The sequence below is a fragment of the Ochotona curzoniae genome, unplaced genomic scaffold (genome assembly GCF_017591425.1).
Source record: "Ochotona curzoniae isolate NIBS_2020 unplaced genomic scaffold, NIBS_Ocur_1.0 scaffold_2683, whole genome shotgun sequence".
Lineage (NCBI taxonomy): Eukaryota > Metazoa > Chordata > Mammalia > Lagomorpha > Ochotonidae > Ochotona > Ochotona curzoniae.
Window position 1 is genome coordinate 6,538,826 of NW_024467100.1, and position 72,089 is coordinate 6,610,914.

At 41.8% G+C, this 72,089-nt stretch overlaps 2 protein-coding genes across 2 annotated transcripts in view; both read left to right on the top strand.

Moving 5' to 3' along the window:
• Nucleotides 1-15,673: 15,673 nt before the first annotated feature.
• SLAMF1 (signaling lymphocytic activation molecule family member 1) lies at nucleotides 15,674-52,716 on the top strand. The gene is made up of 7 exons (XM_041003195.1): nucleotides 15,674-15,860; nucleotides 25,165-25,503; nucleotides 27,069-27,359; nucleotides 37,247-37,345; nucleotides 40,598-40,671; nucleotides 50,104-50,196; nucleotides 51,651-52,716. The coding sequence occupies exons 1-7, from the start codon at nucleotides 15,785-15,787 to the stop codon at nucleotides 51,699-51,701; spliced, it is 1,023 nt and encodes a 340-aa protein (XP_040859129.1). The 5' UTR covers nucleotides 15,674-15,784; the 3' UTR covers nucleotides 51,702-52,716.
• An 18,574-nt stretch (nucleotides 52,717-71,290) lies between these two features.
• Nucleotides 71,291-72,089, top strand: part of CD84 (CD84 molecule) — a 25,791-nt gene continuing 24,992 nt past the window's right edge. The window contains exon 1 of the mRNA XM_041003175.1: nucleotides 71,291-71,409. Coding sequence (XP_040859109.1) covers nucleotides 71,364-71,409 — 46 coding nt within the window. The 5' untranslated portion in view covers nucleotides 71,291-71,363. The remainder of the gene's footprint in view (nucleotides 71,410-72,089) is intronic.

A 72,089-nucleotide genomic window follows, 5' to 3' on the forward strand; every position in this document is an offset into this window, starting at 1 on the left:
TGTCCATTTTTAACTGGATTGTTTGTTTTGTTGTTGTTGGATCTTAAAGTTCTTTATAGATCCTGGATATTAATCCCTTCTCAGTTACATAGCTTACAAGTATTTTCCTCCTATTCTGTCAGTTGCCACTTCCTTTTGTTGATTCTTTTCCTTTGCAGTGTGGAAACTTCTTATCTTAATATAATCCCATTCATCTATTTTTGCTTTTATTGCCTTTGCATCTTGGGTCTTTTCCAGGAAATCTTTAACTGTACCAATGCTTTTCAGAGTATCCCTGAAGATTTTTCGCTAGTAATTTGATGGTTTCAGACCATAGATTTAGAACTTTAATTCATTGTGAGTTGGTTGAATTGTATAAGTAGCCATGTTGTTTCACATTTCTACATGCACAGGCTGGTCTTCCCAACACCATTTGTTGAAGAGGGTCATTTGTCAAAGATAAGTTGGTTGTACATGTGTGGTTTCATTTCTGTGGTTTCAATTCTGTTTCATTGACTTGCGTATCTAATCTCCATGTCTATTTTTGTGCCAGTACCAGCCTATTTTTATTATAACTGTTTGTAGTATGTGCTTAAAAAAAGGTTTATTTTCTTTTTATTGGAAAGGCAGATTTGCAGAAAGAAAGAGAGACAGAGATCTTCTGTCCGCTGCTGGTTCACTCTCCAAGTAGCCACAATGCCCAGAGCAGAGTTGATCTGAAGCCAGGAGCCAAGAGCTTCTTCCAGGTCTCCGGTGCCAAGTACAAAGTCCCAAGGCTTTGGGCCATTCTCTATTGTCTTCCCAAACCACTAACAAGGAGCAGGCTGGGAAATGGAGCAGCTAGTACATGAAACGGCCCTCATATGGTATCCTGCCACATGCAAGTCACTGAGTCATCACACCAGGCCTGGTAGTATATCTTTAAGTAGTTATTGTGATGTCTCTGTCTTTGCTTTTGTTGTTTAACTGCTTTCGCTGGGGCCAATCAGGTGGCATAGCCTGCTGATACTCACCTGAGGTACCGACATCACATAAAAGCATAGGTTCATATCCCAGCTGCTCTACTTCTGACCCAGCTCCGGCTAATAGCCTAGGAAAGCAGCAGAGAATGCACCAAGTACTTGGACCTCTGCACCCACATGGGAGACCTGGAAAAAGCTCCTAGATTCCAGCTTTGGATTAGCCCATCTCTGGCTGTGACACCCATTTGGGGAGTTAACGAACAGATGGAATACCTCTTTTTCTCTCTCTCTTTCTGGGTAATTATAACAAATAAATAATCTTTAAAAAAAAGAGACTGCTTTAGCAATCAGTTTCTTATATTTCTACTGTAATTTGAGCATTTTTATAGATATGAGAAAAATGTTTTGGTATTTTGATTAGGATTACATTAAATCTATAAATTGTTTTGAGTAATATGGACATTATGATGATACTGATTTGTTTAATCCACAAACAGGAAAAAATTTCTCTTTTTTCAATACATTTTTATTTTGAATTTTGAATTACATGGTACAATTTTGTATAGGCTGGGATTCCCACCCAAACTCCCAACCCTATTAAATTTTTCCCATTCAGTTGATAGTGTAGTTCTTCATAAGGAATCATAATTCTATCAGCCTCTTATTTAAGTGTACCCCGACATTGTTCATATAGACAATGTCAGACAGTCCAGTATCCCCTTGTCTACACGCGTCCAAGAGTTTCATTGGGAATCCGTCTTTCGTCTGGATACAGGGATGCATGTCCCATTATACCCCCATGTCTGTATATGATAGACCCCGGTACTCCATCACTATACATTACCATATGTGAGAAGCCATGAAACAGGGTCAACAACAGGTATGCGTTGGAATAGCCACAACAACAACAACATCAACAACAAGTTACAGCACCATAAATTTTCCCTTTTTGTGTGCTATTTCTTTAATATTTAGTATTTCTTTGTAGAGATCTTTCACATTTTTTTGTTAAATTTACCCCAATGTATTTAATATTTTCACTGTTAGTGTGAGTAGTACTACCTTACAAGTTATTTCTCAGCAATTTCATTGTTTGTATATACAATGACTATTGATTTCTGTATGTTGACTATACATCCTGCTACTTTACTAAACTCTCTTATTAATTCCAATAATCTCTTTTTTAAAAACATTTTATTTTGTTTTATGATATAGTTCCATAGCCTCTGGGGTTGTCCATGCCCTTCCCCAAGTCTAACAATCTCTTAATAGGGTGTTTGGGTCTCTTATATATGGGGTTGTGTCATTAGAAAATAGGGACAGTTTGATTCTTCCTTTCCAATTTGCATCCTTAAAATTTCTTTTGCTTACCTAATTGCGCTGGCTAAAAATTCCAGAACTATACTGAACAGCAGTCATGGAAGTGAGTGTCCTTGTCTGATTCCAGATCTTACTGGAAATACTTTTAGTTTTTCCTGTTCAATATGATAATATCTGTGGGGGTCATTATATATTGCCTTGATTGTGTTGAGAAATATTTCTTCAATACTGAATTTTCAAAAGCTTTCTCATCATTTGTTGAGATAGTTACATGGTTTTTATCCTTCAGTTTTTAAATCGATGTATGACATTTTTTACTTGTGTATATGGAATCATCCCTGCATACCATGGATAAATTTCACTTGATTCTGGTGAGTGATATTTCTGAAGTATTCTATTAGCTAATATTTTGTTGAAGATTTTTTTCATCCTATTGATCAGGAATATTGGTCTATAGTTCTCTTTCTTTGCTGCGTACTTTTCCTGGTTCTTGAATTAAGGTAATGCTAGCCTTACACAAAGACTTTGGGAAGATTCTCTCCATATCAATTGTTTTGTCTAGTTGATTCATTCCTTAATGGAAGTCTGGTGTTAAAGTCCCTTGCTATCATTATATTGAAGCTTATATCTCCCTTTAGCTCCATTAACCTCTTTTATGAAGAACTGGCTTCCACCATTAAATTATTAGAGGAAAACATCAGAACTTCATGCAAGATGTAGAAGTAAGCAGAGACATCATGGGAAAGATTTCCAAATCAAAGCAAAAGCAAATAAATGGAATTATATCAAGCTAAGAAGCTTCTGCAGTTCCAAGAACATTGCCTATAAGAGGCAGTCAGTAGAATGGGAGAAAGTATTCACAGCTTACGCAATAGACAGAAGACTAATCTTCAGGATCTACAGAGGACTCCCAAAACTCAACAACAAAACAAACAAATCCAGTTAAGAGATGGGCAAAGGACATGAACAATCACTTTTCAAAAGATGAAATCCAAATGGCTAGTGGTCATATGAAAAACATATGCTCAAGTTATCTAGCTATCAGAGAAATGCAAATAAAAACCACAGTGAGGTTCCACCTAACCCCAGTGGGAATGGCTATCACAGAAATTTAAAAAAAAAAAATGGGGCCTGGTGCGATAGCCTAGTGGCTAAAAGTCCTCACCTTGCATGAAAAAAGATTCCATATGGGTGCTGGCTCATGTTCTGGCTGCTCCACTTCCAATCCAGCTTTCTGCATATGGCCTGGGAAAGCGATAGAGGATGACCCAAAGCCTTGAGGACCCTGCACCAACGTGGGAGACCCAGAAGAGGCTCTGGGCTGCTGAATTTGGATCAGCTCAACTCTACCTGTTGTGGCCACTTGGGGAGTGAGCCAGTGGATGGAAGATCTTCTCTCTGACTCTCCTTCTCTCTGTAAATCTGCCTTTCCAATCAAAATAAACATGTTTTTCAATGAATGTGGGTGAGGATGTTGGGGAAAAGATACTCTAACTCACTGTGGGAATATAAACTAGTGCAACCTCTATGGAAGACAATATGGAGATTCTTTAGATACCTGAAAATAGATCTACCATGTAGACCAAGCCATCCCACTCCTGGGAATATATCCAAAAGAAATTGAATCTGCATGAGAGAGCTACCTATAACACTATGCTTATAGCATCACAATACATAATAGCTAAACTATGAAATCTTCCCAGATGCCAATTGATGACTAGATAAGTAAAATGTGGCAATAAACACTATGGAATACTACACAGCCATAAAAAAAATGAAGTCTCATTGTCTGTAGCAAAATGGACCCAGATAGAATCCATTATTATTAGTGAAACAAGCCAACCCCCAAAAGCAAATATCGAATGTTTTTTTCTGATCTGTGAGAACTAATCCACTGAGCACAAAAATGTAATCTCTGGGGGTTTGCATACTGGAAGGTAACTGCTGTATATTACAAATGCCTATATTCATGAGTGATAGTAGATTCTCATTTTTGTTTTAGTTCACTTTAATAACAGGTAATTTATCTTCTTTTTCTTCTTCCTCTACTTACTATGTCAGGATAACTTTAAATATGAGAAAATTAAGCTTGTTACTGTGAATTGAGTGAATACAGTATTGTAATCATTTGGGGAAAAAATAAGGGGGAATTAAGGAGTTAGGAGAAATTGGAACCCCTATGATTCTAAATTTGTGTTGTGAAAATTCTGAAATCCATTCATTTATATAAATTTAAAATAAGAATAATTATTAAAAAGAGTTGGGTGTTCTAACAGTGGGTAAGTATGCAGTTGTTGCAGTCACATCCTCCTTTGACTTGATCTCTTAATCATTAACTAATGACCTTATTTGTCTATTTGGACAGTTTTTATCTTAAAGTCTATTTTTGCCTGATATTAGGATAGCCACTCCTGCTCATCTTATTTTTGTTTGCATAGAATATCTTTTTTTCCTACCCTTACGCTTTAATTGGTTTGTATTATGGTGGTGAAGTTTGTTTCTTATAGATAACATATACATGGATCTTGCTTTTTAATCCATTGAGCCAAATCTATATATTTTAACTAAAGAGCTTAGTCCATTTCCTTCAAGGTTATTATTGATAAGTAATGATTTGGTCTTTTCATTTTTTACATAAATATTCCTATTGTTTACTTTTTCTCTCCTTTGTACTATCGTTAGGATGTTTTCTGCCTTAATGTTCATTCATGATGCTGCTTATTATCTTGTTTCTGGGTTTAGTACAACCTTAAGTATCATATGTAAGGCAAGCAGGATGCTGACAAAGTATTTTCATTTTTGCTTGTTTTGGAAACTATTCGTGTTCATTTATAAGAGAAGTGTACTGGGCACTGTATTCTGGCATGATGCTTGCTTGCTTTAAGGACTTGTCTCCATTCTCTCCTCACTTGCGGGGTTTCTGATGAGAAATCTGTGGTCAGTCTGATTGGAGTTCTTTTAAAGGTGATCTGGTGTTTCTCTTTTGCATGTTGTGGGATCGTCACGTTCACTTTTGAAATTTTGAGCACAATATGTCATGGTGAGGTCTTCTCTGATCATGTTTATTTGGGTTTCTGTGCTTGCCTGTACTTGGATATCCGTATCTTTGTCTAAATTTGAGACATTTTCTATTACTTCACTGAATAATTTTTCAAAGTTGTTCTGTTCTTGTATTCTTTCAGGAATTCTTACGTTGTATATATTTTGCCATTTGATGATATTCCATGGATTCTGAACACGGTTTTCTTCTCTTCCTCTTTTTTTTTTCCTCTGTGATATTTAAAAGCTCTGTCTTCTAGCCCAGATATTCTTTCTTTAACATCACTGAGTCTGTTTTTCAGACTTTCCACTCTATTTTCACTTGACATATTGAATTTTTCACTTCTAGTATTTCAATTTGATTATTCATTAATATTGAAATTTCCTGGCAGAATTTCTCATCCATATCACTCCAGTTTGTTTAACTCATAAAATTGCTTCTCTGTAATTTAGAGCAATATGATAATTAACCTTATGAATTCCTTTTTAGGCATTTTTTTGTTATCTTATGTTTTATCTTCACAGCCTAAAACTGAAGTGTCATTATGTCTTTTTTGAGGAGTAATGCTGTCTTCCCTGTTCATATTTCTTATTTTTCTGTGATTTTATGTATTTGAAGAAACACTTGCTGATATTATATCTCTTTGCAGTGCTTACAGGTAATATCCAAAGGTGTGTGCTGTGTATGACCAGGGAGATCTGGTCAGCATTTGTGGGTCTGATAAAAGTCCAGAGTTCTCCCTCACAAATTCTCCAGGGGGCACTGGCCTGCCCCTTACTCTGGGAAGATGAAAGCTCTCCTCGCCAATGTAAGGGAAGGGTGTGCCCTGTGTTCACAGACAAGCATCCCCCTCCTCCACACCAATTCTTCTGCATGGACTCAAAGGCAACAGGGGCTGTGAGCCTCTCCCCAGACAAGACAGTGACCTGAAATACAGATTTCTGCAAAATTTTCTTACCTCACTTTGAGAAGATGGCTTCCAGGCCAGCTACAAGTGGTAGGAGTCACCAGCCTGGGTTGTTGCCCATGGTATCCCCTAAACTATTTTGTGTGCAATCCTTGCTACTCCATGGACTCTCTCTTCTTTCTGTGGATTTCTGAGAAACCTCTCCAACGATCTCTCCAGAACATAGATCCTCTTGTTTTGCTGATATTTTCCCATGATCAACATCATCTTGTCTTTTCCCTACCCAGCCATCTTGGAATCTATCTCCTTGTCTTAAAATGCTAAGCATTCAAAAAAGCAGGTAACATGCTGTTATCTGATTTACGCTGCAAAATTATTGCTGTCTTTGTGAAATTTCTTTTTTTCCTGATTTCACTCATACACAATTACTTTTTAAAAATAATCATATATCATGCTTGGTGGTGACAGGGCAGCTCTGTGGCAAAACCCATGCATCACCAGGGCCACCTCACCTGAGCCAGCAAGTCTAGGAAGGAGGCGTCATTTAATCCTAGAGTTACAGATGTTGTAAACATTCCCTGTGCATGGGCTTTGATAATACATGAGTCTCTGGGATCTGCTGTAGCTGGACTTGGACATTTTCTGTTAACTAGTGGAATTGGATCATGTAATGTTACAGTAGAAAGATTTATCATATGCCTTTAAGTAACTTTAGGGTGCTGGCTCCACTGTAGATACAATTATGCGAAGCAAAGAATCCAGAGAAGGAGTTAAAAATAAGATTTTGCATGAACGCATTCACCTTTGTCCTAATAGAATACAAACCAACAGCAATAGCAGCAACTGAGAAATTTTAAGCATAGACAACAGAAACACGTTCTCTAAAGACTTGAGATCAATCCCAGGAAACATTTTATGCACAATAAAACATCCTTAAGTAAGTAAATTAATTTTTTTTAAAAAAATCATGCATCATTAAAACTATAACAGTATGCAATTCAAAATTCATTTTTAAAAAGTTTTTATTTATTTTACTTGGAAGGCAAAAGATACAGAGAGAGAGAGAGAGATGATGTTTCATCCTCTGGTTTACTCCCCAAATGGCTGCAACAGCCAGAGCTTTTCTGAAGCCAGAAGCCAGGAGCTTTTTCCAGATCTCCCATGTAGTTGCAGGAACCCAAAGACTTGACCATCCCCTTGCTGCTCTCTAAGGCCTAAAGCAGGAAAATGGATTGTGAGGTAGAGCAGCTGGGACCCAGGAGCAAACTGCAAAGCTTGGTCGGGGAATTGTCCTCTCCCTCCTCTGATGAGACAGTCAGCATCTTCTGCTGGCCCAGATGAGCTGGGTGTCATGTTCCAAGTGTGCTTCTGGGCGAACTATCCTCTGCACAAGTATCAGCAACTAAAAAGGTTCAGTACCAATACATATACTCCAAGGTCAGACCGCATATACTATAATTTTCCCAGGGCCAGGGTTTGAGTCCATTAATCCAGTTGGGGAGTCCCCTAAGAAACCTTGTCTGGAGTGATCCCAGACTTCACTCTTGTGTGCACTAGCCAGTGCAAGGTCAGGTCTTGTCCATTATCTGCACCAGCCAACACACATACTAGTGAATGCTGCTGCCTGGCCAGTTCCATCCCCAGCTGCATCTCTCACACAAACTGATGGGTGTTGCAGCCCAGCCCAGCCAAGTTGGCATGGGCCTGGTTTCAACGCACACCAATGAGTGGTGCACCCTAGTTGGAGCAACACCAAATAAGTTCCACTAGGCCTTCCCCTAACCCTGGTATTTGGGAGTGCTGGCTGCAGCTAGCCCAGCCTGTCCTGTAACCCAACCAGCTCTGGTGCATACCTATGGGTACTGCAGCTTAGTTCAGTTAGATCCTCCCCAAGACCCACCCCACATATATGCCAAAGGGTGCTGCCTTTTTAATCAATCTGGCCTACATCACATCCTAGCTCACACTTGTGCCATGGACTGGCCTAGATTGCTGAGTGTTGCAGCCTTGCCCGGCTCACCACCAGCCCTAACTCTTTGCTCCCCAGTGTGAGCTACAGTCTAGCAGAGGAGTTCCCCAAGTTCCCCTACCAGGCCCATTCCCAGTCCCAGATGTCACATGTGTCAGTGGGTGGCGCAGCCCTTCTCGGCATAGTCTGCCCTTAGTCCTGGTCTTTGAATGTGCTAGCATAACTGTAGCCTAACCCAGCCAGGCCTCCTCTCAGCCCAAGCACCTGTGATTTTTCCATCCACTGATTCACTCCTGAAAGGGCCATAAACCCAGAGCTGAGCTGGTCCAAACCCAGGAACAGGAGCTTATTCCATGTCTCCCATGTGGGTACAGGGTCTAAAGCTTTGGGACATCCTTTTCTGCTTTCCCAGGCCACAAGCAGGGAGCTGAACTGGAAGTGCAGCAGACAGAACATGAACTTTCACCCATTTGGTATCCTGATATGTGTAAGGTAAGGATTTAGCCACTGAACCATTGTGCCAGACCACAAACCATTGTTTGTTTTTAAGATTTATTTATTTTATTGGAAAGGCAGATGTACAGAGAGGAGAAGAGACATGATGATTCATTCCCCAAGTAGCTGCAATGGCCAGTGCTACGCCAATCTGAAGCCAGGAGCCAGGAACTTCTTTCTGGGTTTCCCACGCAGGTGCAGGGTCCTAAAGCCTTGGGCCATCCTTGACTGCTTTCCCAGGTCACAAGCAGAGAGCTGGATGGGAAGTGGGGCTTCCAGGATTACAACCAGTGCCCATAAGAGATCCCGGTGTGTTCAAAGTGAGGACCTTAACCATTACGCCATCACGCCGGGCCCCAAACCATTGTGTTTTAAAATCATGATTTCTTTAAGCCAACTGTTGGAGAAGGCCAGTGAATGGAGAAGAAGTTATTAGACTCACACCACCAAATGTCAACTGGGGTTACTCCTCACAATTCATCTCTGTCTTTGATTATCCCATTTAGAATTCCTCACTCTAACTTTGTAGCCTACAGCTAAGTTTCCCAAGGTGCCTCCACTGTCCAAGCTTTCCCCTCCAGGTTGGACTCACTGAAAGTCATCTCATCTTGTTGGTGTGATAGTGTGGCAATATATGCTTTGAACTCCTATATGTTCCCTGGACATATTAGATGATCATTGAGTACCTCAATGAGCAGGCAGTGCCCATTTAGCCAGCTCGCTTAGTCTATCAGGAGCCAGCTCTGTTCAGAGAAAAAGGGAACCTGGACCTCACCCCTTTTGTAGGAAGAGTGTTCAGTGGATGTGTGCAGAGCATTCTAGAATGCTCAAAGAGAAGACCTTAGGCTGTGTAGGGAGGGAAGAGTAAGGCTAGTAGTAGTTTTACTGGGGTACCTTAGGGTACTTTGAAACTTTTCAGCATATCTGACACTGAGTCTACGAAAGCAGATCAGAATGAAGGGTAGGCAGCCGAAGCATAACAAACAGATCTAAGCTAGGCTAGTAATGCAACAGTCACCATTGCCGGTTCCTGAATCCTGTTCCTTCCTAGAAGGAGCACAGAAGCATGGGCATTTCCCTCTCTCTAGCAACTTAAACCAGTCAAAGGCAGACAGCAACCTAAATGGCTTCCGTGTATGGAATTTGAGAGGTTGTGGGAGCACCTCAACCCTACCAAGAATGCTTCTAAAACTAGCCTGTATTTGAGTTCCATGGAGTATGAGGAGTTCAAGGCCAGTCCAGGTGGACTTCATGAGGAAAATGTAATTGACTAGCACTGAGGTAAGAAGGTGAGGGCGATTGGGCCTGGATCCTACCCAGAGCCACCTCACAGTCAGTTTCCCTCTCCCTTTCCTCTCACCACTCCCCACAGCCCGGGTTCCACAAAGCTCTATCTGGTCTACTGGTCTGCTCAACCCCCATAGCAGACACCTGCCTCGTGGGCTTCCTCCTCTTACCCAGCAGGGCTGACCCCATGGTGTTTTTCCCAGTGCTTTCCCCAGGCCAGTTTTAGACTCTTCGATCAGGTCTACTAGGAGATGTTTGAGAGTTTAGGGGAATTTTGTATTTTCATTTTGTTTTTGTGGGTTTTTTTTCTTTACTTGTCCAGATAAATGTGCTCATCACTGTGGCTCTGTGTGGCCAGATGGTTTGGTCTCCGTAGCAACCCGTCTTTATGGGGCTGGCTCGTGTTATAGGGGACCTTTCTGGTCACAAACTGCAATAAGGACAAATGTCAGCTGGTGTTGTGTGGAGCAGCCAAGTCCAGAGAGAACCAGACCTGCTGGCATAAAGGGTCACTCACATAAAAGGTCACTCACCACCTGTTGGCATAAAGTGTCAGAGAAAGATAAATAAGTCATAGAGAGAGAGATTTTTCTCTTCAGTTTAAAAATAGGAGATGGGCTCATTGTGTAGAACACTGAGGTTGTTTGAGAAAGGCTGCTTTCCACAGAAGTGTGTTGCTCCTTCCTTTTAGGGTAAGACTGTCCATAGCTAAAGGGAAGGAACTGATGCTGATCTTGAGTTCTGGAGAATAGAGACAGAAATGGAGCCCATCTGCCATTTCCTACTGCCCGAACTTTTGCTTAAGCTGGAGGAAACATCCCATAGATAAGAACCTGTTAGTCAGCAAGAATCTGAAGATGTGCTAAGGTTCTTGCTCAACACAGTGGGAACAGCATGATGAGTGACTAGAACAAAGACCAGAACCATTTGGAGGATATTTAGCAGCTCTTGCACCTCAAGCTCTAGAATGGGATAACTGTAATTACAGAATGTGGAAGTCCCAGGCAGCTAGGTACTACAGTCAGTCAATGTCCTCTTGAGTGTTCAAGAGGGCAGTGCATACACTGCTGGAAAAGGAAAAGGTGAAGAGCTCTTGACGCAGAGTGAGGATTCCCAGGGTGATCCAGGTCCTGCCTCACTGTACTCCCCAGCACTTCCTCTTTCATAAGACCATTACAGGAATCACAAAGTGAATGGGAAGGCTTTTGAAAATGGCTTTGTAAATACAAGAAATAGACACAATTCTCTGTGTATCTTTTGCTGTTGGTCTGATGACATCTGATCTTTATAGCTGAAGAAAAATCTTTCTGTAATAAGCGCACTAACTGTGAAAGCCTCAAGTTAGTCACGTTGTCCCTCAGGTCTCATATTAGTTTCCTGTCACTGCTGTCATAAATTACCATAACTTGCTGACTCAAAACAACAGAAATTGACTCTCACAGTTCAGAAAGCCAAAAATCCAAAATTAAGCTTCCCTGTGAATTCACGCTCTGTATGATGAGCTGAGAAACGATTCCCTCCTGACTTTTCTCAGGTGATCTTTGCAATGCACAGCTCCAGGCTCTGCCTTCTTTGTTTTTGTTTTTATTTTTTGTTTTTTGTTTTTTTTCTGCACCGTTTGTCTCTTATAAAGGCACTTGCATTGGATTTAGTGACCACTCTAATCTACTCAATGAGATTTTATATTGATCCTTACTTGAGTTGCATCTAAAATAATTAGCTTCAAATAAGACCACAATATAGAATTCCAGGTAGACAAAAATTTGGGTATAAGGGACAGTTCATTTGAAATGGCACCTGATAACCTCCATAAAGCATCTTTCTAACTCTCATTCAATGTACACTTCTGTTGAATTTTAGATTGGATTGAACAGCAAAATCCTTCAGGCGAGTGCCTGGCATTAGCTCAATGTGAGCCTCTGCAGAAGGGAGGGTGGGGAACAGCTTCCTTAGGCAAGCTGGAGAGGGCTTCATTCTAAAGGTGGTAAGAGGAATAAAAAACACAAGCATCACTGAGTATCTTTGGGAGAGAGGAACTTGACCTAAATAAACTGCTGCACACATTCCTGTACCTGTGGCTTGAGAAAAGGGCACTTATCTTGAAATCAAACTCAATCACTGGTTTTGCAAAAATGGGGTTAGCACTAAGATCTCCCATCAAGAGATTTCAAATATGAAACTTCATTAACATAAAAGGCATATTATGCTCTTGTCTCACCAAATGTGTTTTCGAAAGCTAGAATGAGCATGTATCAATATCAGGAGTCTACTCTCTCTTCATGTGGACCTTTTGCCAGGTGGTTGTGTGGTCTATACAAAAGCCTTATGGAACAAGATGTGTGGGAATTCAGGATTGCAATAGTCTCACATCAAATAGTTAAATTCCAAATGACTATACCTTTCAGTCCACCCATTTGTATTTTCAGTTATTGTGTCCTAGTAAATGGTTAATAATCTGGTCTCTGAAAAATATTGTATGCATATGCATATATATATATATATACACACACACACATATGCATGAAACAGTTTATCTTCAATTTTAATTATATAAAGATATATAATACACATTATTTATAAAATAAAACTTATTCTGGTTTTTTTAAGATTTATTTATTTTTATGCTAAAGGCAGATATACAGAAAGAAGAGAAAAATATCTTCTATCTGCTGATTCACTTCCGAAGCTGAGCCAATCCAAAGCCAGGAACTAGGAGCTTCTTCCAGGATTCCCACTTGGGTGCAGGGTCCCAAGGCTTAGGGTCATCTTCTATTGCTTTCCGACGCTACTGGTAGGGATCTGGATGGGTCGTGGAACAGGCAGGACATGAACTGGCATCCATATGGGATCCCAGCACATGTAACAGAAGGATTTAGCCGTAAGATGATCGTGCTGGGCCTACTTCTTATTGTTGTTGTTGTTGTTTAAGATTTATTTATTTTTATTGGAAAGTCAGATATACGGAGAGGAGGAGGGATAGAGAGGAAGATCTGTCCAATGGTTCACTCCCCAAGCAGCCACAATGGCTGGAGTTGAGCCGATCTGAAGCCAGGAGCCAGGAGCTCTTCCAGGTCTCCCACATGAGTGCAGGGTCCCAAACCCTGGGCTGTCCTTGACTGCTTTCCCAGGCTACAAGCAGGGAGCTGGATGGGAAGCTGGGCCACCAGGATTAGAACCACCGCCCATATGGGATCCTGGCACATTCAAGGTGAGGACTTTAACCACTACACTATCGCACAGGGCCTTGTTTTTAAAGATTTATTCGTTTATTTGAAACTTAGAAAGGGAGAAACATCACTCTTCATGTACTGAACTAGCCAGAACCAGACCACATGAAATCCAGGAACCTGGAACTTCACCCTAAGTGGGTAGCCAGAACCTGGGTCGGGCCTTCATAAGCTGCCTCTCAGGCATATTAACAGGAAGCTGGATGGGAAGCACAAGGCAACCAATACTTCAATGAAGCACTCTGATAAACAGGGTGGGTACCCCAGGTAGCAGCTTCGTTCTTTATACCACAACGCCTCCTTTCCAGCGTGGGCTTTTTTTTTTAATGACGTTTACATAGTTGATCAGAGTGGGAAGGATCAAGGGTTAGGGAAAAGTGGGTGTGATCACTGTTTCCAAATTTTACTTTCTCCTCCTGTATCTAGGGGAAGGGAGGAGATAAGGGAATGAGCCACAGTCAGCCTCTCAACCGCCCCAGTACCCAGGGATGGGGGAAAGACCACCCAATATTACTCCAGGGTCCCAATATGGCACACGCTCCAAGGATTTTGCTAGGTGGTTTTGATAGTTCTGAAGTGCTCGCAATCTCGCCGATCCAAGGATGAGGAAACCCTTCCAATGTCCACTTTAAGTCTTCATTTGTCCAGATTTTTTCTGTCATTGTTTGGCTGGAGTAGTTGTCCAATTTTGTCTGTTCTCTTTCTTCTGCTATGTCCTCTGCAGGCCTCAATGGGCTGTAATATCCTCCATGTGCATCAGGGCCTGCCATCCACTGTTCCATCTTTTCCATTGAGGAGGACAGATCTCACAGACAGACCCAAGGGCCCAGCCAAGTGACCTGGGCCCCATCAGACCCCCCACTCCTGGGGCACACAGACCCAACATTCAACACACAGGCAGGCCCAAGGACCTGGGCCAGGGAACCCCAGCTAGTTTTAAGAAATGAACAACATTATTAATTGTAAATTATGTATATTCTATTGGTTTTCATAGCATGTCTGTACTTAATGCTGGCTTATTTCATACTCGAGTCAATCTTGACAATTCACAAATATAGCTAGCTGTAATGTGAGTACCGATCCATGTCCTTTTTTAAAGTCAAATACGAAACAATGAAGACATATGTCGAAATACCACTTGCTTATCTGTGACACTGGCAAATCAAATGACAATTTTTGAATGCCAAGAAAACATTTTCTTTGTTCTTCTGCTATTTTCAACGTAAGGGCTATAGTCACAAGACATGTTTTCTGTACCACTTTTGCGCATCTATACAACAGTATAATAGTAAACTGAAGCACTGCTTTATGTTGTTTGCTGATTTCCATGTTATAAATTTCCATGGCCAGTTCCAATCTCCCAACATGATGTCACTGAATGAAAAGCTGGGAGGAGAATTGTAACAGCACCCATGATACAGTAACTTATTTTCATTATAATGGGCTATAGCATTACTAATAATAACCTAACAAAGTAATTGGAAAGTAATTAATAAGTAGAAGATTTTAGTCCCTCCATTTTAAATACATTGCATAAAACCTAATAATCGCCATGTTTGTCAATCAGTTCGTTGTTCCCCAAAACATGACTGACTTTCATGTATTGATATGTACTGGCTCTCTCCCAAGACTGCACGATGGTGTGGGGAGAATGGCCGACAGCTATTGAGTGAAGAAGTGAGGGGAACAGCAAGGATATAAAACAAGTTCACACGTAGCACCAGCTTTCTTTATCCTGATCCCCTTGAGGAACTCCATATAAGAAAGCGCCTCTGACCTGTGAAAGTGGACTCCTTATGCTAATTGGCCTTCTAAAGCTTCCATGTGAGCACTGGTGCTAACAGTATCTTCCCAGTGTTCCATTATCATGGTTCAACAAGTATGGGGTTTCTCTGCCAATTCTGACTACTTCTCTTAAATGAAGAAAGACAGCTCCTCAAAGTACAGCACACTATATTCCAACATACTGTACCCAGCAAGGAAACTGGACTTCTGCCCAGAGATCCACACTCTTCCACCCCAGCTCTCTGTGAATGTGGCACTAGGACCTACCTGCGTGTAGAGGTGCTCTCTGAAATTATGGGACAAATCGGAAGAAAGAGTTCCATGAATTCATTAAAAATCAGTCATTTAAATTCAGCTGACAGCTAGCAAATTTGAAGATTGGCTTGATAAAACTCCCTCTTTTTTCTGCACTCTTAGAAGAGCTACCAAAGAGAACTACTCAAAGAAATCATGACACCCATTTCCTGGAGACAGTGAAGGAAAGAAGGAAGGGAGCTCATTTCAGCCCCAAATGGGGCTTTGGCCAGGATGACTACACAGCCCTTTTCCCATCTCCAATAGTGTAAGTAAGTGCCTGACTTGTTTCTTGAGAACAAAAGTGACTTAAGGCCCCGAAGAGAGATGAGCAATCCTCGAGACACAGGCAGAAAAAGTCCCAAGCGAGACAGGAAGCTAGTTCAGGAACCTGCTGGTTCCTGATGTGTAGACTAGACAGCGCAGCAGCACTGCTGACACACAGCTCGCCTCTGCTGTGGTGCCTCTGAGCAGCTGCCGGGCTCCCAGCTGGGCTCCTTCCTCTCTCTTCCCTGGCTGATGGCTACCAACAGACCACTCTCCTGGAGCCTCCTGCTGGTCCTGTCCCTGGTTTTTGGATTGAGCTATGGATCAGGTGAGTGTTTTTTTATTTATAGTTTGAGTGTCACAGCTAGCTGCCAGGAACCTGCTTAGCCTCGTGGATGGAGAGCAGGCACAGGGGCTGGGGACTGTGGGTTGGCTGCCTCTTCCCTAAGGACTGGCTCTGAGTTTCAACTGCCTCTTTCAAGAAGGAAGGAACATTGTGAGTTCTTGGGCCCTTGGGTTTCCAGGCTCAATGCCACCGATCCTGGTTTCCATGGGAACCAGGAGCTCTTAGACAAAGGCACCTGTCACACTGCTAATCAGCCTCTCACCATGAGAAGTTCTCACCATAGTTCTGATCTAGCAGATGGTTGTGTTTGGGTGACAAAGAGCTCTGGGACATGATTTGGCCTGTGCACCTCTTTATCCTAGAGGTCATGTGTACACATAGAGACAAACAAACCAGACCTGGACCAACGAAAAGCAAAAGCTACAGCGGGAAGAAAGAGTAGAAGTAAAAACCACCAGCCTTTGGTTGAAAACAGAAACAGTGGCCACCGCGTGGTCATATCAGTGGCTACTTTCTTGGAAGAGAAGCTTCTAAAGCAATGGGAGGGAGAATGGTTGGGATTTCTGAGCCCAGGGCTGGTTACAGTATATGGGAAATGCAAATAGAAAGCTCTGGTATCAGAGTGGCTTCAGCAGTGAAGCCAGATGACAACAGACACTTTGGAGCCTGGTTTATCTACTTCTCAAGACAAGCTGCGATTTTCTACTTAGCAGCTTCAGGACGTGAGAAAACAAAAGCCAAATATGGATTAACTGTTGAGTTGATGGCATGACGAAGACGGGACTCTCCTGCTTAAATGCTTTGGGACTTTGGTTAGACTTTGGGAAGCAACCTGGGATGGGCACAGCCTTAGGGAAAGGGAAAAACCCTGAGGCCCAGGGTGTTTTGAGTTTGGGGTTTTCAAGACCACAAATCCATGATGGACTTTGGCAGGAAAAGCCCCAGGAGCCACTAGGAACATAGGAAAGATATGTATGGATCTCTCTTGTGCCAGACTCCCAAAGGAAGAGGCCCTTCCTTGGCCCCAATTACCTGTAGAATCAACAAAACCAGAGCTCTTGCTAACTGGAGTCCAGGAAAGAACAACTGATCACTTAGTGTGATCACGGGGAGGCAAGCCTTTCAGTGGCACCTCATTTGTGACCTTGGCTTTTGGCATACTGGCTTGTGACAGTAAGGAGGGAGAGATTGTTCTGCTGGCTGGATTTTTCTGTCTTTGTGCTGATTGGAATGGTCAAATAAGCCAGACTTCTCAGCCAGGCTCAGGGAACCTCTGATACAGCTGACAGCTGCTCACCTTGAGACTTTGGATGTGGCTGGTGAATTAGACACAACCCAGCCCCGGAAGGCGTGTCTGCCCAATCGTCTCCTGCTCTCTTCCTTGTGCCAGCTTCTGAAATGCATACAAAATCTGTTCAGTCTTTATTTTTAAATACACACCTTTTTTTGCGAAAGTCTAGTAAAACCCAGACGGAAACACTTTGCAAATGGGCCAGGTCAGTCATGACAGAATTCAGCCAACCAAGAAATTTAATTCTTGTAAAATAAGTACCACTCTCCTTCCCATCTCTATTCAACTCAATTTCCAATTTCCAGTCAGGACTTGAGAAAATAAAAAAATCTACATGTCGCCTTCCCCCAGCAAAGTGAATTTTCCTTTTCTGCTGATGAGTTTTCTAAACAGATTTTATGTTTTAGAGCAATTTTAGCAAATTAAGCAGAAATTAGAGAGTTCTTTACATCCTCTGTCCACACAGATAGTGCATCCCCTACTGTTTATATCTCCCACTATGGTGGTACATGTTTTTAAACTTGATGGACCCCTGTAAGATTTTATTTCCCGTGCAAATCTTCCTCACCCCATTCACATACATGAGAAAAGAGGTGAGAAACAACTGTGTGGAGTCTAGACTTGATCCCAAGTGATGTGTCTACTAGTCCTTGTATGTCAAAATATTTGTCTGAGCATTTGAATTTCCCAAAAGCTTTCCTACTGTAATAGCTGTCTCCATACTGGACTAGGAATCAGAGTGTAGGGACTATTTGGTTTCATTCATAGATTGACTTTTAGCAGTTATCTATTAAGAGCAGTTGATATGATAGACATTGTGCCAAATGTGTGGAAAACAAATTGAACTATAAGAGCCATGCTTAGACCCTGAGAGTCCATGCAGAACAATCTGTTCGATGAAGAACAATAGCACACACTTCATGCTCGCTTTGTACCAAGCAGAGTTCTAAGTGCTTTATGTATATCTGTCAGTTAAGTCTCACTTGAGTTATGAATTATTATTACCATTAAAAATGTAGGAATGAGGGAGGAGAGATACAGAGTTATTTAGCAATTTCTTTGTGCTTACGCATGCTGACTCTAGAGTCCTCAGTGATTGAAACAGGATGAGCCCATGTCTGAAAGGTGGGGATGATGCTAACATTTGTGTTCAGCTCTCATGGATTAGAATTATCTGTCACACAGATCAAGGGTGACTAAAGATTTTCAGACTGGAGAATAATAAGTGCAAATAATCTAAGAAGAACACCAGTATTTCCAGTAACATCAAGAAATATGAATAGGAGTTTGTTTGGGAGGCTTTTGTTTTGTTTTGTTTTTTAATCATTTTTATTTACTTGAAAATCAGAGAGGGAGAGAAAGAGCTCTTCCATTCAACCATGTGAATTGAAGTGACTTGAACTAAACTGAACTACAGACTTTTTATAAAATGAAAAACACTGTTAATGACTTTAGAATGTAGACGGCATGTAAGTATTTTATTTGAAAATTGGAAACAGGGCAGAAGCTGTTTTCATCATGCCAGTTTTCTCTTGATTTTTTTTAAAAAATGAATCTTTTTATTTTATGAGCATTGTGTTCAATTATAAAACTCCAACAATCTGCGAAGTAAGGGCTCATCTCCCTTCCATGCCCCTGCATGAAGGCAACCACTGTTACAAGTGTCTTTTGTGTCTTTCTAGGTGTGCGAGGACCGGCAGATTGGGGTTTTTTTTTTTATGGGACTTGCAAATAAGTATTCTGTTTGGAGGCACAAATGCAGAAATAACATATTGCAAGAGTTGAGGGAGGAATGAGTTTTGTTGTACTAGAAACTTGGAGATCATAACTGATACATTTCCATCTCTTCACCTGGCAAGAGCAGAAAAGGATTCTCATTATTTCCTCCCATCTTATGCATTTTAGGGGTTTTTTAAAGACAAATTCAAATATGCAGTTATTATGGAGAGAGAAGAATTGTGATTCCATATTGTCATTTATCCCCTTCTTTAATCATCCATCCTGTTTTGCCTTGCTCATTCACTTGGGCAACAGGATTTACTGAGCCCATGTCATGTCCCAGACGAATATTATGGATATATCAGTAAATAAAACTTACACAGCCCTTACTCTTAGAAGCTTATAAGATGGAGTAAGGGTGACAGACTGTTAGAAGGGTAACGAATGACATTGTGTTTAGGAAGCATGTGGCAGGAAAACTTAACCTATCTTAGCAATCAGGGGAGTCTTCCCTAAGAAAGGTATGGAGGTTCAAGGAACCAATCAGACAGATAAAGGGTGGTTATCGGCTTTCAAGCTGGGATTAATATGTACAAATAATCTAAGAAAAGGCTCAGTATTCTTAGTAACATCAAAGAATATGAATAGGAGTTTGATGGGCTTTAGTTTGTGGCTTTCTAACCATTTTTATTCACTTATCTGAAAAGCAGAGAGACAAAGGAGATCCACTAGTTCACTCCTCAGGTGTGCACGGTAGCCAGGCCTGGGCCAAACCCAAGCTGGGAGTCTCCCATACAGGCAGCTGGGAGCAGTGTGTTTGAGGCATTGTTCACTGCCTCCTGACTTGTGCATCAGTAACAGGAATTGGAAGTAGAGTCAGGACTGGAACCCACGACTCTGTTATGGGATGTGGGCACCACAAGGGGCATCTTAATCATTGTTCCAAACATCCAGCCTGGGTTCTAGTTAAAAAAAGCTCTAGTCTTTTTCCTTTTGGGCCTAAATTTTGCAAAACAAAATTGTGGATCCAGTAAGTGCTATCTCTTCTCTGCCTAAAATAAGGGTCATAGCAAGTTTATCTAAAGCATGTACAATAACAGAACCATACCTCTCTCCCTGTCCCCAAGACATTAACATTAGGTAGAATCCCACCTTGTTAAAAAGGTAGCTAAATTCTGCTACCATCGGGCCAATATCCATGGGCCCGTGTGAATCACTCTACTTTCGAAGTAGAATTACCCATGAGGGAAAGTGAGTTGGTGGCAACAGTTCTAAATGTTTCCTCCCCAACTCTTAGTAAACAGGGGCTGACTGAATCACAGGGCCCCTGGAAAACACTTATCAGTCAGATGTTTCAGGAGTAAGAACTCCTCTTGAAGAAGATGAGCCACTTTCAACCCCCACCCCCTGTCTTATTTTTCCACTTGTGCTTACTTTGGGATGATCTCAAATCCCGCCTTCAGACCTAGCCACTCACACACTCTGTTGTGACATCACTGTTTCTGATGTGGGTTGTGAGGTGTCAGGGTCTCTAGTCCTGCTCAAGTTTTGATTCCAGTCCTCATGTGCACAAACCACGCATCTATCCTGTCCTGCTTCTTCTGTTTCTCCAACTTTTTTTTTTTTTGGCTTTCTTGTATTTATTTATTTTGGCCACATCATACCTCGTCTTATACCTCCTTCTCCACTTCCTCCAATTCCAAGTTCATAAAATAACTGTGGTGTAAAGAGTCCAAACAGGGCCCGGCGCAGTGGCGCAAGTGGTTAAGGTCCTCGCCTTGCATGCCCGGGATCCCATATGGGCGCCGGTTCTAATCCCGGCAGCCCCGCTTCCCTTCCAGCTCCCTGCCTGTGGCCTGGGAAAGCAGTTGAGGACGGCCCACAGCTTTGGGAACCTGCACCCATGTGGGAGACCCGGAAGAGGCTCCTGGCTTTGGATTGGCATAGTATCGGCCCGTTGCGCTCACTTAGGGAGTGACTCATCGGACGGAAGATCTTCCTCTCTGTCTCTCCTCTCTGTATAGCTACCTTTCCAATAAAAAATAATAAAAATAAATCTTTTTTAAAAAAAAGAGTCCAAATGATTATGTAGGAGAAAGACATAGGGGACACATGGAGGATGTGTGGGAAAGTGAAGGGTTATAATCTGAGAGTAGAATAATTATCATCCTTTCTTTTCTCCATAAAAATTAGTTTATAAAAACATAAGTGCTACCGAAGGGATTCTTAATCTTGTTTTGAATCTCCGATCCCTTTGAGAGATGACACTGACAGCTGTGCTCCCAGAAAAAAAAAAATGTGGCTTTGCTGATCTACACAACTTTTTCTTTACTAGTTCAGATCCATGTGGGTGTGAACGACTCTAAATCTTCTCTCACTCCTTTAGAGATGTAAGTCTGAGTTCAGATACATGACAGCCGAGGAGTCTCATCACTGATTTTCAGACATTCAAAGTATGGCTTAGAAAGTCCAACACCTTCCCAGCTATCTGTGTAGAAACAATAATCCCTATTGATTCCTCAACTAACCAAATCACAGCGAATACTCCAAGGATGATATCTCATATATGTATGTGTCATATCATATATATCTCATATATATGATATACAATAAACATAATTATATATAGTGAATATATAATATATAGATTACTTTTACAAATTTATACATATATATAAATTTTATTTTTGATGCTGTTTACCTAGTTGATTAGGGTGGGAAGGGTCAAGGAGTAGGGGAAAGTGGGTGAGACCATTGTTTCCAAATTTTCTTTTTCCTGTGTCTGGGGAAAGGCAGGTAAGAGGGGAACTGCACCCAGCCTCCCAACTGCCTCAGTCCCAGGAGATGAGACACCGTCACCTGATGTCATCCCAGGGTTCCTGATGTCATCCCAGGGTTCCTGATGTCATCCCAGGGTTCCTGATGTGCAGCATGCTGTGTGGGTTCTACGCAAGTAGTTTCAATAGTTCTGAAATGCTGCCAATCACACCAATCCAAGAATGAGAAAACCTTTCCAAGGTCCGTTGGCTGACACAGTCCACCTTAGAGTCTCCATTCACCCGGATATTTGCTGTCAACGCTTGCCTGGGGTAGTTGACCAGTTTGTTCTGCCTTCCATCCTCTGCTGTGATACCAGATGTCCTCTTCAGGACTCAATGTACTGCTATACCCTCCATGTGCATCAGGGCCTGCCGTCCACTGCTCCATCTAAGCCACTGAGGAGACCCAGTTCTGACAACAGTATCTAACAGAACAACTGTTTTATGCATTTTCCACTTTTCTTTAGTAATTATCCATTTCCTCAGTTTGACCCAAACAAATTGTTTTTTTCCCTTTTTCCCAGTCATTGAACATCGTATGACCTGGGCTTTCAACTGAATGGTGTTTGGATTTTAGCGCATTACAGCATCAAGAACATTTTTGCCAGTTTAGCCACATTTCCCTTAAACTATCTTAGACCCAAGGAGAATATGGGAGGGTCTTTTCTCAGTAGCCATGTTACATAAGCAGGTTGTTTAACTCTTCTGCTTTCTTATCATCTAGAACAATCTATGCTCTCTCTCTCTGAGTCATGGGTCCCTTTTTTTTATGAACACTAGATTATGGTTGATTTCAGTTATATATATAATAGGCAAAACTAAGTAAGAGAGATTTTAGTGTAGTAATACTGCTTTCAGCATTCATAGACTGAAAAGATATTTATTAAAAGCCTCCTATGTGCCAACTTCTATCATGGGTCCTAAAGATGAGACAAAAGGTGAAAGAAGTTCTTGAGAGATTTGCATTCTAGTGGCAGAGACAAAAATAAAACAATACTCAATATCACATTAGGCAATGATTAATGGAATAATTGGGAGGCTATTTTGAATTGAGGACTAGAGAAAGTATGTCAGAAGGTGTAAACTCTCAGAGGAAACCAGAAATAAAGTTGGGAATGAGCTATTCAGACATTGAAGGAAGAGGTTTCCAAAGAGAGGAATTGCAGTGATTTGAAATACTAGTGTTCATGGTAGGGCTTGGGAATCAATGTGACCATGGAGCAGTGAGAAAGGAAGAGGGAAGGAATCAGAATTCGAGCATCCTCTAGGGTTGGAGTGTGCAAGGTTTTTGAATCTGTATCTGTTGAGGACTATGGAATTTATTGTATGGGAACTAAAATCTCCTGGGAGTTGAAAAGGAAAAGCAAGACAAAAATTGGACAAAGTGTACAGGTTACAGATGCAATGAGATCACTTGAAAGACAATGCCCATCCCCCACTTGCAATGATCTGAGAGAAAAGAAGTTGCACAGTGCTCTGATGCCAGACCCGTGCTTCTATTCAGGGCCAAACAAGACTTACTGTTAGACGGAGTCTGGAACATAGAAAAGGAAAACAACCTAAGTGCTTCCAATATATATATATATATATATATTGCCTGAGAAACTGGCTGAATTCTAATGTTTGCCAAAGAAGTTACAGAATAAAGAGTTTATTTGCTAGATTTTGGATGCCATCAGACCTCCAAGTATTGAGCTAGGTTGGCAATCAGGAGTAATGTGAAGGTTTGGGTGCAATATATAAGCATTTGGTAAACATTCTAGAATGTGTACTGGATGAGAACCAAGATGAGTATAAAGGGAGAAAAAAGCATGACTTTTGTGCCTGGGTTGCTCCAATATTTAGAGACCTGGAAGAGGAAAAAGCCTTCACCAAGGAAACTGAAAAGGGAAACAATGAAAACGGAGGAAAACTAGGAGAGTCTCGTATTTCAGGAGCTACATGAGGACAGTATTTTAAAGAGGGAGTGGTGAACTGTCTAGTGCTTTAGGGGGAGTAAGTAGGATAAAGATGGAGTATTGACTCAGCTTCATGTAGAAGAGAGACAGTCACTTTGCTGAGAATGGCCCTAGCAAGTAGCAGAAAGCACCTGTTTGGAGAAGAGTTGAGAAAAAAAAAATGGGTCAGAAACAGGGGATGGAAAATAGAAACAAACATTAAAGATCTTTCTACAAAGAAAAAAACAGAGGATGAGCATCTGGTACAGTAGTTATAACTCCTTTTGGGATGCCCACATTTCACCCTGACAGGCAATAGTTGATGGCTGAAGCAGCTGGGTCCCAGCCATGCACTTGAGAGATCCCAATTGAATTCCTGATTTGCATGGCTCAGTCCTGGCTATTGCAAGCATCTGAAAAGTAAACCAGTAAATGGATGATCTCTGCCTCTGGCCGTGTGTCTGTTCGTGTGCACCTTTCAAATAAAACAAAAATAAAGGAAAAATAGAAAAGATCACTGGGGAAGCAGCTGGAATAAGGAAGGTATTTTTAAGAGAGGGAAATTACCTGCCTTGTGATGGAAATATACCAGTAGGAATGATATAATACAAGAAAACAGGGAGATTGCAGAATCTAAGCCTTGAGCTAGGGAAGGGCTCCAAGAAGGGACAGGCTGGCATTCCATGGAGACTAAGAGTGCCCATCCCATTAGGTCGGTTGATTTGGGGTAGTAACAAATGGAAGCACTCTTTTTATATCTTCTATTTTTTTTTCATTTACATGAAAAGCAAGATCATCAGCTGAGAGAGGTGGGAGTAATGCAGGTTGTGGGTTTGAGCAGACGAGAGGTGTTAAATGATCAGCAGCAGGATCCCTTCTAGTGGTTTGAAGCGTATTTGGGCTGGGGTGTCTTTTACTTTGTTGGCTCAGCTTTTTTGAAAATGAGAAATAAAATAGTCTCACCCTCAATGTTATGCATTCTCTCAGAAATCTTTGGAGAGCTAGAATTCCACATCTTGGAAACACTGAGCTCAGCATTTCACTGATCACTTCCCTCTAAGTCTTTCTCGTCTTCTGAATGATGCTACTAGCTACTAGCACCTTGGTACTCTGGGCTTATACATTCAGAATCGTTTTCAGCTGCTCTAAATCTTCATTCTGCACATCCAATGATGGTGAAAACCCTGGAAAAGGCACAAACAGGCCTGGGTTCTGCTCCTGAGTCTGGCACTTACTATCTACATGACCTTAAGGTAGTCATTGAACTGTAGAAATCCTGTATTCTAGCTAGCCCTGTGTTAGGTCATTTTGAGATTTTTGTTGATACTTTTTAAATATACATTATGCAGTCAAGAGCCTCCTGGGAATCCTGATCAACCCCTAAGAACCTGGCTATCCCAGGGATGGCCCAAGAGGAAGTAGGAGACTGAGAAACCTTACTTTGTCATTCCTGATTCAGACATGATGTTGTCCTCAAAGATGTCCATGTTAAAGATCTCTCTCTCTCTTCTGTCCCACAGGTGGGGGTGTGATAAACTGCCCAAAGAATGTCCAGCAGTTGGGAAGCAGTGTGTGGCTGCCCTTGACAAATGAGTGGATAAATAAGAGCACAAATAAAAGCATCCGCATTGTTGTCACCATGGCAAAATCGCCAGAAAGCAGCGTCAAGAAGAAAATAGTGTCTTTGGATCTTTCTGAAGGGGGCTCTTCACGATACATCGAGCGTGGTTATAAGTTTCACTTGGACAACCTGAACCTGGAACTCTTGGAAAGCAGGAAGGAACATGAGGGATGGTACTTTATAAGCCTGGAAGAAAATACTGCCGTCCAGCAATTTTGCGTTCAGCTCAATCTTTATGGTAATGATGGGGACTTCTCCACTCCAGACTGGAGGGTCAACATAGTTTCCTGTCCAAGAAGTTAGGCTTTTTCTCAGAAGCAAAGGGTATTCAGAATTGAAAGAAGCTTAAAAGACCATGCAGTCTGGGGATGTCAAAACTGTGCTTCATGGAAGAGGCTTCAGAGTTGATTTTTTTTTCTAATTTATGTGGATGGCAGCTCCCTAGCATTAGTTATCCTTCTTCATACTTCCCAAAAGAAAGAGGCCCTGCTGCCTGAGGGCAGAAGGACCCAGAGTCCCAGGGGTCTTGGCTTGCAAGTAAAATTTAGTAAGACTTTATTTGACCAAAAAAAAAGTTCTTTCCAGTTTGAATACAACTGATGAGACCCAAACTTTCTTTCCTACTTGAGGCCACTGAAACCCAGAGAACAGTGGTTATCACATACTTACACACCCTTGTGTAGGTGGTTCAGTGTACTAAGAGTTTTTGGAGAAGAGAGACAAAATTCAGCCCACCCACATCACTCACCAAGCCATGCCCTTTGGCATAGGGCCATACCTACTTGGAAAAGTAAAGTATCTTGTTCTTAGTTAAATGTGGGTTCTGATTATAACATCATTTAGTGGCAATGCACAAAGTAGAACTCAGGCCCACTTAATCCAAAACCAGTGGTTTTTTTGAGCCCCTTTAACTTCCAAGTGCTCTTAAAAGCACCTAGAGTTTGTGTCTCTGCAAGCTAGAGAGTCACTGGGAGTCACAGGAATTCTGATGGTCACATGGGACTTTATCACTTGTTCAAAGAAACTTCCTTGTCTCGGAAGCTCGTACACAAGGGACCCCACCCATCTCTCATGTGCTTAAAATCCTCAGGAAACTAAAGCATTTTTTTCCTTCAGATAGTGCTTTCAGAATATCCCCAGAACACCAACAGGTGAAGAATGTGTTCTATCTCTCCGGAACCCAGTTTCTTCATCTATAAAATGGGAAAATTATCATGGAGTAAAATAGTTGAGAGTATTTAAAAAGATGATGAATGTGAAACACGAGCACCATGCTTGTCCTATAGTAGATCTTAAATAAATAGGATTTTCCCTTTTCCATGGGTTACTTTATGATATTAAAGAGCAATAAGTTTAACAAAGCTGTCATCGAGAACTGCCTCAAACAGAAGTGGTTGCCACACACACATATTGTAGATGAAATATCAGTATAAAACATTCTTTGGATCTAGGGGATAATGTTTTAAGTCAGTGAAAACCCAGAGGTGATTATTTGACAGTAAAGTCCACTGGTAGCATGCAAGAGAACAACCTAAATCAAGAGCATCAGGAAGTACAAGCAGATCTCTAATGGCATTGGTAGAAGGGAGCTAAAGCTACATTATCCTCTATTTCATCCCAAGATGGTGGTGGAAAGGCTGCAGTGGGGAGTGAGAGATGGGGTGAAGTGGTTATTTCCACTGAGATGACCACACTAGAGCCCCTCAGGGAGGGAAAAGTGCTGCAATGCCTTCTAAAAAGAGATCTGGTGAGGACCCAGGGGGTTCATGTCAGTGATGGCTCCCTTCCTCCCCCTTCTGACAGAGCAGGTCTCCACTCCAGAAATTAAAGTGCTAAACAGGACCCAGGAGAGTGAGAACGGGACCTGCAACTTGATGCTGGCGTGCACAGTAGAGAAAGGGGACCATGTGGTTTACAACTGGAGTAAGAAGGAAGGCCTCCACCCACTTAACTCAGCCAACAGCTCCCAGCTTCTGCACCTCACCCTTGGCCCCCAGCATGCTGACAATATCTACAACTGCACCGTGAGCAACCCCATCAGCACCAGCTTTCAGACCTTCAACCCATGGTCCATGTGCAGGTCAGACTCATCAGGTGAGTATGCCAGTGGCGGCTAATGTGCCACAATAGTGAGTCAAGGCTCAGTCCCTACCTGGGCCAATTTCTCTCTTATTCAGTTATGACCTTCACATTGGTTACAACACTTGTCATTTTCTTTAGGTTCTGCAAAAGCCTCCCCTGTGTTCTCAGGGAGGACATGATCACCATGGCCAGCGTGACATTGTACTGTTTAGGCCAGAGTTGAAGAAACCCATGGGAAATGATGGAGCCAGATCCAGAATCTAGCTCCACAAGGAGTGATCCCGCCCCTCTGCCTCCTGTCCTAGCTCCAAATTGCAAGGATGACTGGGGGAAAACAGTGCAAGTGGTAGAGCTTGACTCTCAAGTCCATCTCTCATTAATGATGTAACAGCTCCAAACCACCAATACATTTTAGGTTGTAGGAAATCAGCAATAGATGTGCTGTGTGATCTCTGCTGTCATACAGTAATTTATAGAGATATGACTGGATAAAGAAAACAATGTAATACTACTCAGGCATATAAAAAAGAATGAAATTCTGTCTTTTGCCCTGAAATGGATGGAATTGTGCAACTGGAGACCATTATGATTAGTGAAGTAAGCCGATCAAAAACTAAGATAAATATACAAAAATCATGTAAGAATTATTTAAGAATGTGTAAGAATTAAGTGTGTGACTATAAGATAAATTGAAAGTACACTATTATAAAAACTAAAAAAAAAGAAAGCAGGGAAGAAGAGTGTTCTGAAGAAGGGAGGGATGAAAGGAAATATTGTTACCTTACACGTGTGACCAGGATATGTAGTTTCTCTTTATATTAACAGATGATAAGAAATGAAAAAAATCAAGAGACCCAGAAATAGGAAAACTGATAAAAGAAATAATTATTTTAATAAAACTGTTATAAATGTTAGAAAAGATGGGATCTGAAACATTCGTTCAGTAATAAAGCACAAGATAGAATGAACAACCTCATTTTATGGCATAAACTGAATCGCATGGCAGGTCAGGTAGCCAGAGAAATCAGAGAGAGGTAAGAATCAAGTTTGAATAATAATGATAAATTATACTGTGCTTTATGATTGAAAAACAGCACTTTCCATTGTGTAACCTCTCTTGACTCCTATAGTGCCTATAGGTCACCCAGTGCCTTTGTCAGATAGGCAGTATCTCAACCTCACTTTAAAGATGTGGAAATTGACATCCATGATGTTTTAGTACCCTCCTCAAGTTTATTCATTTTAGGAATAGTGGAGTTAGCACTGAAAGCTAGATCTTCTGTTCTTTCTCTAGAACAGAAAAAAAAAAAGCATCATTATTCTGTCACTGAAAGGAAGAAATAACTGAATAAGTTGGTCCATCTAATACTTAGAAACAGGACTGATCATGTATACTGACAGATCCTGGATCCCAGCCTTCAGGCAGGTTCAGGGACAGCAGGCCATGGTGCTGATGGCTTGGTTATGCTCTGGAATTCTCTTCTGGGTTCACTTAGAGGAAACAGGAATCACAGGGCTAGTATGGCAGTAGGCCTGGTGTCCATATGGAGGACTTTCCCAGGTTTTCTGGGATAGGGAGATGAGGAATCTAGCTAGCCAGCTTATGTTCTCAACATAGCACCTGCTGCCATGAGACTGCCCTGGATTGTTACCAGGTGGATGACTGGGAACATCATTCTTTAATGAATCTGATGCCCTGAATGGCCCCTCTCCCAACCATTATAGGGCAAGTCAGCTTCTGTATGCCCACTGGATACATCTGGCTGCTTGCAGACAAGCCATATTCAGATGTTATCTCTTCAGATCACTCTCCCTTCACAGTCTTTCAGCACATGCTAGTGGGACCAAGAGAGTGGTATTGCACAATAGGAAGTTTACAGAATGTGGCCCCTGAGGTTCTAGATCCAAGCTCTTCCACGCACAAGAGGAAGTCATTCCACTTCTCTGAGACTTAGTTTCTTCATCTAGGAATGTTGACAACCAGCATGGCTGTGAAAATCATCTCATTCTCCCAGCAACACAATGATCTTGATAGGTCAAGTAAAGCCATACGTACAACGCAATGGAGGTGGGCTGTCTGATCCTTGGATCCTTGTTGATGTTAGTGTAAGAGACAATGCACCTGAAACTTTATGAATCATAATGAAAATGTAGGTTTTATTCCTTGGGGGCAGGGGCAACAGGCGTGGAAGTGGTAGCCATGTCTCTAGCTACTGTAGCCCTATTGAAGACAGGTCATCCAGTGCTTTGCCCTGACCTACTCCTTAGAAGGAGGAGAGCTCTTGTCATGCTTCTTAATGTGGTTTCACCAGCCTTGATGAACTAACAAGCTCATACTAGGCGCACATGACTTAAGACAGTCCTAGGAAACATGTGAAGATGTTCTTCCCCTCTTTTTCTAAGCCTCTTTGAGGAGTAAGCATCCACTGGTGTGAGGCAGATTTTCTGACTTTGAGGCAGAACGACGACTATGCTATGAGATATAAAGATACAAGAAGTGGCAGTGATGTAGCACCACGGGAAGAGGCCCGTCACAATATCAACTCCATCATTAGAACTCCATGCCATGAGGCAGCTGTGTCCATCCCTCAAGGCTGTTTAATAACCTTAAAGATGAAAAGGGTGAGCTAGTGAAGTTTCTACCAGATTGATAAGCTTATGAATAATTCTCTGTGTGTGTCACACACAAAATAAACTACTAATAAAGGATTGCCAAGATGCATTAGCTGCTAGGATTGTTACCACAAAGCACTGAGAAGTGGATGGAATAGACAATTTATTGCCTAATAGTTTGGAGGTTAGAAGTCCAAGATCAATGTGTTAGATGGTTTTGTTTCTCCTGAGCCCGCTCTCCCTGACGTGCAGGTGCCGCCTTCTCACCATGCGTTCACATGACCTTTTCTTTCCTGTTCTTATAAAGATACCAGTCAAAATAGATTAGGGCCACCCTCGTGACCTAGTCTTAACTTATTCTAAAAAAAAATCTCTATCTCCAAATATAGTCACATTCTGAATTACTGGAAGTGAGAGCTTCAACCTATTAGTTTGGAGGAAGGGGCACAGTTAAGCTCCTAACACTACCCTAATGGCTTCATTTTAACTTGTCTACTTCTGTGAAGTCCCTATTTCCCAATCAGGCCACATTCTGAAGACTTCCATCTGTGGATTTGGGGGAAACACAATTCAACCTGGAACAAAACTAGAAATTCCCTGCCCTGTGGGGATGGAAGACCACACCATATGTAAACCAGATCACACAGCTACTTTACAACATGTCCTCCCAGTTCCTCATGTTGTCTAAATTACTGAGCTTTTTTACTACACTTATTTGTGTTTGCAAATGAATACCACTAATTCTTAAGGCACAGCCCTTAGTTTGATATTTATTGAGGTTTTATGTTTTAGTATGGTGCTCAGTGCTGTTACTTATACCCAAGTATAAAGAAAGCGTGATTCTTGTCCTTAGGAATGAGATAGTTCTTTTAATGATTAATTATCCTAGATTACAACACTGAGACAGGTGCAAAGCAGAAATGTGAGCAAAGTAACAAAGAGGGGGACATTATTATCACCCTATCAAGGAATCAGGGAGATTATCATATAAACTAGGGTTGAGACATGAAATAGCAATTGTCCAAGATGACAAAGACTTTTAAGCAAAAGGAAAGCAGAGCTAGCAGGGTATTGCTCTGTAGTATCCTTTAAGTGATAGAGACTAACAGTTTTAAATAAGATAACCCCATCAACTTTGTATTTCAAATCAGTAATTTGATGGTGAGAGAATAGATTGAAGTAGGAAAGAAGCAGAAAAAAAGAGAAGCTAGGGGCCTGGCATGGTAGTCCAGCAGCTAAAGTCCTCGTTGCACACACACCAAGATCCCATATGGACGCTGATTCTAATTCCAGCAGCCCCACTTCCCATCCAGCTCCCTGCTGTGGCCTGGGAAAGTAGTCGAGGTCAGCCCAAAGCTTTAGGACCCTGTATCCACATGAAAGACCCAGAAGAGGCTCGGGGCTCCTGGCTTTGGGTTGGAGCAGCTCCAGACCTTGCAGCCACTTGGGGAGTGAGTCAACGGACAGAAGATCTTCTCTGTGTCTACTCCTCTCTGTATGCCTGACTTTCTCATAAAAATAAAATGAATCTTAAAAAACAGAAAAGAAAGAGAAGCTAGTTGTGGAGGAACTTGGTTACAGTAACCCATCAAGAGATTATGAGCCCCCCAAAAAAGAACTGGTTGTTAGTCTGAAGCAGACTTTATATATATATATATATATATATTTTTTATTGGAAGCCAGGAGCTTCTTCTGGGTCTCCTACATGTGACAGATTCCCAAGGCTTTGGGTCATCCTTAACTGCTTTCTCAATCAGGAAGGGAGCTGAAAGGGAAGTGGAGCAGCCGGGACATGAACTGGTGCCCATATGTGATGCTTGTGCACGCAGGGTGAGGATTTAAGCCACTAGACTACCACATGGGGCTCTGAAGCAGACGTCTTTCATAGGGCCCTCAGCCTCCAGGAACCTTAAAGGGAATCACTAGTCTTCAGATGAAATGGTTGGATCCAGGAGCTTCTTGGAGTCTGTAATACATAATCAGACATTTATTGTCTGATTATGGACATGTATTGTCTTCATTAATGAAAACCTCATGATGTGATGAGACCAAATGTAATGCGATGTCAGCACTTTGGCACAACTCACTTAAGCTAAACCACAGAAAAACATATTTTTTTTCTTGAAATTTTTTTCATTCAAAGGTCCCTTTTCCAGGCCATTGGTCACATAGTCATCCTTGTTCCAACTGCCATTTTGGTGTTTTCAGTGAGAAACACATTAGTGTGTTTACCAATGAAGCTTCTTTACTACAAAATCCAAATCTTAGGATGCTGCAAAATGCTGTGGCTGGGTTATGTGAAGATTGTTGATGTGGGTCAATGTTGGACAGTATGGGACTTGCTGTTGTCCTTAATTGCAGTGTTCTGAAATACTTGTATCTGTGCTAGGATAGTTCATGTAAAACCTGTCATATTCAACTAGAAGGGAATGCCCCGGGAAGCTCATCTTGAAAAGGAGACCTCTTTCAGTACATTAGCAAAAAGCCAGCTCAGCAAGTCTGAGTTAACTCAGGGGAAGGAAAGGTTGACACCTGCCAGTCAGCTCTAGGGGCTCCCCCTTGCTAACAAAGCCAACAAAGCCGTTTCCTCAACCAGGGAGCTCCCATTGTTAGAGTCACCCCAATGTCCCAGGCACGGTGGGCAGCCTCACTCCACATCTTCGCAGTTTAGCAAGGGTGGAAGGATGGAACCTGGGCACTTCTCAAGATCCAGAGCCTTGTCACATGTGGTCACACCTGCTAAAGGGAACTTGAGGAATATGGTTTAGTTGGGCCGCCATGTGCCTGGACAAGACTTGTGTAACTGTGAAAGAATGAGAGAAAAATGGTACTAGCTTACAGACTGTAGCCCCTGTAACACAAGGCAATAAAGGCAGATGTAATGGATTTTTTTTTTCTGAAGCTGTGAACACCATAAAAATGTTTACTTGGATGGTTCCAGACCTTAAATGAGTACGTAGCTCATGAGCATTCTTTCCCCACCCCCAATTCTGAGTGGAAACCGCCACCAACAAGAAGACATCTCTTAAAGATGGCCGACTTCAAGGAGATGCGTTCCATGCCGGCAGAACCACATGAAAGGCAGGAAAGAGATCCGGTACTCTCAGACCGTTACGTGAGCGTCTCAGTGTCTCCTGGGTGTGAACTGCATTTGTTTCTCAAGTTCTTTTTCCCCTTTTAAAAATGAGGTTTGAAGACCAGAGGACAGGGAGGGAAGCTTTCATGTTTCTAGGGCAACAGACTTGTAGAGAAGGGCCTCTGGCGTTTTGAGTGTTTTCTTTTTTTAAGGGAGGCGGGGCTACATATTTAGTTGTCCCTTTAAACCACCACCAATTGAGGAGAGGACCATAGGGTGGAGTCTGACGTAAAGCATTCTTGGGAAGTCTCACAGGAGTTCTCAATCAACGGACACCTCTGGGAGATTCCAGTGGGCACAAGTCCCAATCTGTAGTTCCAGAGGCTTCAGGCAAATTTTCTTTGTGAATGAAGCACAATGTCCCCTCGAGACCTCAGCACCTGACCGAACAAAAAAAAAAAAAAAAGAAGAAGAAACGGAGCTTCTGCCCCCAGGAAATGGTGGTTTGAAAACAGGAGCGCATGTGATGTGTTGTGGGCACAGACACACGCTTTCCTCCTGGCTCCATTTTTTTCTTATAAAGTTTACACCTAGTAGGCCCTTGCTGCTTGTCTTTGACTCACGCCTCTCACCTGGAGTCCCCTAAGATTTGCATTTTTCCTAAGACTATTCTTCATACAGGGTATATGATAGTCTTCTACCATATCTATTCAAATGACCTCTAATTTAATTTTGTTAATAAAGTATATAGTCTATTGTGTGGGATGGATGAGTGGATAGGGCTACAAGTTAAGAATAAGATACAATAGCTGCACTCTTTAGGTGAGAAGTCCATGCCTTATCAGGCAACAAAATGTTAGGCAATTCAAGAAGCTGCTACTAGAATTCCTCTTTGGAAGAGAACAGTATTTGTCTTAGGAGAGTACTTTGATGAGTGCTTACAGGCTGAAGGTGAGACCCTCCCTCGGCCCCCCACCTGCCAAGGACCTGAGGGTGTGGGTGGTGTTGCTTATACAGAAAAGGAGGAAGGGAAGAGCTGATCCTGGTAGATGGTTTGGACTGCCTGGCACACAGTGAACTCTGTCCCCGGGACCTGGACACCTTCAGCACAGCATCTCACGGAGTTCTTGGCGCAGGCTTCTCTTGTTTTCTGTTGTTTGTGGGAACTGGTGAAAGGACTGAACCTTGAACTCAGGTTAGCACCGAGTAGGGTAGGCAGATCAAGAGAATCCCTAAGAAATTATCTCTACAAACGATAGGTAGAAGTCACCAGCATCCTAACCCCCACAAGCTGTAAAAGTAGTATTTTGCCCATGTTTATGCTGGTTCCTAAAGCCTGGAGTGCCTGACACATGATTCCCATATATATACCGTAGTCACGTTTGAGCACCAAGTAAGTGGGTGAGCACTGTGAATGGAAAAACATGGGCCTGCTGCACAGGGAGGGGAATTATGTCTTCAGCAAAAGCCAGAACAGCACTGACGCCTCTCTGGATATCAGTCAAGAGACTTCTTTGGACCTGAAATCAAATTCATCTTACTGTCTCACTCAAGCAATAGAATTTACTGAAGACCTGTTATGTGTCAAGCAATAGGAAAGCCTCCCGAGAAGGGCTGTGGCCCCCAAGGAGGTGGGGAACTGAGTCCAGCAGAAAGCGTTAATGCCTATGGAGCACAGGGCAGGTTCTGGGTGTTACTACGATGCTTCATCAAAACAACTACTCCGCTCATTTTCCAGATGAGGATGCACAGACGAGCAGTCTACCTACCTGGTTTGTGTATTGCCTTTGCATTTTTTTAATCTTAAATGAAATTTGAGAGAAATATTATCTTTTAAAATGATAATATGGTTGAATTACTTATCTTCAAATGCTCATGAGTGAAGTTCAAATTATTCAATATTTTAGAAGTTTCCAAAATTCATGTGATTAAAAACAGAAATAGTCTAGAAGAGTAAGTGCTACCACAAAAGGTTCTTCCAAAAGTTTGTGGAAGAGGATTAATTATACTATTAATTATTAAACTAAGCGTGGGTTTCAAAAATTTTGGCACCAAAATAGACCTGTTGTTTAATTCCATTCTTCCATGAACATTTTAGAGTCCCCTCCCATAACATTTGTGGGGTCAATTCCAGGAACTGAAGAAACGCTAAGGCAGCTTCAGCTGATGGGTCTGCTTATTCTTATATTTGAAAGATTTTTTCTGAGCCCTTGATATTGACTTATAAGCCTCAGTTCAGTCTCCCTCTCAGGCCCACATGTCAAAGTACAGTGGGTATTCAGCCACCATAAACCAATCAGAGTGGTCAGAGCATGCACCATTCACAGAACACCTCATCAAGGTCACAAGCAGCCTCCACAGTCACCCAAATCTCGTGCTTTGTTCTCATCTGAAAGTATTTTAGATCTCTCTGCTTGCCTCCTAACAGTATTTTTTTCTTTTATTTGTTTATTTATTCAAAAAGCAGAGTTCTAGAGGAAAAGGGTGAGAGAGAAAGGGAAACATAGAGATCTTCCATCCATTGGTTCACTCCCCAAATGGCTGCAACAGCTGAAGCTGAGCTGATCAAATCCAGGAGTCAGGAGCTTCTTTCAAGTCTCCCATGTGGATGCAGGGTCCCAAGGCTTTGAGATATCCTCTGCTGCTTCCCCAGAGCATAATCTGAAAGCTGGATGGGACGTGAAGCAGCCAGAACATAATTTGGCACTCTTACAGGATGCCCCTCTTGAAGGTGGAGAATTAGCCAATTGAGCCATCACACTGGCCCTTCTTACTCTTTAATTTGATTATACATTTACCAAGACTATTATCTGGCAAAATTAAAGCTTCTTTAATTTAGGAAAGAGAATATATAATCATAGCTTAACTAGAAAAAGAATCTTTTGAAACCTAGAAAAAAACTTTCAGTTAGTTAAGATAGAATCCCACCCAGATGGGCTGCCTTTCATCAAAGTGAGATTTCAGTCTATATTTTGGTCAGTTCTGTAAATATCTGAATTGTGTTGTGGCCATTACTCTGTTCCTTTGTGATCTACCTTTTCCTTCCTTTCAACTTCTTCCCAGCGTAGTCATCACAGCTTCAAGTTTATCCTTACTAGATAAAGTTCATATTATCATTTCATTCCATTTTTCCATGAGCTTTTTGAAGCCACTTCCATAACTCCTACACATTAATACATAATCTGGCATTATACTACTTAGAATCCGCATGCTATTGCTTCACTTAGAATGGTAGTGTTGCATATTGGCTTCCAGGATCCCTTACCCGGGAGTAACTCCCAAATCCATGTGTCTTTCTGACTCTGAGAAGTCTGTCTCTGGAATTCACCTATGTTCCTACTCCTAGATCAAACTCTGGTTCTTGAAGCTCTCTACTTCCTTACCCACAACGTGGGAGCACTGACTACATGTTGTAGGACTCTTTTGAGATTGGAGTGCATTAGTGTGTATCTAAGCCTTAAAAATAATGACCCATTGTAAGCACATAATAATCATCTACTATTATCAAGTCGAATGTCTCCACTGGGGCAAGATATCTCATTCACTGTTTCTCATTGAGCTCCTGGTTCAGTGGGGCTTGGTAAAGTGAGTGAAGGAGAGAAGGCAATAAAAATTGGCTCTCAGTGTTTCAACCTGAGTGAGCCTGGTTAATTTTAAACATGAAGATAATTGACAGGAAAGGCTACATACTTTCCTCTAAGTTCAGGTCTGGTGGGTTCAACAGTTATTTGCATGAAAGAACAATAATAGCATGATTACATTTATTTTTCAAAAGAAAAGTGGGTCTTTCTTCCTCCCAGGGTCTCATGAGAATTGTACAGTAGCATAGAGAGAGCATGTGGAGCCCTCACATTCTTTTTCACCAACATGAATGCAAGACAAGTTAGAAACTGAAAGATAGAGAGAAGCTAGGTGGAGAGATTGACTTAGGATAGGAGAAGGCTAATTTGAAAGTGGTGTTGAGGTGAAAATAAATGGATTGCCCAGAAATGGCATTATTGAAAGTAAAGAATACGAAAGTCAAGAACATTAAGCAAAATTAGGGTAGGAAAACAGATATGGAGGTCTTGGAAGACCTAGGGCTGGCCAACAGATATCTCCCTGGGGAGTGAAACCAGAACCAGAACACAGGACTCAGTCTTCCCACTTGTGTGCAGAATGTCTCTAAACTTGCTGTGTTTTTGAAATTGTCCTCTGACCTTTTTTTCAGATACAAGACGATGGGGACTATATATTGGACTGTTGTTAGGGGGCGTCGTTGTGGCCATCATGGCTCTCGAGGTGATCATACTACTATTCAGAAAAAAAGGTAGGTTCCTAACAGTAAAGAAATTCATGTCAGACTTGCTATGGTAAATAGGGGCTCTGACCCCACAAGTATAAACTTGCTGTCAACCATTTTGGATATCTGCATAAGACTGCCTTTCAAAAATGAATAACCATATCTTAAAGATCACACTTAATTTGTTCTAATTCAATATTTCTTTAACCCCTATACTAGACCAAGGTAATAGTGAGAAGAGCTAAAGGCATCTAATATCAGTGGCATTGCACAGATAGAGTCAGTTCAATATGTCTAGCACTCCACTAGTGGAGGGGTCTGGTGAAGAATCTTAACAGTACTCATTAGGGAGCAAAAATCCAAAAATTCTTTGATTTTCTTAAACAAGATTCATCAAGGTAACCCCAAACCATTAAGACTCAGTGATTCCCTTGCAATTGAAATGCCTAGAGAAAGTACCTCATGCCTTGTCCTCCAGATTACCCTCTAATTCTATATCTCAGGGAAAAACTCCCTCTGACCAAATGGGTTATTCTCAACTGCCACTGGAGTCAGAATGTCCTGTCTCAAACCAGGCCAGGTCCCTGACTTGTCTTCACACAGTGAAGATAGAACTTGATCCTTACTGATAACTGCTCTCATTCTCAAGTAGAGCAATGTTGTCTGCACACCACCTTCTTAGAAAAGCCCTTATCTCAGCACCCTGATGTTGGTTTCGCTTATATAAGAAAATCTAGAGCATAGCACAGCTACCTACTTTTGTCTCATTTCCTTCATCTAAGAGCTGGGGAGGAGCTAGAGGGAAGGGTTTGTGATTCAGATAGAAATTATATTGAGAGCCTAAGGGCATGGGGGTGGAGCAAACACATTTGGCTTATAAGGAAACTGAGACACCAAGGTTGAGAAGATAGATTGATTCACATTCCTATCAAATTTGCTGGGATCTCAACCACACTGTGCTCAAGGACAGTCCCCTCATCACCTGGATGCTCCCTAAGGGGAATAGCCCTCCTCGTCCTACAGTCCTTTAGCCTCTTCCCCAACACACATGCCCATCGTCACTTCCAGCCATTCTCTATTCCTTGTCCATCAGTAACATGCAAAACTCTGCCTCAAACCTATATTTAGTTTCTATACCATCCATAAAACTTTATTCAAGAGATTCTATTAGCAGCTTCTAAGAGTATCCACTCTAGAATATGGCCTGACTCTAACGATTTTCAAACAGACTCCTTGGCAATGTGAGGGTTAAGAACATTGGCTATAGCATTAGTCAAATTTCTATTCAGATGTAGACTTCGCCACTGATGAGCTATATGGCCAAATGTTTTCCCCAGTCATCTGCAAAGTGAGGTAATGTCATTCCATGCAGTGCTGCTCTAGGGGTTGACTGAATCAATCCATAGAAAGCAGTGCACACGGTGGCTTCTCAGGATGGATGGATCACAACACACACATGCCCACACACCTCTTAATATGAATGAGCTATAACACCAAGGTTTAAGTTCAATGGTCAACAGGGGTTTTTTCTGGAAGCAACTGGAAATAGTACCTAGAGTAGATTTCAAGTACTTGAAGCCACAACTTTCATGCTTCATCTGGAAGGATGTTAGTCAGACTACACCCTCACTAAGCTGAAATTGCCCAATGTCATACATGTGATGGATGACACAAGCTAGGATATAGATGCCCTAATCATGAAGCTCAGTCCTTTTTCCATTGGGCCTCAAGACATTGCTGATTTTGAACTGAGTTGAACCAGCCCCTGAAAACCTTCTCTTGCACTGGGAGAAATAATCTGATACTACATTGCCTTGATGTAATGGTACTTTAGAACTACAATCATCAGCCTCACCTGTTCATGTGTCTAACCATTTCAGATGTCCCCTCTTATCCTAAATGACCCAAAATAATGTGCAAGACCAAAAAAGTTTCTAAGGACTGGAGTCTGTTCTTGACTCATTTGAATCCATTGCAACACTTAATAGAGTGCTAGACAGATCATCCTACCTTTGAGAACACTCACAGATTTGAACTTGAAGGGTTTATTTCACAGAACTAATGTGTATTCCTTTTATTTTTAAAAGAGCCACATTGAACTACACTGTCCAGTGTGTTAGACACTATTCACACACTACTTTGTTTTTAGAATGTATATATTTATTTGAAAGCCAGAACTACAGAGAGAGAAAATCAGAGTGAGAAACAGAAAAACAGAGAAAGTAAGAGAGAGAATCTTTTATCTCTGATTCACTCTCTGATGACCAAAATTACTGGGGCTAAGCCAGGCTGAAGCCAGAAGCCAGGTTCCTCCTCCAGGTCTTCCACATGCGTGGAGAGATCCAGCTGAGCCAGGCTGAAGCCTGAAGCCAGAAGCCAGGATCCTCCTCCAGGTTCCCCACATGTGTGGAGGGGTGCAGGCATTCAGGCCATATCTGCTACCTCTCCTAGACCACCAAGAAGGAGCTGGATCAAACTTTCAAAGTGCTTACTTATGAGAATGAAATTGGGATGGTTAGTAGAGAAACATAATTTTTACATCATGCACTTCTAAATGCACTTTATCATCAGATTATTTTTAACATTTAAAAAGAAAAAAATCTGAACTGGCTAAAATTTAAAATGTGCAAGCTTACTAGTTGCCAGAGATGTAGACTCTGAGAAGTCTCCAGATGATGGGTTATAGAGCAACTTTGTAATTTTATCTTCCAAATAGTCCTTTGTGGATCAATGCTTCTCTGCGAATGCACCATTCCAGATATATACCATGTCCCCAAGATACAGGAAGATGAGAAAGCTGTGAGTGAAGCAGTGTGCCACTAGCTAGAGAGTGTAACAGATGTAAATACCAAGGCCTACCTCCAGAGAACTTACAGCCATTTTTGAAGAGCAGTGCCACACATAAAGCAATGGAAATTAAAATAATTGAATGAAATATCAATGAAAATAGCATCTAACACATTTTGATCCTTTTCTGTGTGCCAGATACTATTCTAAACAGTCTACGACTAGCATTTCGTTCAATTACCACAACAGACCCTTGCGGCAGGTATTTCAAGTCCCGTTTCAAAAATAAGGAACTAGGCCAACAGAGATCAAGAAACTAAACCCAATGTTAAATGTCAAATATGCAAGGGGGCATATTTGTTTCCATATTTGTTTCAGGATTTGTTTCCATGGTACTCTTGGAAATAGTGGTTATTCAATAAGGTGTTGAGATCAAAATGACTGAGCACAGAATTCGTACTGAAGATAACCACTGAGGTTTCTCTCTTCCAGGCAAAGCTAACCATTATCAATCTACAACGGGAGAGAAGAGCCTTACTATCTATGCACAAGTCCAAAAACCAGGTGTAAGTTTTATACTTTCGTTGGGACAAATCAGTCATGCTTTTTTGGGGGTTCCTGACCTGTCTGACTTTCATGGTTCAGCTTAGGTTCCAGAGAAGAAATTTGAGAAGTCAGACCAAGAGATCTACTAAAACTCTCAAAACTTCAGTGTCATGAGGGACTGTTTATTATTTGAAATATTGGGAAACACTGAATAAGCTTGTGTTTCTTCTGAGGAACAAAATGAGGAAGCCGCCAACACATGATGTATGAGTCTTTCCAGCTGTTTCCTGGACATCCACAGTTTCGTGCCATCAAACCCATCATGTAGTGTGTTTGCCAACTTCATGTTTAAGTACTTGCAAAGTGCAAAGGGGATAAGGAAGGGGGTAGTGGAGCTTGAGATGTCTGAGTACAGTGTGGCTGAAGAGATGGAAGTTACTGTGCAAATTGGAGATGGAAGGCAGCAAAATGATGACAGTCATCAGACAGACAAGAAATATGGGGAAACTGGAGACATGATGAGATTGAGGAGTGGATGTGTTGCAAGCAAGGATAGGAAGACTTAAGGGACTGATGCTGGATATAGCTTTTCAGACATGAAAGTAATTCTGGATGAATGTACAGGTCAGAATCTGGCAATTTGGAATGTGAGAAGTGAATTCTAGAATAAAGGATTTGAAGCGAAACATAGCTATGATAAGTACCTTGTAAAATTGCAACAGACAACCAAAAAAAGAGCATTTCCAAGCACCAAGACTTGGATTCAGAAAAAGCTTTTATCTATGCTGCTCTCTAGTGGACTGGAGGGTTTATTACACAATCCATTTTCCCCTGCTAAAAACCAAACTTTATTTAAACATGTGTTTGAAGAGTAAGCTCTCACTCTTGCACTTTTGAATTTATGGTATCATTTTTTGCTAACATAAAAATTCATTTTTATTATAATGTTTGGCTATCTACTTGTTATGACATATGTGCAAAAATAATACAACATGTAAATGTCAGTTCTTTTGTCTTCAAGGGTCTTGAAACTATTCTTATCCATTTGTGTTTTCATGTGTATTACAGCTTGTCAAGTACTACAGAAAGGAAAAATCCTAGTAAGATTTTATTGAACTCACAGATCTATTTCAGAAAGAAATGATACCTTTCAAAAAAAAAAAGGAGTCTTCCAATTAATGTAACTGCCATCCAGATTAAGAGAAAATGTTGCAGTAGCTCCAGAATTCCTGTGCTGCCTCCCAAGCCTTACTCCCTCTCTTCTCTCCAAGGAGGAGCACAATCTTGACTTCTATATACTGCAGTTTCTCTCCATTTTATTTTTTAACTATAAAATGGAATTCTTTTTTATTTTCATCTCGTATCTGGCTTCTTGTGCTGAATATTACCCTTATGAGAGTCATCCATGTTTTTGAACTTGGATGTAATTTGTTCATTTTCAGTGCTTTGTAGATCAGCAGTGTTTGACTATACGAGGGTTTACTTAGGTGTCTATCTTATTTGAACGACACACACACAAAGAGAGAGAAAGAAGGAGATCATCTGCTGCAGGGACTGGAGCTGGGTTGATCTGAAGCCAGGGACCAGAAGCCTCTTTCAGATTTCTCATGTGAATTGCATGGGCCCAAGCAGATGGGCCATCCCATGCTGCTTTCCCAGGCACATTAGCATGGAGCTAGATTGGAAGTGGGACCAGGACTCAAACCAGAACCCATATGAGATTCTGGTGCCACAGATAGTGGCTTTATTCACTGTGCCACAGTGCCAGCCCCTGCAGGTGACTACTGAGAGGCATTTGGGATATTTCCAGTTTGGGATAATTATTAAAGTTGTATATATGAAAATTCATATTCATGTCCTTGTTAGACACACGCATATATTTTTATAATTTTACTGTATATAATTCTATAGTTTTGCTACACAGTAGAAGCAGAACTGACAAGTCATAGAGTATGTATAGCTTCAAGCTGATTAGGTAAGGATAAACGTTTTAAAAATGGGCCTACAAACTTACTTTTCAATCAGCTACATGCAAAGGGTTAATTCGCTATGCATCCTAACCAAAACTTGGTATTATTGGTAGGATGTTCTCATGTGATTTTATTTTGCATCTCCCTATTTATTAATGAAGTTCAACAACTTTTCATCTGTTATTTCATCATATTAAAATATTTTCTTATAATGTCCGTTAAAGCTCTTACCCATTTGCCGTTGAGTTTAATAATTTTTAAACGGGTAAGTATAAGCTTTCGGTTTTGAGTATGAGACCTTTATGAATTGCATAGCTAGGAAATACCTGCACCCATCTGTGAGTTGCTTTTGAAATTTCTTAATATATTCATAAAGAGAAGTTTCTAATAAGTATATGGCTTCTCCCTTTATTATTACCGTTTTCTTTGAGAAATCTTTCATTTTTCTTACTTAATGAAAATATTCTATAGTCTTTTTTGTAAGATGCATTTGATTTGTTTGAAAGGCAGAGAGAGAGAGAGAGAAAGAGAAAGATCTTCTATCTGCTGATTCACTCTTCAAAGGGCCACAAAGACTGGGAGTGGGCCAGCCTGAAGTCAGGAGCCAGGATCTTATTCTAGGTCTCCCACACAGGTACAGGTGCCCAAATACTTATGCCATCCTGTGATGCTTTCCTTAGGCACATTACCAGGGAGCTGGACCAGAAGTGGCGCATCTGGGTCACATACCAGTGCTTCTATGGGATGCCAGCGCCACATAGCACGTGCTTAGTGTGCTATGTCACATTGATCCTTACTACATCATCTAAAAGTTGTATGATTGAGAGTGTAAAAAGTATCAAAATTCATGTTTTTCCATGTGAATATCCAATTGACAATTAATTGAAAATACTGTCCTTACCCTATCTGCAGAATCATTTTTTAAACAAAGATATATTTATTTTCATTTGATAAATCAGATTTTTTTACAGAGAGAGAGGACAAAGAGGCGAGATCTTTCATCTGCTGACTCACTCCACATATGGTGCAACAGCTAGAGCTAAGCTGAGCTGAAACTAAGATACAGGATCTTCTGGGTATCCCACATAGGTACAGGGTCCCAAGGACTTGGGCCACCCTCCAATGTACTCCCAGGACATAATCAGGGAGCTGGATCAGGACATGAAGCAGCACCCATATGGGATTCCAGCACCATAGGGTGGAGGATTGCCATTCCGTGTCATTGTACCAGCTCCCAGAATCATCTTTTTCATAATTCTTCAAGTGTCCACTTTCCTGTGTATCTCTGTGCTATCACATTGACATATTTATTTGTTTGTCATGCTGTCTCCATTACAGATATATTGTGAATTTTAGTATCTGAAAAAAACTAACATTTACATTGGTCCTTCTCTCCAGGAGTTCTTGGCTCTTTGGGTCTTTTGTATTTTCATATGTATTTTAGAATCAGTTTGTCAAGTCCTCACTCATTCAGTCCTGCTAGAATTTTTAGACTGTTTTGAGGAAAACAAACATCTTTGTAATATTGAGTCTTTCAATTCAGAAAACATAATATATCCTTTTCTTTACTTAGATTAACTTTAGTTTGTCAAAATTGTATTTTGTAGCTTTACATATGAGGACCTGTACATAGTTCATAACTCTTGAATTTGACATTGGAAAACACTATCATCCTATTACTTTTTTAGGACATTTAGAAAGACAATTATTTTCATATTAGCACTAAATCTCCTGAACTTATTTATAAGATCTCATCATTTATCTACAGCTGATTTGGATATTCTCTCTACACAACTATACCATCTGTTTATAAAGTTAGTTTTATGTGTTCGTTTGCAATTCATGTAGCTTCATATGTTTTTGCTTGTCCTGTGTTACTGGCTGAGAAGCCCCACATGGTGGTGAATGGACGAGATGATAACTGGCATCCTTATACACTCACAAAATCAAAAAGCAAATTTTTATACCCTACCACTAAGTATGAATTTTGCTGAAGTTTTTTATTGTGACCCTCTCTATCATGTTAAGGAAAAGTATCTTCTATTCCTATTTTGCTAAAGCATTTTCTCATTACTTAATGTTGAATTTTATCAACACTTTTTTAGCAACTGTAAAAATAATCCTGTGCTTCATTTTTACTACTGTTGCCAACTACTGCAATTTGCAAGAGTTAAACCACCTTTACATTCTTGGCATTGAAGACTGAGTGATCCTTTGCAACACTGTTGGATTTTAACATGCTACTGTTTTAGGGCTTTTTAAAAAACCTTGCAATCTTGAACTAAATTGGCCTCTAATTCATGTAATGTCTTTGTGAGATTTTGACAGGATAATACTAAACTCACAAAATGAGTCGAGATACATGTTAATTTCCTAGAGCTGCCATCACCAATCTATTCTTTAACCATTATGGAGCTCAGAAGTCATACTCAGTGTTAGGCTAGCAAGACCAATCCCTCCTTTTAGGCTCTAGGGAAGAATCCTCTGCCTCTTGCAGCTCTTCAGCCCATCGGGCATGTCTTGTTTCCGCCTTCCTCTTCATGGATGCCATGATTCAATCCACTATGAGGTATGGTTTCTTGTTTTTCTTTTTTTATACTAACAATGGACAACTCAAAAAAGTTGCCTTCTTTATTTTTTTTTCAATTTTACTTCTTTTTATTATTATCATTTTATGATACAGTTCCATAGGCCTTGACATTTCCCTTAGCCTCTCTCCAATTCCTTCACCACTGAGTTCCTCTATATCTTTACTATAGTATAGTTCTTCATACACAGTCATATGTTCATTATTGCAGGCATGGACAATGGCAGAGAGTCCAGCATCCTATTGTCAAGATATAGTAAACAGTTTCACTGGGAGTCCATCTTTGTCTGGAAGTAGAGATGCATGCTGCATTGTATCCTCACATCTGGATAGGATAGTCTCCATTTCACAGTTACTACACATCCTCTTAAATGAAAAGCCAAAATACAAAAATCAACAACAGACAGGAAAATATAAATTTTTAACTCCGTGAAGTTAAGTAACATGATACCGAATGCCTAATATGTTGCTGAAGAAATGAAAAAGAAAATAAAAAACCTTCTAGATGAAAATGATGCTTCTGTATGATCTATGGTTCTTTGAAGAATTTAATCAGAAGAAAAATGTTTTAAAGAGATGAAACTAACAAAAAAAGTAAAAATCTGTGAGACGCAGTTTCCACTGATCTTTGTTGGTGAAATGTATCTCCTGTAGGCAACAAATAGATGGGTTTTCATTTTTAATCCAGTCTATTCATCCAAGACTTTTGATTGATGCGTTTAAGCCATTTACATTCAGGGTTAATACAAATAAGTGGTAGCTTGGTTCAGTCAATTTGGCAATGGGTTGTTCATTGATTTAATCTTCCGTTATTATTTTATTGAGATGTTCTTCCCATTTGCTTTTGGTTTTGGTGGGCGCTATTCCTTTTCTCTGCTGAGAGAATATCTTTAAATATCATTTGTAGTGCAGGTTTGAAAGAGGCATATTCTTGTAACTTTTCTTTATTGTGGAAGAAATTTATTTCATTTTCAAAGCCAAAGGAAACTTTTGCTGGATATGTTATCCTGCCCCAACAAGTTTTTGCTTTTAGAATCTGGAATATGTCACCACATCTTCTTCTGGCCTGTAGAGTTTCCTCTGAGAGGTCTCCTGTGAATTTAATTGGCATTCCTTTATATGTCAGTTGATTTTTTTTTTTAGGTGCACATGAAGAATCTTTTCCTTTTGTTTGATTGAAGAGAGCTTGATTAGCATTGTGTCATTGTGTCTTGGTGAATGTCGCCTTTGGTCAACCCTGTTGGGAGTTCTGTGCCCCACCCTTATTCTGTTTCCCAATTCATTTCCCAGGTTAGGGAAATTTTCCTTATGATTTCATTAAATGCAGTTTTAAACCCAATTTTTATTTCTGCACTTTCTGGGACTCCCACAACTCTTATATTTGGCCTTTTAGTAAAGTCTCTCAATTCTTGAATACTTTTTTTTTTGGCCTGACCCAGCTCTGCTTCCAGCTTTTTGTTTGTTTCCTCCTGGTGACAGGAAATAGCTTCTAACTTTGAGATTCTTTCTTCTGCCTCCTTCCTTCTATTTTGGAGACTCTCCACTGTAGTTTTGATTTGCTCCACTGTATTCTTCATTTCTGATAGATCAGCCTTCATTTCATTCATTTCAAGTATGAGATATTCCTTAAATTCCTTGAATGCCTGCTTTACGTGCTTCTCGTTGTTGATAAGAAGTTTTATAACAAGTGTTTTCTGCATCCCCCATTTTCTCAATGTCTTCCTCAATAAACTCTGAAGTTGGCAAAGGGTTTTGTTCCTTGGCAGGGGAGTCTTCAGTCATATTCATTGTGCCTCTGTCTCTTCTTTTGCTCTTGGTCATTGTACTTCTGGTTAGCAAATTCTTCTCCTTGGGGCAGGTTTCTAAGCTGTGTCACCCACAGGTCTACAGTTTGATTTTACTTATTGCAGTTGGTACATGACTCTTTGTTGGCAGTCACTTGTGCCTCTCCCTCCAGCGAGTTCCAGGTCTGGGTTCCTATATTCGATTTCCACCATGGTCTCTGTAGCCCCAGCTCCTGGCTCACCAGTCTCCACCTCCTATGATACCATACTGAGGCTGCACTATTGCCTGTAACTTTTCTCCCACTTCCAGTTGGAGCAGGTCCCATGATTAGGGAGACACCAGGTGTCCTTTATAGCTACATTGTTGGTGGTGCTGATCTTGGCAGAACCTGTGGGCTGTTAGGTCTGAGGGCCACTCAGACCTACTTTGACCATATAATGCCAAAGTCATTATTATTTTCCTGTGGGACCAGTGCAATGCACTGAGCTCAGTAAGTTCTCGCCAAGCTCAGCACATGCGCAGCTTCACTGTTGTCCCCTGCTACCTTAAGTTCTTTTCCACACTGCACAAAATGTCACCTGATATGCCACTACTAAGAGTTCTTGATCCACTGGCTATCAGGTCTGAGAGCTACCCGGACCTGTCTTGGGTGGAACCTGTAGGATTCTACATGGTTGCAGTTCGCTGAGTCAGAAATGAGTTCACTCCCAGCTCAGTGCATGTGCAGTCCTGCCCAATAGCCCTTGCCTCCTTCAACAAAATGGCGCCGAATTCAGCTGTAGGAGATAGACTGGACTGTGAAATCCATCCTGTTCCTGTACTGACTATCTGGGATCTTCCTCTCTGTCTTGTTCCTGGTCAAATCACATAGATCAGCAGGATGGGCAGTTATTTGTCTGGGTTCACCTACAGAGCTCCTGGTAAATGTCCCTTCCCACCTTATTGCTGGTGGAGTTCTGGCTGCTGGTGGAGTTCAGATTGCCGTTTGCTGAACACAGCTGGGGTATCAGTCACTGCAACACCACTCCATTGTGTCTGCTGCTTTCCTGTGTCTGTCAGTCTCCAGGTACCCCTCTGCTGTTGTTCTGTCCTTTCCTATTTTCTGGAATGTGTCCTCTCTGCTTCACACTGGCTAATATTTGTCAGTCCATTTAAACGTGTCCTTACCCTATTCTGCCATTTGGATTCTCCTCCTTCTTGTTATTCTATAACAATGCATGTGTCAGATGGACCTTATTTTCCCCCCTTACATGTTCTCAGAAATCATTACTGCAGCTGAGACTAAGGGGTTTAGGGAGAGAGTGGTATTTCATTTTATTTTTATTATACCATCTTTTCAGTCAGTAATTGATTGCCTCTTCTCTACTCTGTCCTTGAAATTTAAAAATGCATCATAGATTTACAGTTTATTATTTATTCATTCTTAGACAGCACTTTAACCCCATTATTATTTTACTTTCTGATTTCTGCACATTTGGGGATTTGTTTTAATTTTACATGTACTTAAGCAGACAAGACATATTATTATTTTTTGCTACATTAATATGCTCTTAGACTTACCCACATACTTACAATTTCCTTTGTTAATAGATATAGACTTCATTTATACTGTCAAGAAACAACAGGGTTTTTCCCCCTACTTCCTAGTTGTTGAATTCTTTACCTAATGGAATGTTAACCTGTGATTGCAGAGTGAACTGAAAGTATCTCATTGTAAAAACTTAAAAAGAAAAAATTAAGAAGGGCAATGGTTAGGGAACTCAGGTAGAAGGGAAGGTATGGTAGAAAATAATACTATGCCCTTAATCTGTATTGTGAAATACATGAAACTTGCTGACTTTATATGAACAACCTAAGTTATCTGAGTGCCTGATTCAAGTCCTAGTTCCTCTACTTCCCTGAGAGGCAGCAGGTAATGGTGCAAGTACGAGGGTCCCTCTCACTCATATGGGAAACCTAGAATGAGTCCTTCAGCCTACCCCAACTCTGCTAATGCAGATTGGGAAACCTAGAATGAGTCCTTCAGCCTAACCCAACTCTGGCTAATGCAGACATTTGGGTCATGAGCCAGCAGACATTTGGGTCATGATTCTCTCTCTCGCTCTCTCTCTCTCTCTCTCTCTCTCTCTCTCTCTCTCACACACACACACACACACACACACACACACAGTGCTGGTGCACTTTCAAAAACTTTCAGCTAATATATGATGATGTTATTTTGAACAAATTACTGACAAAGTCAGTATTCGTGCAAGATGGAAATAGTAAAACTTATCACGAGTAAATCTTCATTTCAACACACTATTGATTGGCTAATACTTCTTTTCACTGTCTCTGGATACACAGCCTGACTTGAAAGCACAGCCCATGTGTTAAAAAGGGAGAGAGCTTGGAATCTCATCATCTGTTGCAGGAGTTAAGGGACAAGAAAACTGTTGAATTATCTGTATGAATTATCTTTAAATACCTGATGAATTTTAGGTACAGGATAGGTCACTAAAAGCTTAGGTAACCAAAGAATTGTGCTGGAAATAGCCTGCTCTTTAAGTTAAAGGACATTGGTGGGATTCCTGGCAGTGGCACTTCTTGCTTTGTACATTAGGAAAGTACTTGATCTTTCTGAGCTTCCTCCTGGTCTTCTGTCAAATGTGAGTAGAAACTGTGTCGAACATACAGAATGGTTGTTGCACAAAGGTGAAGACAAGAGTTAGAGTGAGTAATAGGACCAGCGGCTGGAATGAGCTCTTCACGTAGAGGGAGACATGAGAGCATGACAGATTTGATTCTGCTAAAATTCTGGCCATCTAGCTGCTCCTGGAAGAACCGCATCATTTTGATTTTCTGTGATGAAGATTTTAAAATACTTGGAAAGCACTAAAGAGCTCTACCTTGGGAGGCTCTGGGCTCCAAGACATCACATGAGGAGTTCAGGCAAAGACAGCAGAACTGAGTTCCAGAGGCACTGCAGAATTCATACAGGGATAGAGTTGAACCAGTTGAATCTGAGATGCTTTCTAACTTAAGTCTTCATGAATCTGTTTCTTCATGGAAGAGTAGGGTGGGAATTATCCATCTGATCAGCTAATCTTCTTTCTTTGCTTCTGTTATAGCCTCCTGAGAAGACACCTGAGACCCTACCAACCCAGGACCCCTGTACCACCATTTATGTGGCTGCCTCAGATCCTGTGCCAGAGTCTGTTCAGGTTAGGCATCTTTCTGTGTCTCTTCTCTGCAGCATGTGAATCAATGGATAAGAAGACGAAGAGGAAGGTTTTATTTTGTGGTGTTAAAGTCAAACAACTTGATCAGTCCTAGACTGGGAAAGGTAGACCACAGCAATCAGACAGCAAGCAGTACCTGTAGCTTTGCCATGCTCCCGTAAAAGAGCCTTTGCACCTGCTGACATAAGGAAAGCCAAGGCTCTCTCCCTTTTGGCTCTGAGAGTCGTCCAAGGAACACACCAGAATTAGCTGCCATACTTGCTCAAAGACCCCTGGAGCCTTCCACCTAAAAGGACATGGTTAAATCACAGTGTCTGTGGTGAGTACCCAGGCAACTACACACTTAAAAAAAAGAAGAAAAAGGAAAAAACATACCCCAGGTGATGCTGACACACTTCAATCCAGAAATTGCTGCAGGAATTCTGAGTCCAGCTGCAGAATTGAATCATCATGGGAGCTCTATAAAAGGCCTGTATCATGACTCCATCTAGTCAATTGACTGAGGATATTTGAGGTGGGGCTTGCATAAGGGTCCCCAGAGATATGTACAACTCAAAAAACTCACTTCTCCCTTGCAGAAAAATTGCTATGTATTAGATATTTCTGACAGGAATCATTCCTTTACTAAGTGAGCAGGAATACATCTGGGCTGAAATGTTCATTTAACACAGACTCTACTAAACAAAGCGATTCAAAAGTGAGCCCAAGATGTCTACATTAGCCTTCTTCTTCAAAGCTCTTTGACACACATGCTCAGATATGCCTGGGTGGATTTCCTAGATAAAACAGACCTGCTGAGAGAGAACTAAAATATAAATCTGACTTTAAAACTTCTATAAAAAAATCATAGATCATTAATATGATTTACTTGCGATGAAAAACTCTATTTCACATTGTACACTAAAACCTCCAAATTCCCCCATTCCCTCTCCTTCTTTCTCTGACTCTCCTTGCTCTGTGAGAGATCTTTCCCAGGGCCCTCTTCTCCCCTGCCTCCTGCTCTCCTGCTGGTTCCACACCCCCACCCCACCTTTGGAGCATTCTAGCCAGATTTAAAATATCAATAGTTTAAAATTCTCTTGGCTTCTCTGGATTACGCTCCATGTTTACCAACAACAAAATTCGTCCTTGCAAGGGAAGGGGAATGAGGAAGGTTACATGGACATGAGACAGGATGCCCATCCTCAGGTCCATGGGAGCCGGTCTCCCAGACAGCCTGCTTCTGCTCAGAAGAGGCTGAGCCCATTGTCCAGGTGGGACAGAGAAGTGGGGCCCAAGTGTTGCCTCAGCAAAGGACAGATCCTAAAGGAGTCACTCTGAGACTTGTTTGCTAAGACCCTTTCATTTTTCTAGGCAGTGCTGTTTCCAGTGACCATCTGTCTATAAAGCCAGGGCTCCATCCCTCCACTCACAAACTTATTCTGTTTTACCCACAGGAACCGAATCCCATCACAGTCTATGCCAGTGTGACACTTCCAGAGAGCTGACACCATAGACTCGGTAAAGGGACTCTCTAAAGGAACATGGAAGAATCAATTCAAACACTGAGCCTGGGCTCAGGCTCCAGACTCCTCATGACACTCTACATGTCTCCACCCTGCTTGGATCCTCCACCCTTCTTGGATCGACCTCCAGGTGGCGTTTCTTCCATGGACACTATGAAATGGACAAGGAAGTGAGGCATTTCACACACTCTGCTATGGACCTGGACACAAGACAAAGCTACTAGTAAGCTTTCAATCTTTGCAGTGTAGCAGATGGAATGGATAATGTGAGTCCAGACTTGTGGACATTTTATTCTCTGATAAGACTGCAGTACAAAAACTAATGTCAGAACACAAAGACAGCTAGTATTTATTTCAGGAAGCTGACGTCCCTTCTCAAAGTCTGGATGAGTTTATGGTTTGACTGTTTCTACTTTGTTCTGGAAGCTGGTCTTCATCGCCTGCATACCTGATCAAAGCTCTGTGCCTCAGTTTCACTCTCAGGATGAAGGACGCATGAAGAATGAAACGGGAATGCTTTAGGATACATAAAACACTCCCAGGTTATTCTGTAAAAGAAGCTAATAGAATCAGTATTTTATTTGCAAGATCCAGAAACTCAAAAAAATCAATAAACGGGACAAAAGACTTTGAAGTTTCTGGAAGTCACCTAAGACTGGAAAGAACAGTCCTGCGCAAACAGTATGTTCTTGTAAGGAAAAGAGGAAAAGCGGCAAGTGCTTGGTAATGCTGTTACAAAGGAATCTGGCATACTCAACTTGTCCCAGGGTGATTTTTCACTTCCCCAAAATGACCTTTCAATACTGGTTATTTGTTTACTTCCTTGAGCAACAAACCTGGGGTCTGAACTAAGACTTTCTGCACCCTCGTTCTGAACCCACTTCACAGTCTGGACCTTGTGCAGGTCTGGGTGTCCACGAGGCGCTTCCTATTCCCAAAATACCTCTCTTTGCACTAACTTTGTCTTTGAGTAATAATTAAATTATTTTGGCCCGACTTCAGCCGACTGCTTACTCATTCACTTCGGTTACAGGCTACAGAGGGGGAGGTGTTCTTTTCAGTAAAGTCCCATTTTCTTGCAACTCTCTACTTTCTTGTGAGTTGTCTTTATTTAAGCTCTTCTTTTTCTTGGCTCCCACATAACTTTGATGAACACTTTGATAGCCAACTGCAGTACCACTGTGTAACTTGAGGAAACAGTTTCCCAGTTCAATTTTCTTTTTTTTGTTAAAGATTTATTTTTATTATTTTTTCATTGGAAAGGTGGATATACAGAGAGGAGGAGAGACAGAGAGGAAGATCTTCCGTCCGATGATTCACTCCCCAAGTGGCTGCAACGGGTCGATGCTATGCCGATCCAAAGCCAGGAGCCTCTTCCGGGTCTCCCACGCGGGTGCAGGTTCCCAAAGCCTTGGGCCGTCCTCGATCGCTTTCCCAGGACACAGGCAGGGAGCTGGAAGGGAAGCGGGGCTGCCAGGATTAGAACCGGCGCCCATATGGGATCCCGGGCGTGCAAGGTGAGGACCTTTAACCACTTGCGCCACCGCGCCAGGCCCAGTTTTCTGAGGGTCCCCATAGCCTTCAATCTCCCCTTTCCCACTCCGTCCACTTACCTTCTGGATTCTTTTCCTTAGTAGTACCATGCCATTCTCTCACCCAAACTTCTGATGTAGGGATTTTAATTGTAATCAGCAGGAACTAAGCTTGTTTTACATTTAAAAAAAGAAAAAGAACCTGTTGAAAAGACATTGGCTATGTAACTGTGAGAGACTTAAAGAAAAATCATGGCTTAAAAATGAACAGAGAGAATGGGAGACCAGGTTGTGGCTAGAACCACAGCTAAAATTACAAAACTAATTTAAGCACTACTCAGGACACTCAGTGGACTGGCCACTGGCTAGATATGGACTCGCTGCCTGGGCTAGACTGGAAAGCCCGCCTCACTGCCGTGGCTGTGATGTTGCCAGGGTCCTCTTAGCTTCTTTGCATCTCTAGCTTTTAAAGCAAATATGGACTTGAGATACTAATCCTAGTTGCACGTCCAAGTGCAACCTGCAAGAAAGACTGGGAATTGACTATGTAGTGGTTGATGGGCTCTGTCTTTGAGCTAACAGGATTCAGACAAATACAAGAAACGGGGTTCAGGTGGTTTTCAAGAAAAATGTCCACCACACCAGCCTTGGGTAACCTTAGACTGTGAAACATGTGTTCTCCAAGTATGCAGCCTCTGACCCGAGAGCGTGAGCATCCAACTACCTACCACGGCTCAGGTTGCTAAAGGCTCAACTCTTACCACTGGGCTTTTCCCATGTTTAAGTTCTACCGGATGGAAAGGTAGAAACAAAAAAAAAGATGAAATCCTGCAAAACTGCCTGAATACCTGGGTTCAAGGCTTCACAGCAGACCCAACTGTGTCTCAGTACAGAGACTTTCTGCTCTCCACTAAACAGCACTTGACATTATGGCCCACGCCTCCCGGGCCCCTGAGGTCCCATGCAGCGAAGCAGAGAAATCCTGCCGAGATACCACTCCGCAGTGCTCTCACATGATGCAGTGTGCGAGCTGAACTTGCCTTCCCCCTACGCCTGAAAAAGCAAAACTGAGACTTCAGAGGCAGGATTCCCCGTGTCCCTCCCATGATGTTTCTTTTGACCAAACCTATCTGAGTTCTGGAGAAGTCAGGAGGAACAGAGTGATTCTCGGTTTTCAGAGACTGAGGTTCTGAAATACAACAGGGCATTGTGCCAGGCCCCTTAGCCACCTACTTCAGTCACATGTCCAAGATCTGATTACTCTAGGAGGCACAGGCTGGCTGATAAGCCAAGGTGAATTGATTCTGCTCCTGTGGTGTGGGTTCCTACTTCTTGGAAATGAAGAAAAGATAGCCAATTCGTGAGATAATTGCTGGAGGATCTATAACAAGGCAAGGTGGCCAGCTGTGTTCCACTGCCTTGTAAGGAAACGCTGGTGACAGCTGCTTTGAATGGATGAGCTGAAGGCTTGCCGTTACCTAGGGGATAGCTCAGTGCCTCTGCTCACCAGAATTCAGGGAACCACCCCCCAGGCAGAGGAGAACCACACTTAAGGACTTAGCTTTGCTCACCACCAGAGTAATCCCCTTCTCTGAACTTCCCTCAAATTCCCCTTGAAGAGAAATCTAGATCCTATTTCTCGAACGTAGACTACTGACATCATGGCCTGAGCAAGTCTTTGCTGGGGGCAGGAGACTCATGGCTGTCGTGTGCATTGTAGGATACTGAGCAGCATCTCTGATCTTGCCTACTAGACACTAAAAAATACCCCCAATCGTATATCAGAACAATCAAAAATGTCTGCAGACATTCTCACACATTCCCTGGTGAGAAAAATCTTCCCCATTTGAGAGCCGCTGATCTAGAGATATGCTGGCACCTAGGTTAGCATATCTCTGGTAGACCAAATGCACTCCCACACTTCAAGTACTTGTAAAGCTACCAAAAATCATACTGTGGAAGTGGTTTCCTGATTGCTTAAGCCTGGTGCCGAGCTGCTAACATTTCCCACCCCACCCCAAGTTATCTAAACGTTCGAGTGACCAGGTTGTGGTGAGCATTTGGCACAGCAGTTAAGGTAGTCCTTGACATGCACACTTCCTGTATCACAGTAGAGTGCCTAGAGTTGAGTTCCAGCTCTGCCCCCAATTCTGGCTCATGCTAATGCACACTGGGATGCAGCTGGTGATGGCTCCCAGCCGCCCACATGGGAAATCCAGAGGGAATTCCTGCTTCTCCGCTTCAGCGTGGCCAAGTGTCAGCTGTTGAAAAATATGGGGAGTGGACCCTCAAATAGACGATCTCTCTCTCTCTCTCTCTCTCTACCCCTCTTCCTTACTAATTTCCTCCCTCTCTCAATCTGCGTTTCAGATAACTAAAACACATTTTTTTAAAGATTTATTTTATTTTCATTGGAAAGGCGGATATACAGAGAGGAGAGACAGAGAGGAAGATCTTCCATCCGATGATTCACTCCCCAAGTGAGCGCAACGGCCGATGCTATGCCGATCCAAAGCCAGGAGCCTCTTCTGGGTCTCCCACGTGGGTGCAGGGTCCCAAAGCTTTGGGCCGTCCTCGACTGCTCTCCCGGGCCACAGGCAGGGAGCTAGATGGGAAGCGGGGCTGCCGGGATTAGAACCGGCGCCCATACGGGATCCCGGGCATGCAAGGCGAGGACCTTAACCACTGCGCCACCGCACCAAGCCCTAAAACACATTTTTAAATATAAATTAGATGTTGATTTCCAAACCCTGCCTCAAACCCAAAGGAAATCTGCATTGAGATTAATAGAAGCCTCATCCTACAGGCTCTAAAGCAGCACTTCTTTGTTCAGTACCACAGGGTAGCCACAAGGGGGTGATGTAGCATATAGATAAAGGCAAAAGAAGATTGATGACAACTCTGTTTTCCTGTTATTTCCAACATACTTACAAGAGTTAAAGGTGGAATTCAATTTAAAAATATGTCCTTCAGGAAAAAATTCCAGACATTTGGTACTATAGGTGGAACCAAAAAACTAATGAAACTGTGCTTATTCGCTAAAATGGTCTTGATGTCCAGATGATTAATTATATAAATTAGTTTAATATACAAATAGCAAACATACTTAATTTTATTTTTACAATAATAAGGATAAATGTCATGTTTGATTTTAGAAATTATTTTCTCTTTAAAAAATGTTTTAATGAGGGCCCGGCATGGTGGCCTAGTGGTTAAAGTCCTCGCCTTGAATGTACCAGAATCCCACATGGGTGCCAGTTCTAATCCCGGGAGCCCCACCTCTAGATCCTTCCCTTCTGCCCCCCCTTCTAGATCTCTTGATTAGCATAGGCTCAATGGGGACAGCCAAGACAGTAGGAATAATAGAAGGCCCTTTTGCAAGACGCTATCACCGACATTAACCTTCAAGCTCACACTGAGCAAAAGGCCAGCCCCACAGTAGCAAACAATGCCTGGATGGATTAGAGTTCCGCAGGGTGGTCCGATGTCCATGCAAAAGAAGGTGGAGTTGCATTCAGGTGGTTGTAGAGACGTCCACCGGGCGGGTCCTGCCAAAGAGCGGGAAATTCCTTGCGGCCCTGCCTGCAATGGAACAACACTCTTCACCCCTTCATGTCCCCCACATCTACTGCACGGACCCCAACAGCTGCTGTTCTCTTCAGAATCCTGTTTGATTCCCATGTGATTCCATCTCTTCTTTTGTCTTTTCTCTAAGCATAAATATAACATAAATAAAATGCTTACAATAACTCGATACACAATCAAAGAATGTCATTACTTTTTCAGCGGTATCGGTCTCTAATATCAGATCACTGCATTTTTTAAGCATGCATAGTTTAACAGTGATCTTATTATTTTAAATTAATTGTCTCCAAATCATGTTTTTAAAACCTCAAAAGAAAAAAAAAGGAAGAGATCAAGAAAAATTAGATTTTTTTAAAGTAATTTTATTAGTCATCACAATACAGTTCCATGGGCTCAGGGATTTCCTCTTTCATCCTCTCCGTTGCCCCATCCCAACCCCCAACATCAGATTTTGTTTGGAATCTGATCCTCTCCCTGTTTGTTGAAGATACAGATTCATTGCTTAGACTTGATTCTGAGCAAATAATGAAGAGACGAGGAGGCCTCAGTTTTCTCCAGGTGCTGAAAGAATGCTGACAAACCTTACTTGGTATTTTACACTTTATTCATTAAAAAAAAAAACTGGTAACACATGACTTCAAAATATGTTTCCATGTATTGATACAGAAAGTGTTCCTTTGGTGCAGGTTGCATATTGTAACATCAAAATTGCTTCATAATGTAACCCTTCCCCTGATCTATGTCTCGCTGGGGTACCCACATGCTGGTGTTTTTGTAGTAGCTACAACATTGACAGTCTATGAGCAAACAAGTTCTAAGTTCAGGTGGCCCTGCATTATAACTTCCATGTCAGAGGACCTTCCAGTCTTGGCTTCAGCTCTTCTTGTGTGTTGTCATGACTCCAGCTGTTGTGAGGGAATTTCTGTAGATCGAGCTGAAGGTTACTTTCCTGCACTGACATTCATGAGGACCAGATCGGCCTTAGTGAAACACCTGGAGTCCAGAAACAGCATTCCAAATATCTAGCCTAATCATTGCACTGTCCATTCATGGCTGTCATCTCAGTTCCCTCACCAAGGTTTTCTCTTTTCTGGACTAATCAGCCTTAATTTCTACGTGTTTCTCATATAGAAATGTTTAACATCATCATGAAAGCCAACTTGACACTAAAAAAAAAAAAAAAAAGAGTTGATCTTTCTCATTGTTTGGTAGCCCATCTTTTACCACCCGTTATCTTCTAGTGAACAGGTTTCTTGTTCATTAATGTTCAAGTGGAATGTTATTCATTTGTTAGCAACAATAATGTTAAGAGCTGAGATGTTTTGAAGCCTCCCAGTGTATTAAACATTTGGCTAGGGTCCAGTGTGATAGCATAATGGTTAAGGTCCTGGCCTTGAGAGCACCAGTTCTAGTCCCGGCAGCTCCACTTCCCATCCAGCTCCCTGCTTGTGGCCTGGGAAAGCAGTCGAGGATAGCCCAAACCCTGGGGACCCTGCACCCGCGTGGCAGACCCAGAAAGAGATTCCCGGCTCTTGGCTTTGGATTGGAGCAGCATCGGCCGTTGCAGCCACTTGGGGGATGAATTATCGGACAGAAGATCTTCCTCTCTGTCTGCCTTTCCAATAAAATAAATAAAATCTAAAAAAAAAAAATTGGCTAAATATTTTGACATTTTTATTTACCTCTTTAAAACAAAATAAATGTACAATTTTAACTACCCTTATTTTATAGATCAGGAAGCCAAGATAGAAGAGCTACGAAACCTGATCAGGCTTCCTTTACTATCAGCCTATTGCCATCTTAAAGTTTATCCTTGGTTCTCTCTTCTCTTTACTTTTGTCCTCACAATTTTATTATGAAGCTCAAACATGGCCACAATATTGTTTTATGTTATTTCGATTTGGGTTCTTTATTCAGAGCATAACTTATACTTAACACTATAAAAATTGCATATGCTCTTTAATGTTCCTCTTAATGTTTGCAGAATTAGAAATATTTCCCCCACATGGCTTGCCCCAGGCAGCCATGTGCTCAGTGCCAGACAGGTCTGATTATCCCGTGGTAGGGCTCAGGTATAATAGCTTGGGCCGGTCAGCCCCCCAGGTGCTTGGAGCCAGAGGCATTGGCCTCAGAACCACATGCAGCCATGTGCTTGGAGCCAGGTGGGTCAGTTCATCCTGGGGGTGGGAAACCTGGGCAGTGAAACTTGGGTTGGGTGGTCTAGGAGCCAAAGTTGCTGAGCAAAGCCCTAGAGCCACCCAGTGGTGTGATTTTGAGGGGAATACTTGAGGACCATTAAGAGTTAGATGGAATCATCAGCCCTTCTGGGAGATCAGAGCTGGGGTAGCTAGGATTGAACAATGCTAAATATCACTTAGCGGTGCACCCAAAAACCCAGGCTGAGGGCCTGCCTGGCAGGACTGGATGACAGTCCCTGCCAGTGAGAGTCAGAACAAGGACGGGGAATGTTAGGCTGGGTCATGGCATAAACCAGTACACGAGAGAATGGGGCCTGGGGCAGATTCTGTTGTGGATATGTGGGCCCATCCCTGTAATCTGGAATTTCAGCTGGTTTGCTTAGGAACTCGGGGTGATGACAGGTTGAGGTAGGTATGACCATAGAACCCACCAACACTCATGGGTACTGGGGTTGGGTACAGGCCGGGTTGGCCCAGGTTGCAGCACGCATAGGAACATCCAAGACTACAGTGTGGGGTGGGTCATGCCACAACATCCACTGCACATACATAGGCTGGGACAGAGAGAGTAGTCTGATCAATAAGGGACTAGCACTCAGTGGAACCTGCCAGATCAGGGTCTGGGGCTGAGTCTGGTGGAGGAACTTGGAAAATTTGTCCTGTGTGCCATAGCTCCTACTGATGAGCATGTAATTCAGGCCTGGGTGTTGGTCAGACCAGGCAGAGAGGCTCTACCTGTCCACACATGTGGGGGTAGGGAAGGTTGATTCTGGAAGGGAGTACAGGGCAGGGCCAGGACAACCTTAGCTCACTGACAAGTGCAAAAGCCAGGCTAGAATGTGGGGCATTTGAGGCTAGGTTATCACACCTACCAGTTTACATGAGTCCGAGATGGGAGCGGTCTGGGCAGGGCCAGGCTGTCATGCTCACCAGCAAAAGTTGGAACTAGGGGCAGGCCGGGTCAGGCCAGGCTGCAGCACCTGATGGCAAAAGTCAAGATAGGGGATTGGCTAGGCAGAGCTGGATCAGAGCAACCACTGGCATGTACAAAATCTGGGACTGGGGACAGACCTAGTTGGAGAGCTAATGGGACACCCTGGTGAAGTTATGGTCCCCACTGGTGAGCATGAGAACAGGAATGGGTTGGTAGTCTAGGCTGGACATGACTGAGGTGTACCTCAGCATGGGTGTGAACTAGGTCTTTAGTGCATCAAACTGGACTAGATGCCAGCACCCACTGGTTCTCATGAGAGCCAGAGTGGGTGTGAAATGGGCTGGGCTAGGTTTCAGCTCTCACTGAGCCACATGAGAGTTCCATCAGGGCGTGAACTTAGGTGTGGCTGGGCTTAACATTGAAGAGTAAAAACCAGATTGGGTATTGGCCAGTTTGGCAAGGTTACTGTTCCTTCCAGGACAAGAGGTAGACAAAGTCAGCCCTTGCCAAGGACACTCCAGTGTATGTGCAATCTACCACTGGGAGGAAACTCAATAAGGAGTTGGGGAACTCCTTTGTCAGGGTGCAGTCCCTGCGGGGGGAACACAAGAACCAAGGAAAAAGAGCAGCCTAGACCAGACCAGGTCACAGTACCTGCTGGCTCAGGTATGGGGTTAGGCCAGGATGGAGCAGTTCATAATGCCCACTGGCATCTGAGAACCAGGATGGGGTGCACGACAGACTGGGTCTGACCACAACACCAGCCAGTTCACATTAGGGCCTGTACTGGGGCTGCTGCACCAGGTTGGGTGGCAACACAGACCAGTGCAAGCTGGAATGGGAGCAGACTGGACCAGGCCAAGTTACAGTAACCACTGGCAACTGCTAAGGTGAGACAGACCCTGCAGGTCAGGGCTGTAGCACCCACCAGCATACGCAAGGTGGAGGAAAGTATGTGAGCCCAGTTGGGAAGTAGTGACAACTCCCCTGCTGGGCCTCTGCTCCTGCTAGAACTGGGGCAGGCCAGGCTGGGCAGGGATACAACACCTGTTGACCTACATGTGAACTGGGTTAGAGGGTGAGTCAGGCTGGGTTGACTGATTATATCCCTGGTACAAGGCATAAGCCATAATGAGGGCAGACTGGTTGGGCTCTGCCGCAGAATCAGCTTGCAAGTGCTGGGACTGGGAACAAATTTTGTCAAGCTATACTTCAGAACCATCTGGAATATGCAGGATCCAGGTCAGGGAATGGGTCCAGTGGGGAGGTTGTGGGCACCTCTCTGTTGGGCTGTAACTCCCACTGGTGAGCATTAGAACCATGACTAGGGACAGGCCTGGCTGGATAAGCAGTGGCGCCCACTGGCACAAGTGTAGCCTGGAGGGTGGAATCGGTAGAGTGGAGTTAAGCTTCAATGCCCGATGATGTGTATGATAGCTGAATAGGATGTGGGAAAAACTGGACCAGTCCACTGCACATGCTGGCAGGCACAAGAACCAGAGCTGGGTACAAGTAAGCTTTATCCTCAAGAGAGAAGTGTTTAGCAGAGATACTGGGACAATTACAGTACATGTCCTTTTTCTCATTACTGACTGAAGGTAAGTAAAAGTAAGGGAAGCTTTTGGAGGACTCTATCAAATGCACTAAGGAAGGTCAAGCTCTAACCCTCATCTTAAACTTGAACTTAACACCACCCTTCCACTTGCCCCTAAAGAAAACAAATCTCAGCCAACTTCCAGACCCAGGCTGAGTCTCTGGAAGTTCAGCTGCCTAATAAATATAAGATCCACAGCAGTCCTACAAATAGATCCTACCTCGAATTAACAGCAAGGACATGAAAATTTGAGGTACCAAGAATATATGGTGATCTGTCTAATGGCTGCAGTGAAAAAAAAACACATTGTAAAGGTTATAAATTATGACAAAATCTGGACTGTAACCCAACATAAGCAAGTTAACCCAAACTTACTCCAGGAACAACTGGTAGAGGTCTTTAAAAAGAGAATAATTTAGACCTACCCCCTGGTACCCATTGCATCAGTTTATTAGACTCAAATATTTAGAGGAAATTCTAAACACTGGAAGGAGACTCCAAATTTCAGGAACCATATACTAGATATAGCATCTGGGGTGTTTGGTAGCAAAGACAATGCTGAGGATGAGAGAAAACGTTAATGTGGGAAACAACAGCTAGCTAACAAGCTTATACGACTGCAGTCACTGGAACCAATGCCTTGCAACCTCAGGGCCAAACGAGAGATATCCAGTTATACGTGCAAAGCTCAAGAGAGGATACTTCGTGTATAGAAAGCTGGATGTTGGTGCCAGGAATGTCCCTTCCTAAATATCTTGCCTGATCCTGCCCCAGCCCTCAACATAAACAAGAGGGGCGTTGGAAATGGCATTACCCTCAGCCCCAAAGATAGAGGAGGAGTGCCAGTTCTCTTATGTTCCCATCCGAGGACTGAAGGTGCTCGAGAACTCTGCTAGTTCTCACAAAGCCATATGACTTTCACACTTCTGGAGTCCCTAGGGGACCATAGGTAAGAATATCATCTTCCTGGTTGATACAAGAGCTATTTACTCCATTCTGAATTCCCACATGGGATCCTTATCCTCAGAGAGTATGTCATGGGAGTGAATGGCAAGCCCTGATTCTCACAGTTCACTTGGGCTAACAGATGCTACTTAGCACTCCTACTGCTGTTAAAGTACAGGGAATTTCTAGCTAGGTACAACTGACATGAGTTAGGTCTGGATCCTTTGAGTCATATGCGGAAGACACAGTGATTTTTAAAGAACATCTATCTATTTTTGAACTGTTCATTGAATTTTACACACATACACTGGTCATTTAAGAAAGTTCAAATTTCTGCATCTCCATGCCAACAATGACCATAATAAATCTTTTTAATTTAGCCATTTTCAGGGACATGAGCAGGTAAATTACCATTGTTTTAATTAATTAATTTAATTAATTAATTAATATTTCCCTAAAGGCAGATAATATTGACTATCCTTTCATTTGGCCTTTTGTCAATCTTCCATTTTTTTTTATGAAGTTTTCTATTCAAATCCTTGCCCCTGGAGTTCAGATTGCCGTTTGCTGAACACAGCTGGGGTATCAGTCACTGCAACACCACTCCATTGTGTCTGCTGCTTTCCTGTGTCTGTCAGTCTCCAGGTACCCCTCTGCTGTTGTTCTGTCCTTTCCTATTTTCTGGAATGTGTCCTCTCTGCTTTACACTGGCTAATATTTGTCAGTCTGTTTAAACGTGTCCTTACCCTATTCTGCCATATATACTCTCTAAAAAAATAATCTTTTGATTAGTCTTTAATTTAATTTAATTTAAAAAATAATAATGTAGAGGTTCTTGGCTTCAAAGCCAGCCTGCATCAATATTGAGCAAATACAGACTGGGATCATTTATCTGCCCACCATGCTAGTCTCCTATTCATGCCATGTGTCCTGCTAGGCCAGTCAAAAATGTGAGTCCATGACTTTCTTTCTCTGAAGGGTCATACTTCTCTTGTAATGTCTCTTCCAGTATCCTTTGTAAAGAAATACTTGAGTCTGTGCCTTACACCTATTTCCATGCTTTATAGCTCATTTGCCTGTCTTTAAACTCAACAGCCCTTTCTGCCAGTTTTTATTTGCTTTTAATGGATTTGCAAAAAGATTAAAGAAATAGCTAATGTGGACAGTATTGCTACAAGAATGTGTAGACAGCAAACGTGCATTTCGATTGGTCCATGTAGATGACCTAAAGCACCAATCTTTTGAGAGAGTTAAAGAGATGATTTAAAATATAGATGATTTGCTAGTCTGTTCCCATACTTAAAGACTCCAGTTTGGGGCTTTTGACTAGCAGCACCCTTACCTTTCAAAAAGAGTGTAGATGCTAGCTATTTAATGAAAGACATGGCTGTCTTTCAGATAGTAAACTACTAGGGCTCAACATTGCCTCTGGGAAACAGAGACTGAGCCCAGAGAGGGTATAAGCCACACAGCTGGTTCCTTTTCCTACAAGCCTAAAACAGCTATGCCATTTGTTTTGTGGGTTACGAATCCATAGGTTCAGGGAAATAGTAAAACTCGTATGTCAAGCTTTCAGGAACAAGCCAGAACTCAAATCCAGAAAATCCTCCACCCAACACTCTCCAGACAATTGAGAGGGGAGGAGAAACAAAAGCCAAGCACTCAAGCTCTTTAACAATTCTTGTCTAAGGAGAAGGATAACAAGAAGGAAGAGGAGGAAGAGAAGAAATTCTTATACCCTAGGGAGAGCATCTACTTCTTTTACATTCTACGTTTCTGATGTTGTTTCTAAAAGCACTTAGAAATGTTACCCAAATGCTCCCTCCTATGGTTTCTATCTTTTCTTCTGGAAGCTTTATAGTTTTAGATTTTACCTTCAAATTTGTAATCCATTCTGAATGAACTTTTGTGTATAGTAGGAAGTCTGAATCAAAATTCCCACCCCTGAGCATGGATATCTGGTTGTTCTAACATCATTTATAGAAAAGGCCATCTTTCTGCCCCTCGTTAGCTTTTTACTTTATCAGAACTCATTTGTTCATGAGTGTCTAATTTTACTGCTGTATTTTCTCCTCTAGTCCATTGGCCTGGATGTCTGTCTTTAAAAGCATATTGCATTATTTAACTCTAAATTTAAAGTTGCTAAAGTAAGATCATACTAGCTCTCCAGCTTGGGTGTTCTTGTTCAAAGTTGTTTTGCCTAACTTTGAATTCATATAAATTTTTGCCTCACCTTCAATTCATATAAATTTTATTATATTATTATTATTACTGCAATCGTTATTATTTTATGATGAAGTTCCATAGGCTGTGGGATTTCCCTATCACCCTCACCAAATCCCCTCCCCCCACACTCTGATTTCCCCTATAATATCACGACAGTATAGTTCTTCATCAACAGTCAGAAGTCCATCATTGCTGGCATGAGCAACAGCAAATTCCAGCATCCTATTGTCAAGATATATTTAACGGCTTCATTGAGAATCTCTTTGATCTGGAATAGAGAGGCTTACTGCATTGTATCCTCACATCTAGAAAGGATAGTCTCCATTGCAGTTACTATATATTCCCCTAGGTGAAAAGCCACCAAACAAAATAAAAAACAGGAAGAAAAATAGAAATTTACAATGCCATGAAGTTACATAACATGCTATCCAATGACTAATGTGTAGCTGAAGAAATGAAAAAGAAAATAAAAAGCAATCATGAAGAAGATAGCAGTTTATGACCTTTAAAGTATACTCATAAAGTCAGTGAGGAATTCAATATGAGACAAACAAAAACTGTTTTGAAGAAATGAAAATAAAAACAAAAACATCAAAATCCATGAGAAGCAGTTTCCACTGATCTTTGCTGGTGAAATGTTTCTGTAGGCAACAAAGACATGAGTTTTTTGTTTTTTGTTTTTTGGGGTTTTTTTGATCCAGTCTAATAATCCATGATGCTTGGTTGGTTAGTTTAAATCATTTGCATTCACGGTTAATGTGAATAGGTGGTAATTTGGTCATGTCAGTTTAGCAGTGGATTGTTCTTGGAATTAATCTTCAACTATTATTTCACTGAGATGTTCCTCACATTTGCCACTCAGTTTGGAGGGTGCTCTTCCTTTTCTCTGTCAAGAGAATATCTTTAACTATCATTTATAAGGCAGGTTTGGAAGAAGCATATTCTTCTTTTCTTTATTGTTGAATTTTATTTCATTTTCAAAGACAAGGGAAGCTTTGCTGGGTACGTTATCCTGGGCTGACAGTGTTTTGCTTTTATAGTCTGAAACATGTCGCTTCATCCTCTTTTCTTGCATGTAGAGTTTCCTGTGAGGTCAGCTGTGACTCTGGCTTTCTTCTATATGCCAATTGATTTTTTTCATGCATACATTTAAGAATCTTTTCCTTATATTCGATTGAAAACAGCTTGATTATCATCTGTCATGGTGAAGATTGCTTTTGGTCAACCCTGTTGGGATTCTGTGCCCTTCCAGTGTTCTGTTTCCCAATTCGTTTCCCAGATTAGGGAAATTTTCCTTTATTATTTCATTAAATACATTTTTAAACCTAGCTTCTTTTTTGCGCCTTCTGGAACTCCCATAATCTTTATATTTGGCCCTTTAATAGCATTCCTTAGTTCTTGAATATTTTTCTAATTTGACTCAGTTCTTCTTCAGCTTTTTGGTTGCTTCACTATTGTGGCAAGAATTATCTTCCAATTCTGAGATTCTTCCTTCTGCTTGCTTCATTCTGTTATGGAGATGCTCCACTGAATTGTTAATTTGCTCCATTGTGTCCTTCATTTCTAATAATTGGACTTGTTTTTGTTTCAGTGTTGCAATTTTCTGTGTGATCTATCCCTTAAATTCTTTGAATTCCTGTATGTGTGCTTCTCATTGTTGATAAGAAGTTCATAACAAGTGTTTTCAATTCTGTATCCCCCATTTTCTCAATGCCTTCCTCAATAAACTCTGAGATTGGCAAAGGGTTTTGCTCTTTTGCAGGGAAATCTTCAGCAATATTCATTGTGCCTCTGTCTCTTCTTTCACTCTTGGTCATTGTACTTCTGGATAGCAGATTCTTCTCTTTAGGTCTGGTTTCTAAGCTGTGTCACAGGTCTAAAGGTCAATTTTACTGAACATGGTTAGTACCAGGTTCTTCATTTGCAGTCACTTGTGCCACGGGAGTTCCAGGTCTGGATTTTTGTGTTAGGCTTCTACCACAGTCTCCAAAGCCCCAGCTCCTGGCTCACCACTCTCCATCTCCTGTTATCCTGTGCTGAGGCTGACCTATTGTGTAAAAGCTTTCTCCTGTTTCTGGTTTGAGCAGGTCCCAGGATTAGGGTTCATAATAACTAGGGTTCATGAATAACTAGGTTGTTGGTGGTGCTGATCTTGCCAGAACCTGCTGGCCATGAGGTCTGAGCATCTCCCAGATCCATCTCCCAGATGCTGAAGTCATTATTATTTTCCCTATGAGACCAATGCAATGCATTGGAGTTCACTTCCAGCTCAGTGCATGCACAGTTCACTGTTGTCCCTGCAGTGCTAAAGCCTTTGCCACACTGTACAAAATGTCACCTGATGTGCCACTCACAGAATTCTGGTTCTGCTAGCCATGAGGTCTGGGGCCTATGTGGACCTATTTTGGGTTGAACCTATAGGATGCCGCATCAGTGCAATGCAGTGAGGTAGAAATGAATTCCTTCCCAACTCAAGGAATGAGCAGTCCCTTCCCACAGTTTTTGCCTCCCTACACAAAATGGTGCCCAATGAGGCTTTCTGTCTGGTAAGGGTCTGACCTATGAAATTCACCCTATTCTTACACCACCTATTTGGGTTATACTGCTCTGTGTCTGCTCCTAGTTGAATAAAATAAATCAGCAGAGCAGGCAGTTCTTTGCCTGGATTCACCTCCTGAGCTCCCATATAATTTCCCTTCACGCCTGGCTACTGTTGGAGCTCTGGACACAGGTGGAACTCAGTTCACTGCTTGCTGACTGCCACTGGGCTATCTGGTCACTGCAACACCACTCCATTGCCCCTGGTGCTTTCTCATTCCGTCAGTCTCCAGGTCCCCCTCTACCAACGGCCTGTCCTCTCCTACCTCCTGCAATGTGGCATTTTTGCTTCGCCCTGGCTAATGATTCTCCATCTCTTTAAATGTGTCCTTACTGTATTCCTCCATCTCGATTCATTCCTACAGAAATTTTAGATTCATTTTGTCAAGATCTGGGATATGAGTATGATTGCATTGAAATCATACATAAGGGCCCGGTGCAATACAGTAGTGGTTAAGGTCCTTGCTTTGCACACGCCAAGATCCCATATGGGTGCCAGTTTTAATCCCAGCAGCCCCGCTTCCCACCCAGCTCCCTGCCTGTGGCCTGGGAAGGTAGTCGAGGACAGCCCAAAGCTTTGGGACCCTGCACCCATGTGGGAGACCCGAAGGAGCTCCTGGCTCCTGGCTTCAGATTGGCTCAGCTCCAGCCATTGCGGCCGCTTGGGGAGTGAACCATCGGACGAGGATCTTCCTCTCTGTCTCTCCTCCTCTCTGCGTATCTGCCTTTCCAATAAAAATAAATCTTAAAAAAAAAGAAAAAGAACTCATAGATAAGCTTGTGTTGAATTCACATCTTAGTCTTTTTCAATATTCTAAACATTCACAATTACTCCCATTTATTTAAAACTAAACTTCTCTGAACTCAGTTTTCTGGCTCACATATCTTTTGTCAGATTAAACCTTAATTCTTTCTCATTTTTACACCAAGTCTTTGGTCAGACTTATCCCTGATATTACATATTTTTTGGTCCTTTCTCTATTCCAGCTTAAGCAGCCTTTGTTGTCTTTAGTTTCATTGCTCTTTGTTCTATAAAACTTATTCTGTTACGAAGGCCATCTAGTCACTGTTGTGTAGCTATTTTATCTTTGAATTACAGAATTTTCATTTCTTTCTTTCCTGGACTTTCATTTCTCTGCAGAAGTATCCTGTGTCTTCAACTGTTCAACATTTTCTCCTACATCCTCTTAAAGTACTTGGAACAGTTCCTTGAAGTCTTTGTCTATCGTGTACAGTAACCAAGCTACCTGTGAACTATTTTGGTTGATTTCATCTTCTCCTGGTTATGATTCAACTTTTCTCGCTTCTTAACAGTTTACATAATTTATGTTGAATTGTAATAATTGAGTATGAAAACATCGTGCATTTTCAAGTTTAATATTTTTTGCTGTGCCTTATTTCCCTGGAGAGTAAGTATTTTCCTCCAGCAGTTTGGAGTGAAAAGGAACCATCAAAATTCTCTATACACATTTTTGTTTTTTACTGCAAAGGCAGATTTATAGAGAGACAAAAAGATCTTTCACCCACTGGTTCACTCCCCAAATGGCCACAATAGCTGGAGCTGAGTCAATCCAAAGCCAAGAGCTTCTTTTGGGTCTCCCATGTGGGTGCAGGATCCCAAACTTTGGGTCAGCCCCCACTGCTTTCCCAGGCCACAAGCAGGGAGCCACACGGGAATTAGAGCAACCAGGACAGGAAGCAACACCTATATAGAATCCCAGCACTCTGAGGTAGAGGATTGGCCAGTTGAACTATCATGCTGGGCCCTCCTCGATACAGAATGAAACACAGGGGTAATAGGCAGTCTGTACCTGTGGTGCACCATGGCATCTATCTAGGAGTGGGCAGGCCAGGACCTCATGAGCTCTAGGCTGCCACTTTCATGTGCATCACTAAGAAACACAAACTTGTCATCTCCTGTTCGTCTCAAACATGGCAGTGTCTGATCTCAGGGACCAGAGACTGTGTGTGTGTCCTGGCATCAGAGAACACAGTGCCTCCTATTCTAACGACTGAGTAAGGCAAAGGATCATGGCCAGGTATACACAGGGATGAGTTGGCCTGATCCTGTGAACCGCCAAGTATATTGGATGCCACTTTAAAAAGGAAAAAAGAGATCAACAACTTCTGCGTGACAGGTTGGGGTGGAGCACAGTCATTGGTCCTAGCAGGTTTTTCTCCAATTTGCAGGATAGATACATTAGATGAAAGAGGGAGAGATTTCCCAACTTGGGAAATGCAAGGCCAATGCTCTTAATCAGCAGAAAATAGCTACAGAAGATGAGGTGAAAGTTATATCCTCCACTTGATCTTAGCCAAAAGGCCGAGAAGCAATGAAAGTTGCATCCTTAATCAACCGTTAAGCATAATGGTCAGAAATCTCTGAGGTGAGAATGAAATAAGAAGCTAGCTTGGAGTCAGACACCTGTTAAAAGCCATACTGCTCCCACCTTGAGTAGCAATCTGCCTCCCTAATGATCAAATGACTCCTTCCCTAGGATGGACTTCCCCTTACCTGGGACTTGGGGTGTTGTCATGTAACTATGTTTGTTAAAAATGTGAGATAATATGGTTTAATTTTATGAAATATCATTAATTTGGGAAATTCTGTTTTTATTTTGAATCCTCCTTTCATCTCAAACAGTTACCTATTTCTCTATCAGCATAAAAGCATTCAACTCTCCAAACTGAACAACGATAGATGGGAATTGATAAACGGAATTGCTTAGAGACTTATTCTGAGACTCAGCAAACAGCAACAGTTTGTCAGCATCTCCTCTCAGTGAGAAAAGTTGTACACAACTTTATTTACCCCAGACCTCAGGTACAGAATCCCAAAAAACAGTATATATTATATGTTATATATTATATATTACATTTTGTATATTATATATGATTATATTGATTAATTATATGTTGCTACCTATAATTGGCTTACAATATTTTAGGTATTATGCATTATACTTACAGTGGAAATTATATCTAAACATAATTGTTATTCATTTAATTATGGTAAATTGTTTATATGGTAATGGTTAAGCAGTATAATTTTATTATAGTTACTTACAATGGAATTAACCTATAATTTATGTAATGGAAGTATATAATTCCATTAATTATTACCATTTAATAAGCTCTTACAATGAGTTGAGATCTTTTTTTAAAAAGGTTTAATTGTTTGAAAGGCGAATTACAGAGAGGAGAGAGAGAGAGACGAGAGAGATCTTCTGCTGATTTACCCCCAAAATTGTCACAAGGATCAGAACTAAGCCAAACTGAAATCAGAAGCTTCTTCTGGGTCTCCCAGGTGGGTGCAGGGAGCCAGGGATTTGGGCCATCCTTGCTTTCCCAGCACAAAAGCCCAGGCCAAATGCAAAGAGCTAGATTGGAAGTGGAGCAGTTGGGACTCAAACCAGCCCCCCCTATTGCATGCTAGTGCCACAAGCAGAGGCTTAGCCATGGCACAAGCCCTATTCTGTCCTATCAACTACCAGCTTTTTCCCAACAATGCTGTCTCACTCTCTAGATCCTGTTTAGCTAAGTTTCTGTTTCTTCAGGAAGGTTTCTCCATCTTCCTGTAGCTTGGGTTAGATGCCCCGGTGGCCCCAAAATTCCTTGAGAGCTTTGATACCATGGCAGAAGTTATCTCTCTAAATTGGACTTGCCTCTTTAATTGTTGATTCCTGCAAAAACAGCACAAACTACAAAGAGAGAGAGAGAGAGAGAGCAAACAATCATTCAATTATTTTGGTGCTCTTTATATTACTAGTGCCCATAGCACAGTATCTGCCACATAGTAGGTACTCAACAAATATTTGGGTTTTGTTGAATAAAGATTAATTAAAGGCACTTCTTCGGTCATCTAATTGGAAAAAAATGTATAGTAATTTTTAAAAAGGCACAGTCTTATATCAGTTAGGGCACACTTCCTTTCTTAAGTGGCGCTATAAAAAGGAGTGCAAAAACAAGCGAAACTGACTGCTAAGGCAGAGCCGCCGTTGTCTGCTCTCGGCCGCTTAGACCTCAGACAGGATGGCTCAGCAGCACCTGTGGATCTTGCTTCTTTGCCTGCCAACCTGTGAGTGCCCATCCTTGCTAACCCCTCCTGGCCTCCATCCTCTGAAAAAATAGCGATTTGCGAAAACAGTGAAGTGTCATTTTAATCTGTTTTAGCAGACTGTTCTAGATCTCGGTACATACTATATTCAAAAGAGATCCAAATGAGTGGGGGGGGCGGGGGAGGCTTTAGAGCTAAGCCTAAGTGCTTTTTCGGTGTTAGAGTTTGTATTTTTTGATTCTTATCTGTACTAAACTGCAAAGCTCTAAGACAAATCTATCTTCTCATAAGAGTTAGCACTTGCTAGACCCACCTGTCAAGCTTGGGGACAACATTATTCAACACCGAATAACTTGCAAGCAATTTGGTTTTGTCACTAGACTACATTATATGATTTTTTCAGAAATATTTTCCTCTTAACTATGTTTCATTGCTCCATCAAGCCGTGGTGATAATTGGCAGGATCATTATAAAAATGTCATCTCTAAGCTCTCTTTATTTTCAAAGCAGATTCACAGCTAACAGATTACTTTTATCTTCCAAAAACTATCTAAAACTAATTGAAAGGTGATTGCTATCCCACTTGTAAAAGCAATTTAACTATTTAATAATATTTGTAGAAATAAATTAGCTATCTAAAAAGGAGGTAGAAGATTTTACATTAAAATCAATGTAAACTAACTATAATTTAAGCCTTTATT

What these genes read in the sequence shown, in the direction of transcription:
- SLAMF1 (XM_041003195.1), top strand. Translation starts at nt 15,785, where the DNA reads ATGGCTACCAACAGACCACTCTCCTGGAGCCTCCTGCTGGTCCTGTCC. An exon ending in ACTACTATTCAGAAAAAAAG is followed by an intron (nt 37,346 to 40,597) that starts GTAGGTTCCTAA and finishes TCTCTCTTCCAG; the next exon opens with GCAAAGCTAACCATTATCAA. An exon ending in CACAAGTCCAAAAACCAGGT is followed by an intron (nt 40,672 to 50,103) that starts GTAAGTTTTATA and finishes CTTCTGTTATAG; the next exon opens with CCTCCTGAGAAGACACCTGA.